At 43.9% G+C, this 51,665-nt stretch overlaps 2 protein-coding genes and 1 long non-coding RNA gene across 4 annotated transcripts; 1 reads left to right on the top strand and 2 right to left on the bottom strand.

Moving 5' to 3' along the window:
• The first annotated feature begins 12,708 nt into the window (after nt 1-12,708).
• Nucleotides 12,709-26,966, top strand: LOC309533160 (cytochrome P450 2J4-like). Of its 2 annotated transcripts, XM_082224359.1 has the most exons (9): nt 12,709-13,003; nt 16,190-16,352; nt 18,148-18,297; nt 18,894-19,054; nt 21,650-21,823; nt 23,115-23,256; nt 25,132-25,319; nt 26,327-26,468; nt 26,713-26,966. In XM_082224359.1, the coding sequence occupies exons 1-9, from the start codon at nt 12,833-12,835 to the stop codon at nt 26,910-26,912; spliced, it is 1,491 nt and encodes a 496-aa protein (XP_082080485.1). In that variant the 5' UTR covers nt 12,709-12,832; the 3' UTR covers nt 26,913-26,966. The 2 variants fall into 2 exon arrangements, with proteins under 2 accessions (XP_082080485.1, XP_082080486.1); XM_082224360.1 differs by lacking the exons at nt 12,709-13,003; nt 16,190-16,352 and adding an exon at nt 17,658-18,044.
• On the bottom strand, nt 21,978-23,108 carry LOC309533328. The gene is made up of 2 exons (XR_014220121.1): nt 22,431-23,108; nt 21,978-22,187 (listed from the first exon to the last, which is right to left on the bottom strand). It is a non-coding gene; the product is annotated as an uncharacterized lncRNA (long non-coding RNA).
• A 4,504-nt stretch (nt 26,967-31,470) lies between the features above and the next one.
• Nucleotides 31,471-47,722, bottom strand: LOC309533168 (cytochrome P450 2J4-like). The gene is made up of 9 exons (XM_082224373.1): nt 45,006-47,722; nt 40,947-41,109; nt 38,766-38,915; nt 38,401-38,561; nt 37,838-38,014; nt 36,614-36,755; nt 35,815-36,002; nt 35,127-35,268; nt 31,471-32,847 (listed from the first exon to the last, which is right to left on the bottom strand). Exons 1-9 carry the CDS (start codon nt 45,171-45,173, stop codon nt 32,660-32,662), a joined length of 1,479 nt encoding a protein of 492 aa, XP_082080499.1. The 5' UTR covers nt 45,174-47,722; the 3' UTR covers nt 31,471-32,659.
• Nucleotides 47,723-51,665: the final 3,943 nt, after the last annotated feature.

Genomic DNA, 51,665 nt, shown 5'->3' with positions numbered 1-51,665 from the left:
CTTAACCTGAGGTACTATTTCTGGCTTAGGGGAGTCTGTAACCTGAAGCGTCTGTAACCTGAGGTACCACTGTAGTGATGTATAGAATTGAGAGCTGGACCATAAAGAAGGCTGATTGCTGAAGAATTGATGCTTTTGAATTATGGTGCTGGAGGAGACTCTTTGAGAGTCCCATGGACTGCAAGAAGCTCAAACCTATCCATTCTGAAGCAAATCAGCCCTGAGTGCTCACTGGAAGGACAGATCCTGAAGCTGAGGCTCCAATACTTTGGCCACATCATGAGAAGAGAATGGAAAAGACCCTGATGCTGGGAAAGATTGAGGGCACAAGGAGAAGGGGATGACAGAGGACGAGATGGTTGGACAGTGTTCTCGAAGCTATGAACATGAGTTTGACTACGTTGTGGGTGGCACTAGAAGACAGGAGTGCCTGGCATGCTCTGGTCCATGGGGTCATGAAGAGTCGGACACGGCTAAATGACTAAACAACAACAATTGATTTCAGTGGGGCAACACATTATTGATAATACATATATATCATCTACTTTAGGACTGAGTTGTATCCAACTCCATGTGTTTGCCATGGGCCGGAGTCAGCTTTGCCTGCTGAACAGCAGCCCGAAGGGGAAGAAGTTAAGAGTGACTCCACCTGCAGCTGATTTGCCTTCAAGGGCATGGAGGTGATGATGAAGGTGATGATGAGAACCAGCTGGCTTCAGCCTTCTTAAACAGAGCTCTCCGCAGCAGTCAGATGCTGGAAATAACGCCTGTGATTCCTGGTTCTACCTTGCTGCTTCTTGCTCTTTCTCTGGAACCTTGGCTTCATGAACATCAGATTCCCTGACCGCTGGATTGTCTGGCTATGTGATTTGATTTTTGTCTGACCCTCAGAACGGACTTAACTTTGTATGCTGACTCTGCCAAGCATATCTCAAGGGACTTGTTTGTTTGTTTGGCCTCACATTCCACTGAGTTGTGCACTCTGTTGCTCGGCAATGGGACTAGGGCAGTGTTGCTACTCTTTTTTGTGCTGTATCACCAGGTCTTGCTTGCTATGTATGTAAGGCATTTCAGTTTCTTGTTACTAAAAGAAGAAAAAGGAAAAAAAAGGTGATGACTTTGCTCCTAAGATTGAGATAAGAAACCGAAGAGCTTCTTGAGCTTGCTATAATCTTCTTAACACCTCCCTGACAGCTTTGCCTCTTTGCAGACGAATCTAAATGTGAGACAGTGGTTGCCAGAAGGGTGGGTGGGGCGCATCACTTCTAGTTTCTGTAGCTAAAATATCCTTTCTCTTCCTGGGTAAATGGCACTGTGGAAGAGATAGAGGCAAGACAGGCAATAATGAAACTGGAAAAGGAGGCACTTAGAGGGGAGAGCGGTTGGCTCCAGAGAACCAAGAGAGAATGTATTGCCTAATTCCTGTTCCAGGTATAGTGAGGTACTGCCTCTGCTGCCATACTGTAAAGAATCAAAACTTCATTTGTGTGAGTCAGCCTCCCCCTTTGTTAATTCCTGCTGTATCTTTTAAAATTATAATTTAATTTTCTCTTCCCGGAATATAATGAAATAACCATGCCACTCCCCCTCTTTTTTTGCTACATCTCCCTTTTCAACCTACAGACTCTAGTCTGCAGGGCTTGGGAAAGAACATATCTAGTCCAGCATCCAGCTCTCACATCATCCCAGCTTCACGCAGGAGTGGATCAAAGGGTGTGCTGCCTCCTCCTATGGTCTCCAGCAGCCCTAGCTGTGTGGCATCACTATATTGCTGACAACGTCATAAAGATGCCACAGTCTCCACTTTCCCCCATTTCCAAAATGAAACATGGACCCTGGGTGAGCTCCTGGAATCTCACACCACTCTGATATTGGTTTTTGTTTTCAACAGTATAAACCTCTTACTTTTTGCTGTTCATCGTCCCTCATGCCTCTTCCACCACTCACCAATCTGGGCATCCTAAGCATGCTTAATGCTTCTTGGGTTTTTTGGTCCCCCCCCCCCCCCCGTCCTCCCCATATCAAGTTTGTTTCATTTCTCCAAAGCTGCTGACACATCCCTGTTTTGCATGAATGCCACCATTTAGTTACAAAAGGAAGTGTTCCCAAACTTTGCATATAAAAGGAATGATAGTTAGTGTAATAGGATTGTTGTTGTTAGTCGTTTACTCATGTCTGACTCTTCGTGACCCCATGGACCAGAGCACGCCAGGCACTCCTGTCTTCCACTGCCTCCCTCTGTTTGGTCAAACTCATGCTGGTAGCTTCGAGAACACATCCGACCATCTTGTCCTCTGTCGTCCCCTTCTCCTTGTGCCCTCCATCTTTCCCAACATCAGGGTCTTTTCCAGGGAGTCTTCTCCTCTCATGAGGTGGCCAAAGTCTTGGAGCCTCAGCTTCACGATCTGTCCTTCCAGTGAGCACTCAGGGCTGATTTTCTTCAGAATGGAGAGGTTTGATCTTCTTGCAGTCCATGGGACTCTCAAGAGTCTCCTCCAGCACCATAATTCAAAAGCATCAATTCTTCAGCAATCAGCCTTCTTTATGGTCCAGGTCTCACTGGATTAGGGTTAAGCTAAATGGGCTTTTGTGATCCCCTCCAACCCTGCAACTCTGATGGCAAAAAGAGACATCAAAGCGGATGAACAAACTTAATATGACAAATCCCTGTTGTTGGCAGAATGAGTATTTGCGTAACTAAAGAACAGAACAAGCACAGACATGGGTTGGAATGGCAGCAGAGTTTTGTAACTCTGATCTTGGGCAGTATTGAGAGTAGGCTGCAAGTACCAATAGGTGTGCCAAGAGTTGTGTTAACTGCACATATCAGGTGAACATCTTATTCCAAGACCTACTCAGGCAATGCTTCGCTGTTCTACCACTCCAAGATCTATTGTCCAAGGCCAAAAGGCGAGATGCGAAGGCTGTTGTTTAGCCTCCAGGCCCATCCAATTACTGGCATGTGAAGCTGGGTACACATGATGCTAGCTGCAACCCAAACCTGTCTTGTAATTTATTGAGAAATACTGCTGTGTGATGCGTTTTCCTTTGAAACACCTTCTGTCTGTTTAGCTGAGGTGTGTACATTTGAGAGAGCTTTTGCCCAGGCACAGATGATAGCACACAAGCAGAGACAGTTTCGTGAATAGAAGTTGGATTACAATGACAATGATAATGATAGGAATTAAGGTGTCTGTGGGTGTGGGGAATAATAATAATAATAATAATAATAATAATAATAATAATAATAATAATAATATAATTTATTATTTATACCCCGCCCATCTGGCTGGGCTTCCCCAGCCACTCTGGGCAGCTTCCAACAAAATATTAAAATACAGTAATGCATCAAACATTAAAAGCTTCCCTAAACAGGGCTGCCTTCAGATGTCTTCTAAAAGCCTGGTAGTTGTTGTTCTCTTTGACATCTGGTGGGAGGGCGTTCCACAGGGCGGGCGCCACTACCGAGAAGGCCCTCTGCCTGGTTCCCTGTAGCTTGGCTTCTCGCAGTGAGGGAACTGCCAGAAGGCCCTCGGTGCTGGACCTCAGTGTCCGGGCAGAACGATGGGGGTGGAGACGCTCCTTCAGATATACTGGACCAAGGCCGTTTAGGGCTTTAAAGGTCAGCACCAACGCTTTGAATTGTGCTTGGAAACGCACTCGGAAACCAAACTGTTAATGTGCACCGAGCGAAGGCATCCCTGCACCCTCTCTGCTGTGCCCAGCAATGTGCAAATGCAACTTAAAACTCAGGGTGGGGGATGAACACGTTGCATTTTAAGTTCCTAATGTGTGCATAGCCTACACAACCTGCTTCTTGCCAAGTCACTTTCTTTTCTATTTCTCTCTCTCCAAGGAATAATAACCTTGGTTCTTTTGGATGTTTCTCATCCTTCATTGATGGACCTGAAATTCAGAATTAGAGAAAGGAAAAAAACATTTTCTCTATCCGTTTTCTTCATGCCATTGCATAATTTTGCACACTTATGTCATGTCACCTCTTATTCACCTTTAAACTAAGAAGTCACACATTGATGGGCTAGCAGAGTCTATACTCTTCAAAGGCTTGGAAAAGATTGCTGCCACCCCTGTCTGATGGGGAGCCTTTACCAGAGAAGTAAGGGGAAGCAGCTGCAGCCGCTTCCAGGTTCTGGTGAGATCTTGCGAGAGCTCTGAGAGATCGGGTGGTGGCCTCTGCATGATCTCTCCGTGTTCTTGCAAGATCTCACTAGAAGCTAAAGCTGTGTGACCCCAGTAAGAGAAGCTTCGGCAAGCGGGGGTGTGTGTTTGTGGGGAGTATTGCACGTGTGAAGGGCAGCACCTTGCCATTTTGCCTCAGGAATTATCATAATTGAGGTTATATAACTTTTTTTGCATTATATAGATATTATATTATCTATCTACATATATTTTGTCCTATGTTGTAAAATGTCCTGTAGTCATTTGATGAACGGTGGCATACAAGTTTAATAAAGAATGATAAATAAATTTGTGAGGCATCGCTACAATGGTGTTTTTCTAAAATTCAGCTGCTACTCATGTGGAGCTCTTTATCACCTTTGTTTAATATGCTGTGTCATTATCCTGCAAATATGGGGAGCAGGTGGCCCTTCAGTTTGAATTTATGCACACCTCTGCATCTGTGCAGGTTGTTAATGTAAGGTATCAGTTAATTTACATATGTAAATTACAGGACCTGAGGAAGTAAGGACAGTAGGGTATCCTGTCCCTAGGTAATTAAAGGAACAGGTCCCTCTCACTGTGGGTTGGGGATCTGCTGGTACGTCACTAGAGGTCGTTCCAGAGGTCGTCCCTGAGATATCTCTTTCCTACATTGCTATTCCATAGGAGAAAAATTATTAGGAAAGGAAACAGTTAATTGATTTAAGGTAAAGGGAACAGGAGTTAAAGCACAGGAAGGACATCCATCAACAATATCCTTAGCTTGTGTCAAAGGAATGGAAAAATAGTTTAAAACCAGCTGTTTAGCTCCCTGGTGTAAAAATGCATGGCTTTCAATTGGATTAGAAAATAATGGACAGAATGATTTCAGAGCGGAATCAGCATGTTGACTACCTTCTGAAATTATATCCTGGAATTCTGTATAGGAGCAAAATGTGAGCAGCATAGAAAGGCATGTCAAGAACAAAGAGAGTAGATTAAAATCTAGCCTAGGAGAAAGATAGAAATTAGCCAAATGTGATAGAAAGATATCCCACTTCACACAAAATCACAAAATGCAGTGGAAATGTAGGCTGGTCTCTGTCAGTTTCCTGATTAGCTGCAAAAAAAATGCCAGTTATTTTCAGAATCCTTATACATTAAAACACTCTAGAGGTGTTGAATAGGAACCTGTTTTTGGACAAAAACCAATTTTCAGGGTACCTGTTGAATTAAAACTAGGCATGAATCTTTAGGAGGGTTAAAATAAACTATCCCAAGTTAGTCAGTAAATACAAACAGATAGGAAAGAGAAGAACTCATTAAGGACTCATGCTCCTGTTTTAGAAAAAAAAGCAAATAACAAGCAGCAATATCAAATCCAGTGTTAGGCAATTCAGAGTGTAGCCACTCTAAAAATCACTATTCTGTCAGCAGTGTCTGGGGGAAAAAGTAGTCCTTGGGTGAAAACATTGTATTCAGGAAAATAGGTGAAAACATTGTATTAAGGAGAAATCACACGTATGAAGTGACTCCAAAACTCTGCAACTGCTGTAAAGTAAATTCATTAGGAATTTTAAGTTCAGGGAGGAAAGGAGAAGAAACAGTCTGCAACAAGTGATGAAGAATGAGTCTCACTGTCTGAGGTGGAATCAGACCTGTATGCTATGTCTTTATTTTATAAACCACCATAGGGAACTGGAACTGAAAAGTAGCAAGTTCTGCTGTCAGTAGATTCAAACCAGCACTGCCCTTAGTGGCATGGCGCAGATTTGTCACAGGAGACTGTGTGTTAACAGCAACTGTGTTAGAAGCAATAGCTGGCTTTGCTAATTTAGCTTCAGTAAAAGACTGACAATCAGCTGGCACAACAGTCTTTGTTCTCCCATTCAAACCCAGGCTGGAAGGCCATCCGTTGTGGCATTGCCTGTCTTTAGCAGGATGCACAGAAGGAGACAAAGCTGCTTCTAGGAGGACGGATTTGTGAGTCTCGGTGTCAATATTCTGGCAAGGCTTACTCATTTGAGCAATACAGTGGTGCCTCGCAAGACGAAATTAATTCGTTCCGCAAGTTTTTTCTTCTTGCGAGTTTTTCGTCTTGCGAAGCACGGTTTCCCATAGGAATGCATTGAAAATCAATTAATGCGTTCCTAGGGAAACCGCCTTCAGACCAGGTCCGGGGACAGTCTTGTCCCCGAACCTCTTCTGAAGGCTGGGGGGGGAAAGGGCTTTTCTTCCCACCCCCAGCATTTTAAAAAACCCCGGGACAGCGGAGGACTTCTCCGCTGTCCGGGCGATCTTAAAATGCTGGCGGGCGGCATTTTAAAATCGCCCCGGGACAGCGGAGGACTTCTCCACTGTCCGGGGCGATTTAAAAGCCCCTGGGAAGGCAGGCAGGGGGGACAAAGACTTTTGCCCCCCGCCAGCCTTCAGAAGAGGTCCTGGACCTCTTCTGAAGGCGGGCGGGGGGCGAAAGTCTTTGCTCCCCCCCGCCTGCCTTCAAAAGCCCTCCGGGACAGGCAAGCAGAGGGGAGCAAAGACTTTCGCCCCTCGCCCGCCTTCAGAAGGTGTTCCCGCCCTGCCGCCTGGCTTCGGAGGAGCCTTCCGAAGCCCGGCGGCGGTGGGAGGAGGTGTCCCCCCCAGCCGCCAGGCTTCGGAGGAGGTCCGAGGACAGTGGGGAAGACGCGCTGCGCTTCCCCGCTGTCCCTGAGATTTCCCTATGGGCTGTCGTCTTGCGAAGCAAGCCCATAGGGAAATTCGTTTTGTGAAGCGCCTCCAAAACGGAAAACCCTTTCGTTTAGCGGGTTTTCCGTCTTGCGAGGCGTTCGTCTTGCGGGGTACCACTGTATCTGTTTCTGGCTTCTGGTATATCGCTTTAAGAGCAGTCTTGCACTCAGCATCTGCATTTTCATAAGCCAATTGTTTCACTGAAACTTCAGAGGCCTCAAGGTTTGGAATTAAAATACTGGCTGCTCTTAGCCCATCAAGAATGCCATGCAAGCCATTTTCTGTCACACTTCGCTTCAATTTTCTAAAAACTGCGAAGGGCAATGATTCATGGGCTCTCTGTTCCTGTGCATTCTGAACAACAGGACAGACTGCTAATAATGGTAAGGTGTCAGCTATTTTTTCCTCACTGCTTCCTTCTGCCATATTTGGAATAGTCAATTTTTGCACTGTGGTCTGAGCCCCTTGTGGGCACTGGTCCACCGAAGGTGGCATGGAATTTACATTCGACCCAGGCAAATTTTTGGCAAAGGAAGGTGCCAATGGAATTACCTTTGGCATGACCTCTGAGGAGAGAGGCTGGAAATCTAGAGGCTGAGATGGGGGGGAACAATATTATGGTATTTTTAAAGGCAGCTAGGGATTACAACAATGTGGGAGCATTCACAGAGACAGTTGGTGGTTGGAGCAAAGGGTTAGAGAGCTTTCCAACTGTATCTCTACACAAATGCCAGGTGTGCAAGATTTGTACAGATGCCTCAGGATATCTATGGAGTGCATCTCCCAGCTCATTCCATTTCTTAATGTCATACGTACCCCCCTCTAGAAACCAGGGGCACAGTCTAGCAATCTCTTAACAACAAATTTTCTACTAGGGGTGCTAAATGCTTGCCATGCCCTGCCTGAGCTAGCAAAAATAACAAATTATTCCTATGCTTTTCCTGCCTATGTGAAAGCTTGCTTCCTGTGATCTCACCTGAAGGGTAATAGATGCGCATCTTTGGGGCTTGTTCTGAGCGAATGAGATCCTAAGTCCGGGAATCGTTTTGCAGGAGATGATCCACCGCAACCGAGGGATAGCAGGTTGCTAGCTCCGAGGGGAGTTCAATCCTGGGGGTTTCCTTTTGTTGAGGTTTGTTGAGCCAGTGTGGTGTAGTGGTTAAGAGCGGTAGTCACGTAATCTGGGAAACCGGGTTCGCGTCTCCACTCCTCCACATGCAGCTGCTGGGTGACCTTGGGCCAGTCACACTTCTGTGAAGTCTCTCAGCCCCACTCACCTCACAGAGTGTTTGTTGTGGGGGAGGAAGGGAAAGGAGAATGTTAGCCGCTTTGAGACTCCTGAAGGGGAGTGAAAGGCGGGATATCAAATCCAAACTCTTCTTCTTCTTCTTCCTTTTGCTGTGCCTCAGATGCGGAGGTTTTCTTACAAGCCTCACACAGTTCTCTTTTAGGTTAGCCTCACACGTTTCTTTTTAGCTTTCCCTCACACCGGGCACCACTTGAGGCGTTCCCAAAGTAAAGGAATACACACAGAATAAGAATAATAAGAATACACACAGAGACTTGAACCAGCAAGACTCTGGGAAGGGTGCGTATAATCGTGTCTCTCTGTGCCTGTCCCCCCCTCCCGGCCCAGGTAGTTTTATTCACAAAATAATTTTTACAGAGTGTTCAAAAGAACCAATCAGATTTCTTCTGAGCATTTCAACAAACCCACATGGGGAGAAAGTTAAACCACCATAACTAATTAAGCACAGGGTAAACAAAGAACAGAACTACAAAGAAGAGCATTTGGCAACCCTGGAGGTGATAAACAAGCAATATACATGATAAGGAGGATGGCCAGGAGGACAGCGATCATTATCACCTTTATGTGAGATCTGTTTACCTGGCCCTAAGATTAACATCCTACATCAAAGAAACTCGCCCGCTGTCTTTGATGACCCAGGATCCTGCCTGGCAAAGCAATTGGGCTGTGTACGTGACTTGTGACGCGGGTGGCGCTGTGGGCTAAAGCCTCAACGCCTAGGGCTTGCCGATCGAAAGGTCGGCGGTTCGAATCCCCGCGGCGGGGTGCGCTCCCGCTGTTCGGTCCCAGCGCCTGCCCACCTAGCAGTTCGAAAGCACCTCCGGGTGCAAGTAGATAAATAGGTACCGCTTACCAGCGGGAAGGTAAACGGCGTTCCGTGTGCGGCTCTGGCTCGCCAGAGCAGCGATGTCACGCTGGCCACGTGACCCGGAAGTGTCCCCGGACAGCGCTGGCCCCCGGCCAATAAATGTGAGATGGGCGCACAAACCCCACAGTCTGTCAAGACTGGCCCGTTCGGGCAGGGGTACCTTTACCTTTACCTTTTTACGTGACTTGTGAAGAGAGAGAAATGGGCAGTGGAGAAAATGGCCAGAGATGTAGAGGTGTGGATTGATCAAGAATCATATCAAAATAGTTTAAACCCAGTCAACGCAATGCTTTCATTGCTGACACAGATGGCTTACTCTATACTTGTTATAATTCCTCATAGCAATCCCACCTGATTTGCACTCCTACACACAATGCTTTGCTCATTGATGAACTCAAAAGAGATTAGGCATGACATTGCTTATTATTGGAACTATTTGCAAAGTTCAGTGCATTGAATTTGCAGTTGCAAGGAAATGAGGCCAAACTTGTCACCTCTATGTTTATTTCAAAGTCAACTCTATTGAAGCACAATATAGCATACTCTCCAAGTGTCCAGGTTTAAATGGGACATCTCGGATTGACAGAAGCCACCCCAGCTTCTGATACTAATCTGGGATGTTCAGTTTTGGCTCCCATACTCTGGTGGGACCAAAAGGTGAGTATTTTTGGTTTCGTGCTGTGGCACAAGTCAGTTGGCTCTGTAATAAACAAAAACCTGTCCTAATTCCCTTATGGGGGACACAAGAGCTCTTATAGAGTCCTTTGTAGGTTCTCCAGCGGTCAGAGAAAATAACAGAGGCCAACCAGAGAATATTGAGAAGCAAAGCAGCTATTAAGCTTGATCTTTATTGAACTGTTGCAACAGGGTCTCCCCTCACACGCAGGAGAAGGAGGAGGACCCAGAACCAAGGTGTGCCTGCCCTTATATAGACATTTTAAATTCCCTGCCCTGGAGCTCAAGACCATCCTTCCATACATCATACATACATCACAGAAGGGGTGTAACCCAAGCCCACCCCCCCACAAACATCATACGTACATGTCAGGACTGCCTCAGGTCCCAGCTCACAAAGGACCAACACCAGTTTCTCTTTATATACAGAAGTCTTTATTGAAGTTCATTTTTGGTTTGACAGCCGCGGCGCGCAGTCCTACGTCTGAAACCCTAGACCGTTGAAGCTCCGTCTGAGTCCGTCCCTCCCCGACACCAGTTTAAGACCCTTGCCTTGCTCCACCTCCTTCTTTGTTCTCTCTTCCGCTGGGTCCTCCTGCCCGCTGGGGTTTCGCCCTTCCTAGACTCTTCCGACGCTGATTCCCCGGATTGTTCTCCCTCCCTCCGGCGGGCTTTAGGACCTGGTTCCCAATCCGGGCTCTCTGCTGTCCCGCGCGCCTGTACATTTGAACTTGGCGCGCGCGCCCAGCTCCCAACCTTCCTTCTGATCGTCACACTACTCCTGTCACTGCTTTCCTCCTCTTCCGGGAGGTTAGCTGGTTCTGACCTCCCCTCCATTCCCCCCTTCTCCGATGGAGGCGTGGTCAGCCCTGACTCATCTCCTCTCCCTGCTGGAGGAGACGCTGGCCCTGACACACGGGAACCTTCCCCCCCCTTGCTACGCTCTGGTGGGGAAGCTGGTCCTGATCTCCAGCTGCCGCTTTGGGAGTCCCCGCTGGCCCCTTGCTTCTGGTGCGTCCCCCCTGGGACCCCCCTTGTCCTGACCACCAGCGCCCCCTTCTGGGAATCCTCTGGTTCGCTGGAGAGGCTCATGGAATCCCTCGGATCACTGTCATTCTCCCCCCCCCGCTGTCCTCAGACTCTTCCCATTCGCTCTCCATCTCCTGTCTCCGCTGTGCCTCTGTCCCTGAACCCCTGACATCACATCACAGAAAAGATGGTCTACAACAGAAATTTGAATGTGGTCTACAACAGAAATTTGAATGTCCAAGAGTGCTTTCTCTTGGAGAAGAATATTTTCATACACATATGTTTGGAAAAGAAAGAGAATTAAATATATTCCAGACTTTCCTTGGCTAACAGAGTGTGTGGAAACAAAATAGAAAGCACTATGGATAGAATTTCAGTATGTAGATTTTTCAGAATATTTGTGGTAAAATATTCACTAACCCAGGCTGTATCACACTGGTCGCTGAGTATTTAGTATAAAACTCTATAGTCAAGATGCACTGGCCGAGGGGCTATGAAATATGATGGAAGCCCCACTGTGCTGGTGGAATACCACTGCCATGAAATACTGGTGCTGCTTTGATACACTGGTGGGACTCTCTGCAGGGATATCCATTCCATGGGCACAGCTTTACTGTGGAGGTGGTTTGGGTGCAAGGAGGGCTGTGTACATGAGGACGAGGCATGGGCAGATGACATGAAGGCGTAAACTGGGGCAAAGCAGAGCTGCAGAACAGAAGAGACAAGTGGCCTCAGTAATGGGGTTGGGACAGGCATGCAATCCTATCTGTAGCATGCAGTTTTCTCCAGCAAAGATCCCTGGGGCAGTATTACTCATTCCTCCCAAATTAGCTTTTCCATGATAAATATATGTTAGGTATGTGAAACGCATGGGACATGGGTGGCGCTGTGGGTAAAACCTCAGTGCCTAGGACCTGCCGATCGTATGGTCGGCGGTTTGAATCCCCGCGGTGGGGTGAGCTCCCGTCTTTCGGTCCCAGCTCCTGCCCACCTAGCAGTTCAAAAGCACAATTAAGTGTAAGTAGATAAATAGGTACCGCTTTATAGCGGGAAGGTAAACAGCGTTTCAGTGCGCTGCGCTGGTGCTGGCTCGCCAGAGCAGCTTCGTCACGCTGGCTATGTGACCCGGACGTGTCTCCGGACAGCACTGGCCCCCGGCCTCTTAAGTGAGATGGGCGCACAACCCTAGAGTCAGACACGACTGGCCCGTACGGGCAGGGGTACCTTTACCTTTATCTTTATGTGAAATGCACAATCAGGTCTTGTAACAGTGCCTGGGGAACTCGCTGAGTGGAGGGCCAAGGTGTTACTGGGGGTGTCCACCTCAACATCACTGCATTGGCTCTCCCCGTGCCCAAGTTGCAATGAGAAGAAGAAGAAGAAGAGTTTGGATTTGATATCCCGCCTTTCACTCCCTTTCAGGAGTCTCAAAGCGGCTAACATTCTCCTTTCCCTTCCTCCCCCACAACAAACACTCTGTGAGGTGAGTGGGGCTGAGAGACTTCACAGAAGTGTGACTGGCCTAAGGTCACCCAGCAGCTGCATGTGGAGGAACGGGGACGCGAACCCGGTTCCCCAGATTACGTGACTACTGCTCTTAACCACTGCACCACACTGGCTCTCTATCCCTGTGAAAGGTAAGCACCGCTTGTGTTTGCATGGAAGCTGGGTTTTTTGCTTTTAAGCATGCTTTCCCTCTTCTTCTTCTAGGCTGGCCTAGTTCACTCCACCCCTCTGGTAATTTGTGTTTAGATCACTCCTTCCTTCAGAGGCGTGGGAACAGCTCCAATTCTTGATTGAAATACATTCCAGATCTAACCTTGACATAAGCCCTAAAAGAATTAATGCAAAGTGAAATGCAGCCCAAGAACTAATTAGATACGATGCAATAAATGTTGCCACAACTGTCTTCAGTGTGGTTTGTATAAAAGGTTGTTGGTGAATGAAAGAGACAAGTGACAATATCTTTGAAGGGAAGCAACACGCTCTTGGGGAAACTATGTTCCAATGCACACAGCTATACTAGCAAAAGAAATCCACAGAGGAAAGATAACAACAGGAGAATGGCAGGGTTCTTGGAAATTTTGTTTTTTGTGCTGGTGGCTTTTCTGGTTCTGCACTTCCTGAGACAGCGCTGGTCACACAGACGCTACCCTCCTGGACCTTTCTCACTTCCTGTCATTGGAGGCATGTGGCAGATTGGGAAAATACTTTCGCCAGATACTTTCCTGAAGGTACTTCTTTCTAAATCATTTAGTAGTTGAGTAAGAAGCTGGCTTAATAGAACTGCAGATTATTTTATTTCTACAGCAACTGGTGAGTAAAGTGTTGTGTTGGTAAAACCTTCTGGAAAATGGAAGTGTGACATGTAGTGCAACTTGTCAATTGGAACAATTGTTCCTCTCTTCATCAAAACTACAGTATTCTGCAGGTATTCTGCATGCTATAGCAACTTTAATTGTACACATAGTAAATTCAATTAAGGATTTCAATGTAATAATAATAATAATAATAATAAATAATTTATTCTTTATACCCTGCTCATCTTAATCTGGCTTGGTTTCCCCAGTCACTCTGGGCAGCTTCCAACAAAATATTAAAAATACAATAAAACATCAGACATTAAAAACTTCAGGTCATTCCATGTCAGTTCAACGCGTCATGCCACCCACTGTCTCACATTTTGATGAAACTTGGTGTACACCTTTCCCTTAAGGTTGAAAGAAACCCCCTTAAATTTTCCCCCCTCTATCTCAAACGGTTTTACTTTTATAGCACTTCAAAGTTTCGTGAAATCTGCATTTCTGTTCCTCTTGAGATCCTTGGCCTTGCGTACATTTTATTTTTTCCCCTCCATAACCAATGATCATATCAGATAGAGGGGGGACATTTAAGGGGGTTTCTTTCAACCATAAGGGAAGGGAATACACCAAGTTTCATCAAAATCCGAGACGGTGGGTGATGAAACCTTTGTTTTTTTGCATTGATTTGATGTGGAATGACCCTTTCCCTAAACAGGGCTGCCTTCAGATGCCTTCTAAAAGTCAGATAGTTATTTATTTCCTTGACATTTGATGGGAGGGTGTTCTACAATAACCGCTTCTCGCAGTGAGGGAACCACCAGAAGGCCCTCGGTGCTGGACTACAGTGTCCGAGCTGAATTATAGGGGTGGAGATGCTCCTTCAGGTATACTGGGCCAAAGCCGTTTAGGACTTTAAAGGTCAGCACCAACACTTTGAATTTTGCTGGGAAATGGACTGGGAGCCAAGTAGGTCTTTCAAGATTTTACTTTTCTCATCATAACGACTCTTATCTGGCTTGTTTGCATCACCAATAATCATTTTTAAAATATATAATGCCAGATTGATTGGCTGTATGATTACCCTGTATTTAATTTTGGGGAAGCAAATCCATATACATTATTCAGGGATATATAAGAAAAGAAAAGAAAAACTTTTTGTATACATTATATTAGCTGCAATATTCTAAAATACGTTTGTGAATTACTTTTTTACATATGGGATGACTTTATATTTGACTATAAATTTAATATTCTATATCTGTATATTCTATATCTATATAGATATAGATAGATAGATAGATGATATATCTATATATATCTGTATATTCTATATCTGTATATTCTATATACCGTATAACTTGACTGTAATGCATACCTTTTTTGGTCAAATTACGTCATGAAAATTAGGGTGCGCATTAGATTTGATGGCACATTTACATTCACCAGCAAATACTTTTTTTGGTTTCAAGGTTTTGAAAATTGAGGTGCACATACTGTATGTATATGTAAATGTCTCCCATAAAACAAAATGATTTCTATTAACTAATATATTGTTATAAGTAGAGTGGGGAGATCTTCCATTAAACCCAAGAAATTTATGAATGTCAGAATCTAGCTAATATTGGGGATATGAATGCAAAACACAACCTGCAGAACTGGGCTGGCTTATGGGAACCAGCTTGACCAGGGCTAGTTAAGAACAAAAACATTAATATACAAAGGTGTGGATGGCTTGTGATTAGCACATCAAAGGAAGGTTCTCAGGTCTATGATCACAGGCTGGCCTCACAGGAGAAATGTTGCTCTAAAAAACTAGGCTTGGGATAGCAGATGGATGGGGAGGAGTTGCTTGGAGCAAAGGTGTGTTAGGAAGAAGGAGGACAACAAAGACAGGACCTTGGACGAGAGTCTTGGACTATAGTGCTACACTGCTGCGGGGAACAAGCCACCCCAGAGACGACCATCCTGTAAGATCTGGACTCCCACAATTCAAATTCAGTTGCAAATATGCGAATAAATCATTTTTCTTAAAGCTACAACAGTTTCCACTACATCCTGATTCTCAAAGTAGCACAGACCCTGTGGGAGTGCCTGGAACCCCCTTGGAATTTTGCCACCGCAGCTTGGCAGAGATTGGAGGTGGCCCCCAACTTTTTAACAATAGAAAGAATTATAAGGGCTATTAGAAACCCACCCTGGATTGAGAAAATCTAAACAACTATTAGCCAGTTTTGAGTCCGAGCACTGCCAGGGCCACTGCTGCACAGAAAAGCACCTGAGAGGTGCTGCAGCCAACACCAGCTAACCGGGTGTATTGTGAGCAGGACCTATCACAGGGGAGGAGGGTCAACTCCTGCCTGAGTATCACTCCTTCAGGGATGTGTTCTGCAAGGAGGCAGCAAAGTTGCCATGGCACCAGCTATATCGCTGTGTGATTGAGCTATTCCTGGGGCCACCCTTCCCTTGGAGTTGCCTCTACCCAACATCTGAGGCTGAGCTTACAGTTCTGTACTAGTTCCTGGATAATGATTTGGCAACAGGCTTGTTGCAGTCATTGAAGATGCTGGATGGTGCCCCAGTAGTGTTTGTCAAGAAGAAGTGGGCAGTGGAGCTGAAGGTGAAAATAGGTAAAGGATCCCTGGATGGTTGAGTCCAGTCCAAGGCGACTATGGGGTTGCGACGCTCATTTTGCTTTCAGGCTGAGGGAGCCGGCGTTTGTCCACAGACAGCTTTCCGGGTCATGTGGCCAGCATGACTAAACTGCTTCTGCCCCACTCCTTTCCCATGGAAAACTCATTCTTTAGTGCTAAATCGGAGCAAATGTCAATCTGAATAAAATCTGAACTTCTGTTTGTTCTGACTGAGCACTAAAGAGTGGTTTTCCGGGGGGGGGGGCGGGCCGGCGGGAAGCAGCAGGACAAGATTTAGTGTGGGTAAGTCCTCAGTGTCACAAGAACTGGACAGCCTTGAAATACACTCTGTTGTGGCGAAGAAGAAGCCTTTGCCAGCTCACTGAATGCCTGTCACAGTGGCAATGGGCTATAGTCACAAAAGCTTGTAATAATCTGCTATATTTTAACATGACAGTTCTCTTTTCTACTTTGATGCTAATGGCAGCTGGCTAAGCAATATGGAGACATTTACAATGTATGGCTCGGACATTATCCTCTGGTAGTACTGTCTGGATTCCAAACGGTGAAAGAAGGCCTTACAAACCCACCAGAAGTCTTGTCTGAACGACCGGTGACCCCTTTCCTGAAAACTGCATTTAAAAAAAGGGGTAAGTTGTTGAGAAGGCTGATGGGTTTTGCTGGCCCTATCTCCAGAGAAGAGTATAAAATCGAACTCTGACTATGCCCATCATCTGAAGCTCTTTCCAACAGCAGAGGTCTTCAAAGAAGTCATTGCACTGCATTTACCAGCTTGGTCATTAGGCATTAAGATTGCCACAAAATCTGGTTCATAGGCTAGGCTCTTGCGCAAAACTCAGAAGTCAACAAAGGTGATGTGAACTTATGATAACACTTTTTGTGTGAGTCTTGGGAAGGTACTGAAAGAGGAAGTCTTGCTGATTTGTGAGGCGTTCACAAAGTAAAGGAAGGATTGAACTCTTATTAATAAGAATACACACAGAGGCTTGAACCAGCAAGACTCTGGGAAGGGTGCATATAATAATCTCTCTCTGTGCCTCCCTCCGCAGCCCCCCCCCCAGCCCAGGCCGTTTTATTCACAAAAGAACTTTTTACAGAGTGTTAGTAAGAACCAATCAGATTTCCTCTGAGCATTTAAACAAACCCACCTGGGGAGAATGTTAAACCACCAAAACTAATTAAGCACAGGGTAAACAAAGAACAGAACTACAAAGAAGAGCATTTGGCATCAAAGGATGACCCAGGAGCCTGCCTGTCTAAGCAACTGGGCTGTGTAAGTGACTTGCGAAGAGAGAGAAATGGGCAGTAGAGGAACAGTAGAGGAAATGGACAGAGATGCAGGCGGTTGTGGGATTTGATCAGAAATTATTGTCAATGTATCAAACCCAGTCAACACAATGCATTCATTGTGGACACAATGGCTTGATGCATATTTTATAATTCCTCATAGTAATCCCACCTGATCACTACAGATTTGACAGGAAGAACTGACTCTTCCATGCATGAGAAGTAGAGTGAAGGAATTTAGTGGTGAATATATTCTGATTTCATTAATCCTGTGATGCCTCCCCAATGCTACATGATTGCTGTCCAGAGGGACTAAAGTGCAAAAAAGTGGAACCAAAATAAACCAGAACAAAAAAAATTATAGAATTTCAGCAGAAAGTTATAGGATATGCACTTATTGGAAATGAAGCAGTCTCTTCTTTTTAGGTTTAGGTTTTTTCTTTATTGATTTGGCTTTTTATGAACCTTTTTTATAGTTTTCTATAAGTATTACTTATATGCAGGAATTAATATTTGAACATATATATCTGTGATAAAGGAGGACGTTTACAGAGAACTGAGGATTAGAAAAAGAAGGGATCTGTGGAAGACAAATCAGAGAGGGTTTTCTCAGGGTGTGAAGCTGAGGAACGGGGAGACCTCCCAGGTGGGAGATGGGGGGGAATCAACTCTCTGTATTCTTTTCTTGATATGTTGCCTTTTCTTCTCTTTCTATAAAAGAGTTTGGATTTTACTGCTTAATATGTTAAAACTTTTAATAAAACTCTATTAAAAGAAAAGGAAATGAAGCAGTGTGACCACTTCAATAACATAACAATCACAAATAATCATGAATGCACAATTAAAAGGATATCTGGAAGGATCCTGTGTGCTATATTGAAACAAGTTCCAGTGCTTGAAGACAAGATTGAGTGATGGCCTCATAAGCATTTTCTGAAGAGTACAGTGCTGGTGATTATCACTTTACTAGACAGATTCTGTGCCAGTCTTGCAGTTCTTAGGTTGTGAAAGAATGGCATCTCTGAAATGCACAGGTATTATCTGCACTAAATTTGGTCTCATCTTGGTTGACTGACAACTTTAAAAATATGGCATTTTTGTGAGTAATGTTTTCTCATTGATTCCTTCCTGTTTTAGGTTTGGTCTTTTCAAATGGTCACACCTGGAAGCAGCAGAGACGGTTCAGTGTCATTACTTTGCGGAAGCTGGGTCTGGGGAAGAAAGGCATGGAGTTCCAAATACAAGAGGAAGCCCATCGTCTTGTGGAGGTCTTTGCACATGCAAAAGGTATGTGATATTACCGTATTTACATGAATCAAATCACCCTCCAATCTAATGAAACCTCAGTTTTCAAAACCCTGAAACCAAAAAAAAAATGCTGGCAAAGTGTGGCCAGTGTGGTGTAGTGGTTAAGAGCGGTAGTCTCGTTATCTGGGGAACCGGGTTCGCGTCCCCGCTCCTCCACATGCAGCTGCTGGGTGACCTTGGGCCAGTCACACTTCTTTGAAGTCTCTCAGCCCCACTCACCTCACAGAGTGTTTGTTGTGGGGGAGGAAGGGAAAGGAGAATGTTAGCCGCTTTGAGACTCCTGAAGGGAAGTGAAAGGCGGGATATCAAATCCAAACTCTTCTTCTTCTACAAATGCAAATGTGCCATCAAATTTTCACACTGTAATTTGGCCAAAAAAGGTGCACATTACTTTCGCGTAAATATGGTAAGTAACGATGCTGATACCTATCCCAGTTTGCAGCGATCTTTATGCACAATCTCTGCACATTTTGGAATGGAATTTTATACATTTTCACTTTTATTCAATTATTTTTAAAATAACAGTTGATCCTAGCAGCTTTCTGAGATATAAATGTAAATGATTTCATTTGCAGGGCAACCACATGATTTTTCACTCCCCATTACCAATGCAGTGTCCAGCTTGATATGTGTTTTGGCTTTTGGATACCGATTTTCTCTTGAAGATGAAAAATTCCAAAAATTGATCGATGCCGTTGATTGCATCTTGAAAGATTCAAATAACTTACTTCACGTGGTGAGTAGACTATTGATTCCCAGAGGCCCTAACTCAAATACCGTATTTTTCGCCCTATAGGACGCACTTTTTTCCCTCCAAAAATGAAGGGGAAATCTGGGTGCGTCCTATGGGGCAAATGCAGGCTTTTGCTGAAGCTTGGAGAGCGAGAGGGGTTGGTGCGCACCGACCCCTCTCGTTCTCCAGGCTTCGGGAACGCATCCGCAGCCTAGGCAGCCCTCCGGGAGTTCCCGCAGGGCTGTCTAGGCTGCGGATAGCAGCCTGCTTCCCGGAGCACCGGGCGTGCTGAAAGCAGAGCGCCCAGCACTTAGGGAACACATCCACAGCCTAGGCAGCCCTCCGGGAGTTCCCGCAGGGCTGTCTAGGCTGCGGATAGCAGCCTGCCGCCCGGAGCGAGGGGCGCCCTTAAGCAGAGCGCCCCTCGCGCCGGGCAGACATCCGCAGCGTGGGGAGTCCTGCAGGAGTTCCCCGCAGGGCTCCCCATGCTGCGGATAGCAGCCTGCCGCCCAGCGCGAGGAGCGCCCTGAAGCAGAGCGCCCCTCGCGCCGGGCAGACATCGGCCAGCCCCACAAGCTCGGAGGACAGCAGGGAGGCGCAGTGCTGCCATCCCGCTGTTCCTCAACCTGGTTCGGTTTCCCCGACCTGGTTTGGGGGGGGGGAAATAAAGGAAATTTTTTTCCCCTTTATTTCCCCCCAAAAAAACTAGGTGCGTCCTATGGAACGGAGCGTCCTATGGGATGAAAAATACGGTAAGCATTCATAGAACATTATGGTAGTACTCCTAAATCTTAGGGCTCATCTACACTTCCATTTGTCTTGCAGGTTTCTCCCCCTGAAAAACCTGCTGTTCACCACTGAATTGGAACAAATGTCAGTTGCTTTTTCTGTGAGTTGTTGTTCCAATTCAGTGATAAACAGTGGGTTTTCCTGGGGAAAGTGGCAGGAAAATTTAAAACCATTTGGATCTGTGTCTAGAAAGCAGGGCACAAGCAGAAGTATGCATGAGCCCTCAGAGTACTCGATTCATTGGAGGGAGATGTGAATTTAAATCCGGGTTGGATGGCCCGTCTTGTATGCCTCCTTCCAGCAACTTCTGCAGCCAAGCTGATACCAAGGAAGGAAAGTCCACAACCTCCTGAGGGCATCCATTCCACTGTCAAACAGCTCTTACTGTCAGAAAGTTCTTCCTGATATTCAGTAAGAATCTCCTTTCTTGAAAATTGAAGCCCTTGGTTCAAGACCTACCCTTTGCAGCAGGGTATAATAATAATAATAATAATAACAATAATAATCGTTATTTTTTTAGAAAAAAGGTGCCACAACTCACCATTAACGCCTCCCTTGTTTTCTTATAATGGCAATGGTGCCAAGCTAAGAGGTTCTGGAACTGAGTTCTAGTCAGTTTCAGCTGAACCTGATTATTATTATAGGAGAAAACAAGTTAGCTCCATTTTCTTTGTGACAGCTACAAATCCACCTGTTACCTCATTCAACCCATGTTTTATGAGTTTTGTCGCAAGAATATCACGGGTGACTTTGTCAAAAGCCTTACTGAAATCAAGATACACTATAACCACAACATTCCCCTGATTCACCAAGCTTGTAACTCCATCAAAAAGAGAAATGAGATTCATCTGGCATGGCTTACTTTTGAGAAACCCATGCTGGGTCTTAGTAATCACAGCATCCTTTACTAAGTGCTCACAGACCGACTGCTGAATGAATGAATGAATGTTGCACTAAACTCTTTGCAACAAAAATGAACCAAAATGTGAAAATAATTCACCTTAGCACTGTGTCCTTAAACTTTGATAGTTCACATAAATTTAATACATATATACCTCACTTTTCTCTAAAGTATTCAAAGAGGCTAAAGAGAAACCAGGAATGAACAAAAAAACCCCACAAAGCTTCAGAAGCAATATAATTATAACTTCAACACCTTTTAAAAACTAATTAAAATAATATGTAGCAGAATCAGAACAGACAGGTTAGTTAAGTTCAGAACACAGCAGCATCTATCCATCAACAGATCATCTTCAGAACCATGTTTATTCACTTAAACAGAAAAGTTTAGGAGGAACTACCTAGAAAGGGTATTTCATGTTTTTGCTGCCACTATGGGAAATTCTCCAAGAATTCTGCCAGCTGCTCTATTTGTAATGGTGATGGGACCCAGAACAGGGCTCAGAGATGGAAGTTGTGGTTCTGAAAGGAGAATACAGCTTTAGGGACCCTGGTCCTGGGTCATGAAGGGCTTAAAAATACGTAAGAATGGTGTAAAATGAATGTTATATGAACTGACTGCTGGCAGCTGCATTTTTGTACTGGTTAAACATCCCAACCTGTCTTCTAATGCGGTCCTATTTAGTATGCCCAATTCACTGCCAGCTGAAGTGATGTAAAAGCACTCTGCCACCTGCCACCCGGGAGTAACTCTGGGTCAAAGAGCGCCCACAGACATTTAGCCACAGCCTCAATAATAATCCAGGCCATGATGCTGAAGTGCCAGTACAAATGAGTTTGTTGACAGACCTTGTTACCAAACCATTTTGTGGTAGTGACTTGTGGTTTTTGCTTTCTCCTCCTCTGCAGCTCTATGAAGTCTTCCCATGGCTCATGAAACATTTCCCAGGGCCTCATAGGAAGTTATTTGCCTCCGCAGACTTGGTACTTTCATTTGCAAAGGAGGAGTTAGAAAGGCATAAAGAGCAACGAAAGGATGAGCCGCAGGATTTCATTGATTTCTATCTACTTCAGATGGAGAAAGTAAGCATCCACTGTCAACTCCGGGCACTTGGAGCCTGGCCACACTACAATGTGTGTTTGTGTCTGAGTTCCCACTTACTTTGTGTAGTCCAGATGAAGTTACCCTCAAACAGCACCTGTCTTGATTCTTTCCCTCTGCAAATTTGGGTGTACCTAATACAGGGATAATTCAATATACAGTTGTACCTTGGTTCCCAAAGGGAATCCATTCCGGAAGTCTATTCGACTTCCAAAACGTTTGAAAACCAAGGTGCAGCTTCTGACTGGCTGCAGGAACTTCCAGATTTGCAGCATTTGGGAGCCAAGACATTCAAGTCACAAGGCGTTCGACAACTAAGGTACGACTGTATTGGGGAAAATTGGACTTTAAATTGCCAGTGTGGTGTAGTGGTTAAGAGCGGTAGTCACGTAATCTGGGAAACCGGGTTCGTGTCTCCGCTCCTCCACATGCAGCTGCTGGGTGACCTTGGGCCAGTCACACTTCTGTGAAGTCTCTCAGCCCCACTCACCTCACAGAGTGTTTGTTGTGGGGGAGGAAGGGAAAGGAGAATGTTAGCCGCTTTGAGACTCCTGAAGGGGAGTGAAAGGCGGGGTATCAAATCCAAACTCTTCTTCTTCTTCATTTGGGGTAATAGATGATTTATTGTGGTGGTTTTGGTTGGGTGGATCAATAATCACTTTTTGCTGCTCAGAGTGGGTGGGGTATAAATAATATATGATGATGATGATGTCCTTTCAGCCTCCTTTTCTACTCCAGCCAGCTTGATTTCATTTTGGGGTGGGGTGGGGTGGTCAGACAACAAAGCCACAAAGCCATTCAGAAGTGTAGAAAGTCCCTGATCTGCTCTGAGATGCCTTGTTAGTGGTGTGATCTGATTCTGAAAAACATTTCCAAGATCACTCCAGTTCACCTTGTAATTTCAGGTACGCAAACAGACAATGCAAACCACTATTAAATAAGTTTGGGAGAGGATACCCATAAACTTGCACTGGATTTGTGCAGATGATGCCACTGTTTTTGAACCATCACCCCAATTTTTTTTTGGAAAGCTGACTTGGAAAGGGCTGTGGTTTCTTTCTATTATCTCTTATTCTGCATGTCTTCAGAAGGGTGTTGGAGAGATCCTTTCTTACTCCAGTCTATGACTGTCCAAGTATCTTCCTGCACACTCAGCTGTAAAACATATTATTAGGTGTTGCAATAGGAAGAAACCCCCCCCCCAAGGTCAGATAGATTTTGTGTGGCCTGTAAATAATTCCAACATTTCGCTTTCTTCATTATTGTCAATAGAGCAAGGATGACCCCAACTCTACCTATGATGAAAGCAACCTGGCAGAGTGTGTTCTTGACCTCTTTGTCGCTGGGACAGAGACGACTGCTGCTACTCTGCAATGGGGACTGCTCCTCATGGTGTCTTATCCAGATGTTCAAGGTGAGGGAGAACTTTGCAATGGAAGCAAGCAACTCTCTGGATCCCTGTAGGGAAGAGCTTAGATTTATTGCTTTTTTAGTAGCAGGTTGTGATTCTTCCAAGGTCTCATAATGGGTGGATGACAAATATATGTTCATAGTCTGAGCACAATTATTTTCTCAAGAATGCCCCATGATCAGCTTTGGAGAATCTGTACCCAGTTCTCCCCAGTAAAAATGCAACAAATTATCCACCAAATCACAAACTTCCCACAGTGGCCAACCAGGTGCGTATGGGAAGCCTGTGAACAGGACCAGATTAGAACAGTATTCTCTGTACTTGTGATTCCCACCAACTGGTATTTACAGACATACCGTATTTTTTGCCCCATAGGGCGCACCGGTCCATAGGACGCACCTAGGTTTTTTTTTTGGGGGGGGGGAAATAAAGAAAATAATTTTTATTTTCCCTCCAGGCGCAGGGCTGGGGCGGGGGAAGCCCGAGCTTACCCCAGCCCCCAGAACAGGGGGCTCCCGCCGGGCTCCCACGCCTTGCGGATATCTGCCTGAAGCCCAAACCAGGTCGGGGAACAGCGGGATGGCGGCGCTCTGCCTCCCCGCTGTCCCCTGAGCTTGTGGCTCTGAGCGCACTTCTCCCCTCCACCAGCCTCCAAACCAGGCCGGGGAACCGAAGCCCGGGGCGTGCTGTGCAGCGCGCCCCAGGCTTTGAGATGCAGGCTGCTATCCCCTTCATTTTTGGAGGGGAAAAAGTGCATCCTATAGGGCGAAAAATACGGTACTACTTTTTACACTGGAGGGATGAGGGAGAACATATCCATCATGTTTATCAGTCATTGATAGCCTTATCCTCTTAAAAATCATCAAATCCGATTCTAAAGCCATTCAAGTGAGTGGGCATCACATCTTGTGGGAATAAATTCCAGAATTTAACTCTGTGCTATAGGAAGAAGACCTGGGACGCGGGTGGTGCTGTGGGTTAAACCACAGAACCTAGGACTTGCTGTTCAGAAGGTCGGCAGTTCGAATCCCCGCAACGGAGTGAGCTCCCGTTGCTCGGTCCCTGCTCATGTCAACCCAGCAGTTCAAAAGCACGTCAAAGTGCAAGTAGATAAATAGGTACCGCTCCAGCGGGAAGGTAAACCGTGTTTCCATGCGCTGCTCTGGTTTGCCAGAAGCGGCTTAGTCATGCTGGCCACATGACCCAGAAGCTGTATGCCAGCTCCCTTGGTCAATAAAGCAAGATGAGCGCCACAACCCCAGAGTCGGCCACGACTGGACCTAATGGCCAAGGGTCCCTTTACCTTATATGAAGAAGTACTTTCCTTACCCTGTCCTGAATCTTCCAACGGCAGCCTTGGGGTATGGCTGAGCATGGCACATTGTGGGTCACCACTATGGCCAAGCAACCACTGAGTGGGTGAAAGAAACATTTGATCTGGCTCCTGGTGAAATTGTCTTCCCAGAGAGTAAGGAACTCTGAATTTGTGGAAACATGAGAAACTGGCTGCTGCTGAGTCAGGGCCAGGGTCCATCCAGCTCAGTATTGCCTACACTGGCTGCCATCAGCTCTAATGGGATTTCAGGGAAGGAACATTCCCAGCCCTACCTGGAGATTCTGGGAATTGAATCACAGACCTTCTGCATGCAAAACAGATGTTCTACCCCAGAGCAATAGACCTTTTCCACATGCAGCTGCATTCACGGTATTTAATTGTTAACTTCTTATTTTCAGGGTGCTGCCAGCATATACCAATGAGCTTCACTTAATATACCAGGGTCTTTTCACCCCACCCTATACAGCTTGATTGTCAGAAATTTCTCAGATTTAAACCAGGGTATTTTAAAATAAAGCTTCATTTCCCACTTTTCACTGCAGATAAAGTCTACAAGGAGATGGAAGATGTTTTAGGTTCCTCCCTTCCCATTTGCTATGAAGATCGAAAGAAACTGCCTTACACCAACGCGGTGATGCATGAAATTTTGCGTGCAAAATATCCCTTATTAGTTGGGATTCCCAGGCGAAGTGCAAAGGATATGGAAATGCATGGTTTTCACATTCCAAAGGTACAGGATATAGATAAGGCAACAGCTGTATATTTTGAAAGCAAAGAGCACCTGATAGTGGCACTTTAAATGCACACATGTAGCACAAAATCTGAGGGAGAAGGGTCTCCCCTCTCTCGAAAAAAAAATATCTGAAGATTAATAACCTGAAAGTTAAAAAATTCTATTATGACAAATACAAGGAACAGAATAAAAAAATTCCTTCCAGTAGCACCTTAAAGACCAACTAAGTTAGTTCTTGGTATGAGCTTTCGTGTGCATGCACACTTCTTCAGATACACTGAAACAGAAGTTGCCAGATCCTTCTATATAGTGAGAAGGTGGGGAGGGGTATTACTCAGAAGGGTGGTGGGAATGGGAGATTGGCAGATAGCTGAGATGAGCCTGTTGACGACAAGGAACAGACTATTGCATAAGTGATCTGGAATGAGAGGATGAACCCCAAACACATAACAAGTTTTATCAAGATACATATATTCATAGAATTGTAGAGTTGGAAGGGACGCTGAGGGTCATCTAGTCCAACTCCTTGCAATACAGGAATCTCAACTACAACATCCATAATAGATGGTCATCTAACCTCCAAAGGCATAAAAACTTGCAAGGTAAGTATCCAGTACAAGAATCCCTGGACCTGCTTTCCTATAATTTGGCAGGCTTTTTCCACCTGTAAGGGATTAGCATGCATGCCAATCTCATTCACTTCTGTCAAAAGGGAAAGAAAAGTTATATAATTCCCAACAACAAATTGAAGCAGAAGGAGAGCAGACTCAAACACGCCCTGCATTGAACTCAGCAGCCTCTGATGTGCCCTGGGCTGACACACACTATATTCTGATGCACCAAATCAGAATTAGAATTAAATATTGTGATTATTGTACACCATAAATATAGACTGTATCTTGGTATGTTAGAAATGTGTTAAGATTGATTACTGGGGCAGCGAATGGCAAAACTGTTTTGTGCTGGTCCAGATGCATTCTGAGCCAACTGTTTCTTCTTTTCAGAGGACACTTGTTATTACAGATCTGAACTCTGTTCTTGTCGATCCCACGCGATGGGAAACACCTGAAGAGTTCAACCCGCACCATTTTTTGGACACGGATGGAAATTTTAGGTCTAGAGAAGAATACCTGCCATTTGGAGCAGGTAAATGTAGAAATAATCATGGTCACATTTAGTAGCTTGTTTCAAACAAGCGAATGGAGCAAAGCCAGGATCCTTAGGATGTCAACCCAGAGGATTCAAGGGAGATACTTTGGGAGTAGCTGTTTTCCAGCTTTTTGTTGTTGTTGTTGTGGCTAAAACTACTAGCTGAGCAAACCAGATGAACTGGAGAATACATGGAGTTGGTTATGTCTCACTTGCTGCTTCCCCCTTCTTTCTTCTGCAGGGGCTCGAGCCTGTGTGGGAGAGCAGATGGCCAAGATGGAGATATTCCTCTTCCTAACCACCCTGTTGAGGGCATTCCGCTTCCAGCTGCCAGAAGGAGTAAAAGAACTTAATAACAAGCCTGTTTTGGGGCTGACATTGCATCCCCACCCTCACAAACTCTGTGCTATTCCCCGCTGCAGTGCATCAGGAAGCATATAAAAATAATTACCATGGTTTGTTTATTTATTGCCATAAATTTCTCCATTATTATTATTATTATTATTATTATTATTATTATTATTATTCACTTTGACTGACATTCTGTCCTTGGCTTTCTCAGTTCTACTATCATTGGACCAATTAAAATAACCCTCATTTGCAGCAGGGGCAGAGTTTGGTAATCTTTGATAATATGGCATTCATATTATGCCAAAATTTGGCACCCCCAAACAGATCTTCTCAATTATGTGTCTTCCCAATTTTGTGCCCCCTCGGCTCAGTGCCCTGTGGAAGGGAACCTCCCACGCCCTTTGCAGTTTCTGTGCTCAGGACTGAATTCTATATCTGAACTTAGGTATTTTTACCCTATTCCATACAAAGGTAAAAAGGAGGCTCATTTGTTGAATCTGCTCTTTTTCAGCTAATGGAGTCATTGTATTTTCTTTGTTAAGTGCTGAATTGGACATTTAAAAGGGAGAATTGCATGCTGAGATGGGTCAGTGGTGGAGTTTTGTGCTGTGTTGACATACTAACCTATTTGTAGCACAAAAATGTAGCATTTTTGGATCCAGAATCATTCATTCTTGTCCTCAACATACATTGTAGACTGATTCTAGATCCTGCCATCTACAAGCCTAGGGATGGCTACTTGATATGTGAAAACCCTCCTCATTATTATGTTTTCTATGACTTTTCCACCGTGCGCATGCCCCAGATGAATCAAGAAGGAAATGGTGGTTGTGATCATGCTATACACCCAGCCCACAATGCCATTGGTCAGGTGTAGATACTTTCTGTGCCACTATTGGGATAGTCTATATCGGTTTTCAAATGGACGCACTGTAGGATAACTCTAGGTAGGGCTAGGAAAGATTCCCTCTTTGAAAGCTGGAGACATGCTGGCAGTTGGTGCTGACAATACTGAGCTGGATAGACAAATGGTAGGGTAGCTTTCTATGTTGCTGTCTCTGCCCACAACAAAACCCCACCTTTTCAAAAAGCAGAATAATAGCGCTAAAGGCATCTACAACTGCAGGTTGTGCTACTTTTCTGTTTCGGGTAGGGGTAGTTTATGAGGTCTGAGAAGATGGAAGAACTGAGGGGAAATAAAGTTCACCATGACTGGGTGCTGGCATTGTGTGGGTGCCCTCTAAAAAGCATCCGCACAATGCACCCACACAATCATGGCGAACCTGCCATTTTCAGCTGTGAATGGTTTCTTCCCTGCCACAAACGCGTGTTTGTGCAGTGTTGGGGAGAGGAGCCATGTTTGTTTATTTCCTTTACTAAATGCTTCTGATTAAGCATCTCAAAGTGATTTCACGGTACAGTAAAAGCCATATGCAAAACAACTGCATTTGTGAAAAGAGTTAATACCATTGGATATATAAAAACAATTTCAGCTAAATTCAGATACTGACTGCGATAAAAGTAATCACTTAGAAGGCATGTTTGAAGAGGAAATTCTTCAACAGGTGCCAAAAATACATTAAAGACAATATACTTTTATTAAGAAACCAGAAGCATTTCTTTTGGGTATTGTTGGAAATTATATAAGCAGGAAAGATTGTAAGCTTTTCTTATATGCAGTAACAGCAGCAAGAATATTATTGGCCCCAAACCAGCATTACACACCAGTCTTTTTATTCATGAGCTTAAAGGTTGATTTCCTGAGGAAACTTATTTTTTCTTGCTGCAAAAGGTCTAGTTGAGCACAAACATGCTTTCATTCCAAACGGCAGCAATTACCTGCAGGGGTCAGTATTGTTGTTGTTGGAATGTGCCTTTGTGATTTTCATATTAAGAGAACCTGCAGTTAAATTTGAGTGCAGAGTAGCTGATTTTCATTTGAGTATATCTCAACAGGTGGGATTTAGAGAAGGCAAGAGTAACATAGACCCTATATGATCCTCCAACGTCTCAAGGTGAAATACTCATCATGGAGCATGGTATCACTATGTTGTTGTTTAGTCGTTTAGTCATGTCCGACTCTTCGTGACCCCATGGACCAGAGCACGCCAGGCACTTCTGTCCTCCACTGCCTCCCGCAGTTTGATCAAACTCATGCTAGTAGCTTCAAGAACACCATCCAACCATCTCATTCTCTGTCGTCCCCTTCTCCTTGTGCCCTCCATCTTTCCCAACATCAGGGTCTTTTCCAGGGAGTCCTCTCTTCTCATGAGGTGGCCAAAGTATTGGAGCCTCAGCTTCACGATCTGTCCTTCCAGTGAGCACTCAGGGCTGATTTCCTTCAGAATGGAGAGGTTTGATCTTCTTGCAGTCCATGGGACTCTCAAGAGTCTCCTCCAGCACCAGAATTCAAAAGCATCCATTCTTCGGCGATCAGCCTTCTTTATGGTCCAGCTCTCACTTCCATACATCACTACTGGGAAAACCATGGCTTTTACTATACGGACCTTTGTTGGCAAGGTGATGTCTCTGCTTTTTAAGATGTTGTCTAGGCTTGCCATCGCCTTTCTCCCAAGGAGCAGGCGTCTTTTAATTTCGTATCACTATACGTCGCCTTTATTGATCTAAAGGGGCCCTTTGATTCCATCTCTAGATCTAAACTCTGGCACAAGTTAGAGGCCACAAACATTGATCGAAGGCTTTTATCAACCTGGTTAAAAGCCTAAGCAGACAAAAGCTACACCATCATTGGATTTCAGTTCTGCTGTATGCAGATGCTGCTGCAATTTTATCAAGGATTCCAGCCTTAGAACAATATTGTAATGAAGATTCCCTTAGAATAAATCACCAGAAAACCCCCAAAGATAAAGGCAAAGATTAGAACATGGACCACTGGACAGTGGCGGAGGAAGCCTCTCGGGTACCTGGGGCTGGACGAACCGCCCATAGGGATGAATGGGATGGGGCGAGCGGCACCCATAGGGATGGACAGGATGGGGGGCGCCCATTCCCGCCCCTCCATTGTCTGCTCACCTGCCTCCTTCCCATCCTCTCCCCGGCCTGCCTGCCTTCTCCAGCCAGGAGTGCGGGGGGTGGTGTGATCCGCTGCGCGCTGCGGTGCCGGGGCGAGCTGTCATGTGCTGTGGCGTTGGCAGCTCAAGCCTTTTTGTCACCTTCCTCAAGGATGGCACCCGGGGCGGAGTGCCCCCACCGCCCCCCTTCCTACGCCCCTGCCATTGAAGATGTGCTGACCTTTAATATCTAGGTGTAGTTTTCTAGGCCTCTGGCTCAAGGAAAGCCCATAGCATTCAAGTAACCAACAATGGTAAAAAATAAATAAATCTGTGCATAACATCCTGAAATTTCTCCAGACTAGGGGTGGCCACTACACTCACGCAGCTCCAAAACTATACCAGGCTAAAGTTTTGGCCCAACTGTTATATGGTACCATTTTAGGACCGCCACTTTCCCTTTTCTTCTGTTTAGAGCAAGTCCAATCATAGTTCCTAAGAATGATGGTAAAAGTCCCTAGAAGTGTATCAGATGCCATGTTATGACTGGAGATTGCGTTGGTTAGAGTGGAAGCTAAGGTGTGCCTCACTTCCATAAACTACTGGCTGAAGATCTGCTATTTCCCACAAGGTGTCCCTCATCCTATATTTATTCACCTGGTTCTTCCTGCTTAAGTGCAGAACCTTCCATTTGTCCCTATTGAAATTCATTTTGTTAGCTTGCGCCCAGTTCTCCAATCTGTTAAGGTCATTTTGAATTCTGATTTTGTCTTCTCCCAGCCCTCCCTGTTTGGTGTCATCTGCAGATTTGATGAACATTTCATCAATTGCTTCATTCAAGTCATTTGAAAACAACAATGGGCCCAGGATGGAACTGTGGAGCACCCCACTTGTTACTATTTCCCAGGATGATGAGGAACCATTAATGACTACTCTTTGGGTTCCATCAGTCAACCAGCTACAAATCTACCTAACAATTACCTAGTTCAACCCAAATTTTACCAGCTTCCTTGCGAGAATATCATGGGAGTCTTTGTCAAAAGCCTTACTGAAATAAAAATACACAATATTTACATCATTCACCTGACCCACCAAGCTTATAACTCCATCAAAAAGAAATGAGATTCATCTGACATGACTTACTTTTGAGAAACCCATGCTGGGTCTTAGTAATCATAGCATTCTTTTCTAAGTGCTCACAGACCAACTGTTGAATTATCTGTTCTAGGACCTTCTCTGGTATCAATGTCAAGCTCACTGGTTGGTAGTTACCTGGGTATACCTTTTTGCTCACCTCCAGTCTGTAGGAACCTCACCTGTTCTTCTGCTTTGAACATAGCTGAAGAAAGCTTTAAAAATTACTTTTAACCTCTCTTGCAAGACTCAACTCATTCTGAGCGTTAGCTTGCCTGACATTCACCCTGCATCTGTTAGCTACCTGTTTATGCTCCTCCTTTGTGGTTTCCCATTTTTTCCATTTCTTATATAGGCAATGATCATTGCACATGTGCCTTACCACAACCTGGAAGTAGCAGTAAAAGGGGGTGGGGTGGGTGTAACAGGGTGGGCTTATTTCAGATTTTAATATTGCACAGCTTGAATTGACTGGATGGATAAAAATTGTCTAGACCCATCTGTTTGATTCAAAACTTTAATTGTGGAACAAAAAGCAGTAAACGATTCAACCAAATAATTCCATTTAATATCTTGTACTGTCCAGCACAGGCTCAGCATCTTAGAAATAAAAGATAATTCCAAACAGACCTAAAAGCTGAGGCCTCTCTCTTCCTACAGCTTCCAGTTTGCCTGAGGCTGTGCATCTTACTCTCACAGAGCATAAGAACGACTCAGCCACCACCTTTCCAAGGCGGCGAAGTTGTAATTCAATGCCTCTTATGTGATCTAAGGTTAAACACTCATGCGTTAGGTAGCAGAGGACAAGAACAATAGTTAACGATAAACTTATCTAGGCGCTCAGAGAGAGCTGTTTCTAGCTTAGTACACTCAAGTGGAATTTCCCCATTTCAGTGTCAATTAAATTATTATACTTAGCAGGGCTTACACGCATTCCACTGTTGCACATGATGACCCAGAACACAACTCCTGTGCAAATCGAGGGTTGCCTGTACATGCCCTTCTTAAATTTCAGCTGATCTGTAAGCTCCTTATGCAGCCAAACCAGTTTCTTTAGATGCCCCCCACTTTTCTTTTTTGCTGGAATTGTCTGCATTTGGGCCTTCAATATTTCACCTTTAGCAAACTCCCATCCATCATGGACTCCTGTCTCCTTGAGTGTTTCTGACCATGGGATCTCACTTAGTAGTTCCTCAAACTGGAGGCTTCTTCCCCATGTGCATATATGATAATAATAAAAAGAGCTTATAACTTGTTTTTTAGATTGTGCAGTATTGAGCCCCTGCTCTCAAGCACATCATAGCAAATTATCTATGGTAATAAAACATAAAAGAATCTGCCCCACTCCCCTTAATTCCAGTCAACAGCAGGCATTGTCCTTTCACATTGTTTCCATTCCAAAGAATACCTTCATTGCCCCGCTCCTCTGCACAACAGCTGATTTGTTTGTAGCATCCCCTCCATATCTTGCCCAAAGAGTATTTTAAAAACTCAGGTGTAGCTACAAACCACACAATTAAAGTAGCACCTGAGCAACCAAGGGAAAGCCACAGAATTCAAGAATTGCAGAGTTGAACGGGATCTACTCCAGCTTCCTGTAATGCATGTTGGATGAAGAGAACAAGAACGATGTAGAAATTTACAGTAAGATATAAGACGCTGGAAGTATATACATTTTTTACAATATATGCTTTACGATGAACTGCTGCGGGGAACAGCACAGAGTTTATAAGGACGGGGATGCATTGTCAACGCTGTTGCAGGCTCTATGTTGAGTTTCTTCGCTTCTGGTATGTGGAAGCTGAATGCCCTCAGCAGGCTGGTGAAAAAGATGAACAGCTCAATTCTCGCCATCTGCTCCCCAATACATGCACGGGCTCCTGAAGAGGAAATAAGGAGAAAGTGGGAAGTGAGCAAAACATTTCCCACCAAATCCAACTCTCAGCAACTAGTTTAAAATCTCAGTAAGGTATCTGGGTGGGCCAAGTTTCCTACCTACCACCAAAAGTGGTCTCATGGAAAACCCCACTGCTATAAACCCAATTTCAGCAGTAACTCTAATTTGAACTGTCATATGATTCAAGTGCCACCAATAACTTTCACCAAATGTAGACAGTTGCAAAAGTATAGCTAGCCACACATTCTGCATCCTGAAAACAAATTCAGTAATACTATACATAATATTTTGGAAGAGCATAAGATTCCCCCCTATTTCTCATGAGGCTAATGGAACTTCAGGTATTCTTCCTTAGAGACAACCAAGTAAGATATAGGGATACTCTGTCATAGAAGAACTTGGTTTGGGAAAGATTGCATTAAAATTGGGATCATTGTAGTAAGTTCTGCCTCCTGGAATTGGCAGTTTCCTTTTAAATTATTATTATTATTATTTAAAAATGCATAGGCTCTGCACTGTTGATCTTCTTCTTAATCTGTTCTCCCTCAAATATATAAAATCATAGAATCATTGAATTCTAGAGTTGGAAGGGACCCTGAAGATCCTCTCGTCTAACCCCCTGCAGTGCAGAAATATGCAGCTGACCCATACAGGGACCAAACCTGCAACCTTGGTGCTATCAGCACCACACTCTAATCAACTGAGCTATAAGTTTGGGGGCAGAAGGATCCCCTAAACTTTGGATCATTGTAGTAAGCTCTGCCTCATGGAGAGCCTGATCCGCCTCGTAATTTCTAGGTTTAGTAAATGTTAGAATTTAATCAATACTTGGAGTGTTAAGTTTCCAGATGCTGAATATAGCAATGTCAAAAATACTGGTCAAACCAGTTTTTTTGTCCTAAGAGATCCCCTGGCAGAAGAGCCATCCTGTAGACCTTTGCATCGAGAAACACCTTTAAGATAAGACCTTTAAGCTGTGCACCAATCATCTCTATGGAGCAGGCATAAGCTATAGATGGGGACTGCTCTTTCTGCTGTTTGCTTAAATTGAATGGGAAAGTGCTGACAGCCTCTTCAGAAACCTCCCATCTTCTACCAGAGCTGGAGCTTTAGGTCCTGTGACTATTCTCAGGCTTCGCTGGGAGACTGATGATGAAAGTCTGATAGCTCAGTGTGACACACTCCATCAATTGACTCACTAACCAGGAAAAAGAAGAAGACAAAATCACCTGTCCCAGATATATGCAGGGAGAAGAGGCAGACACCTGTTGCTGAGAAGTATGTGACTCAACCCTTCCCCCCCATGTTTTCCCTTGGGTTGAGAAGGCTACTGTGACCTGTTTCAGAGTCTCTACATACTTCCAGGTAAAGGTGAAGGGTCCCCTGACCATTAGGTCCAGTCGTGACCGACTCTGCGGTTGCGGCGCTCATCTCGCTTTACTGGCCAAGGGAGACTGCGTGTGTCCACAGACAGCTTCTGGGTCATGTGGCCAGCATGACTAAGCTGCTTCTGGTGAACCAGAACAGCACACAGAAACGCTGTTTACCTTACTGCCAGAGCGGTACCTATTTATCTACTTGCACTTTGATGTGCTTTCTAACTGCTAGGTTGGCAGGATCTGGGACTGAGCAATGGGAGCTCACTCTGTCACAGGGATTTGAACCACCAACCTTCTGATCGGCAAACCCTAGGCTCTGTGGTTTAGACCACAGTGCCACCCGCATCCCACGTACTTGCAGAAGAAGACACAAATTTGGATTAAATATGCATACACTTTATTCCATATGAAAAGTTGTATTCTCTTCTGCAGGTGGGGTGGACAGAGGACTCAGTAATAAGGAATGAGTCACACACAGATAATAAAAGACAAATGCCAGCAGGTGAAGCTTTCCCATATTTGTAAATATATACTAGAAAAAGATGAACCTATTGAATATCTGCCTGTCACACAGCAGTTATTTATTCTTTCTGCCTGCCCTGAGATCTCTGCTCTTTCCAATACCCAACCAGATTCACTCATTGGCTAAAAACACTGCAATGTGGGAGTAGGATCGTATCTCACAGAGCAATTGTTTTAACTGCTGCTTGTAGTGTTTGCTTCATAGCATCCATTCTACGAAATGAATGTTCATTTCTGTTGGCTGTGTGCCTGGTACTGCAATGCCACCTATATTTTGTACCTTATCACACCTTCCTGATCAAAGCTTGACCTCATTGAAGCAACCTGGATAAGCATGGTTATGAATCACTTAATGATTTACCTGCTCCGAATGCCAGAAATTCTTCTCTAGCCACAAAATTTCCATCCTTGTCCAAAAAATTATTTGGATTGAACTCTCTAGGATTCTCCCATTGTTTCGGATCGTAAAGAACAGAGCGCAGATCTGGAATAACAAAGGTTCCCTGCAAGGAAGAAACAAATGACTCAACCTATATCCAGGCAGGGCATTATCTCGCAAACGGGTTGTTGAGACTCAATTTTTCTGCATATTCAGTTGGCACAGGCTCATTGCTATTCTGCTGCTTGCTGCCTACACCACTGGATGGAGGCTGGCAGAAAATATCCACGGTATGTATTTTTCTCCCTCCCTCCCCCATCCCCAAGTAGCTTACAAAATTAAACCTCAATTTTCTTGTTCATTTTTCTTTTTAAAAAATATTTTTGCACAATTCTGATTTAACAGAATTGCACCTGGAGGCATGGCTGGGTTATTGTTTTGTTTGTTATTATGTTATGTATTTTTGTGTTTTTACACTGTAAACTGCCGTGATCCTTGGATGGAGGATGGTGTATAAATTTAATAAATAAACAATACATCTCTTAATATAGAAATCAACTTCACCAGGCTCATGTTATCTTCAGTCCACATAATATATAGAGAAGAGATGTGGAGAGAATGTGCACAGTGGACCCAAATGGCTATGAAGCAGAGAAAGCAGAGTCTGTACCTTGGGAATGGGATAACCAAGTATGTTTACATCCTTCACATTCTGCCTAGGTGGCCCAAAAAGCAATATATATTTAGCACGCTGGATCTCATGAATCACTGCATTGGTATAAGGTAGTTTCTTACGATCTTGATAGGAGATTGAGTGAGAGGAACCAAAAACATCTTCCATCTCCTTGTAGACTTTATCTGAGGGAAAAGAATATTTACTTACTTGTCTTACATAACTCCACAAACTCCAAAGAGAAATTCATATAAAGCTTTCTAACCATCTTCATTCAGAGCTAAACAACAGACTATTGGAATGTGAGTAATATTTCTACATGTGCTTTGATTCACTTCAATAAATCTATGTATGAGAGCTTTGTGGAGTTTTGTTGAATAATATCCAGATTGAGAGAGAAGTCTCAGGATGGAATAGTAAGAACGAGTGAGTTCACCCTTCTTTCTAGGCTCGAAGAATTAGACTGAAACTAGATTGCAAAGGAGGAAGGGAGGTTTCTTCCTGATCTGAGCAGAGCCAATAGAAGGGAAGTATTTTCCAGATTGAGAGAGAAGTCTCAGGACGGAATACAGACCATTTCATTCCTGGATCAGGATGGGCTGTTGCTGATCTCTTACCAGGCTCAGACTTTGGTAATATGGCACCCTAAACAAGGACAAATTCCGGTGCCTGCTTCCCTCTTGCTTTATGTTCTGTGCATGTTGTCAAGTGCTCTGTGTCACAGTTTCTCCACCCTTGCCTTGGCACCCTGTGCGGGGAACTGCCCGCACTGCCCTCAATCCAGCATTGCTCTTACCTTGGACTTCTGGATGAATTGCAATAAGGAGCATTGCCCATTTCATAGTAGAAGCAGTTGTCTCTGTCCCTGCAGCAAAAAAGTCCAGAATACACTCAGCCAGATTATCTTCATCATATGTAGTATAAGGATCATTCTGGGTCTGTTAAGGATAATAATAAACATTAAATTTATTTTACAACAGACTTAAAGCATTTCACTTTTTGGTGTTCATGAAAATTCTTCAGTATTTTTGTGCAATTTTCTCTTAATATACATATTTTTGTATTCAATTTTGCCTAACCCAGTATACACAGCTTGGAAGCAATTTCTTCTAATATAAAGCAATTTTGTGTGTTGTTTTAACTAAGATTTGCACATATTTGCCTACTTTAGCTAAGGGTATGCATTTTTGTAAAGCGTGTTCTCACTAAAGGAGAGCACGTGTTGCGGATGGGGCCAGGCAAAGCACCCCGTAGTTGCCAGGCAGGATAGATTGAAGGGGCCCGGCTCGGATTGGTGGTTGGTGTTGCTGGGGTAAATTAGATGTTGCCAATTTGGGGGTGGGAACAGAGGTTATTTAAACAAGGTTCACAGCAAGCTGCTTTCTCTTTCGCTGTGGGCACTGGATCACCTGCCCGCCCTCCCTTGTTTCGGCTTGTGCTTTGACCTTGCTATGCCTGTCATGGGGTCGTCCGCCTTGGTGCGGGGGCCTGGTAGGAATTTTTCCATTTGGCTGATTAGTGTGTGCCATTTGGTTTTTGCCTACTGCGTAGCAAATCGTCACAACTTGTAAGGTTGGCGGTTAGGCATTGGTTTAAATTGGTTGGTGGAGGGGTATGGATTGGCTGTGCCTGCCCCTCCAATGCTGCTGCTACACGGGAATTCCATTAAAGGAATTCAGGGGCTTACCATCCTTTCACCCTGGAATCGGGTTTGGGCTGTGTAAGCCCCTGGGAGCATGCAGGGAGAAGCTGAGGGTCTGTGCCGCAGCTCCAGTTATCCCTGATCTTGTTCCTCCACACTGGATTCCGCTGGAATCCGGGAATCACTGCTGTCCCCCAAGGCGGAGGGGGGGGGGACAGATAGTCATAACCAATGTTTAATAAAGTTGTGGCCAAAATTATGCCAAAAACCTTAAACAAAAATTTATGAGTGATGTGTGAGTTATTGGGGTAGGGGTGTTTTGGGGGACCTCAGCACGCAATGAGCTGAATTCACATACAATGAGGATATTGTACCTACTTTCTCAAGCTGAAGTAGATAGAAATCAATGAAGTCCTGTGGCTCAGTCAGGGAATGTTGCTCCCTATGTTTCTCTATCTCCTTCTGTACAATGGAAATTGCCTCATCATAGGCAGAAAATATCTTTTTATGAGTTCCTGGGAGATATTGCATGAGCCATGGGAACATTTCATAAAGCTAAAGGGAAGCAAAATCCAAATGATTATTTATAACTTGAAAAGAATAGTACTAAATATCAGAGGTACTATCTGTCCATGACTGCAAAAAGAACAACTTATGCAAAATACTGGGGAAGAGAAAAGAAATGTCACAAAAGATCTGAGGACCTTGCAAAACGGAAGAATATTCCCACCCACTCCCCGTCTTTAACCCTTACAACAACCCTTTTGAGGAAGGTTAGGCTGAGAAAGAGTGACTGAACAGGCATTTAAAGCCAGGCCTTCTCCATCTATGCCCAACACTCTATCCACGACCAAAATGATTTTCTGAGTGCTACTGGCCATGGGTTAGGGCATTGGGGAGATCTGTCTGGCTCAATAAGGAAGGGGGGGGGGAGAACTCACAGCATGGAAAAAGCTGCCTCCAAATTGTAAGCTCATTTCAAGTATCTCCAGCAGTCTCTTATAGTTTTCATCATCTGTAGATAACTGGTTTCCAAATGTCAAAGCACATATTACACTGGAGATTGACATAGTGATTGGTACCGATGGATCAAATGGCTGTCCTGCAAAAGAAGGCATCTACTGTCATATTACTGTCAAGCTGATAAATTTCACATTAGGGTTGGAAGGATACTGGAATCTCCAGCAGTAATTTGTTCCAGAAGAAAACAAGCAAAATGCATGACATTCCACCCCAACATAGATAGATCAAATAAAGGTTTCGGCAGACTGGAATGTGCCAGCATTATCACCCTTGTATCACATACCCTTTGAATTTGCAAAGACCTCCACAAGACGATGGGCTGCATCTTCTATTTGGTGCTCCATGCCTTTCTTCCCCAGCCCCAGCTTCCGCATAGTAGCTATACCAAACCGCCTCTGCTGCCTCCACGTGTGACCATTTGAAAATACAATTCCTGAAGCCATCAAGAAACGACAAATTATTGGTCACAAATACTCATGCCCAAAAGATTGTTGGGTTGGTTGCCAGCTTAAAGTAAAGGTAAAGGTACCCCTGCCCGTACGGGCTAGTCGTGTCCGACTCTAGGGTTGTGCGCTCATCTCACTTAAGAGGCCGGGAGCCAGCGCTGTCTGCAGACACTTCCGGGTCATGGGCCAGCGTGACGAAGCTGCTCTGGCGAGCCAGCACCAGCGCAGCACACGGAAACGCCGTTTACCTTCCCGCTATAAAGCGGTACCTATTTATCTACTTGCACTTAGGGGTGCTTTCGAACTGCTAGGTGGGCAGGAGCTGGGACCGAAAGACGGGAGCTCACCCCACCGCGGGGATTCGAACCGCACCGACCATACGATCGGCAGGTCCTAGGCACTGAGGTTTTACCCACAGTGCCACCCGCGTCCTGGTTGCCAGCTTAGAAGAGGCCAAATTAAGTGCTTAGGCATGCATTCAAGAGCAGCACTTTCTTTCAGAACTCAAGAAATGCAAGGCTGGTGCAGAACCACAGCGAAACTAGATAAGATGCCTTATAATTACCTACTTGCCCTTATGTCTAGTAAAACTAGGAACTATTATAGCAGGGGTCATCAAACTTTTTCAGCTGTCAACTTTTCCCCTTTTTAAAGGGAAATTCCCTTATTCCCAATAGGATTCCTCACAAGAAAAGGGAAAAGTTGACAGCTATGGGCCGGTCCACTGACCCTCAGACCTTGTGGGGGGCTGGACTATATTTCGGGAAAAAATAATGAACAAATTCCTATGCCCCACAAATAACCCAGAGATGCATTTTAAATAAAAGCACACATTCTACTCAAGTAAAAACACGCTGATTCCCGGACCGTCCGCAGGCCAGATTTAGAAGGCAATTGGGCTGGATCCAGCCCCCAGGCCTTAGTTTGCCTACCCATGTATTATAGCATCTTATTTGACTGGGCATACAAAGAAAGAGGACACCGTATCAGAACTAATTCCAAGTACTCTTCTGTCTGGTGTGTGAGAGGCACTTAGTCATCACCCAAGGTGTCCAGCTGTAGCAGTTGACACTCTTTGTTATTATTTTTAAGTAATTGGTAATTATTCATTATAGAAGGGTTACAGATAAATCCGTAGAAGATTGGATTTTGTTGATTACCGGTAGCTATTAGAATTGTGACTTCTTACCATGGGGTACCTCCATGCTCATTGTACCAGCTCCCTTAAATTCAAACACTTTTCAATATTACTTAAATGTTGTTAAGTGGTCGACTTTATACGTGATCTCCCACATTCTTTTTAATAACAATGCTCAGTTAAAGTGCTTAATGCTAGAATATAAAAGGACTGGAGGGGGCAAAAAAGTATAATAGTGGAATTTGCTGCAGCGCCTGATGATAACAGGTTCTAAATTTAGCTCCATAATGGTTGCATTCAACAGTAACAAGAGCCTGATGGCTCATCCGCCTGTCATAGTGGCCAACGAGATGCTTGCTGGAAGCTCACAAGCAGGACTTGAGTTCAACACTACGTTCTCCTCTTGTTTCCAGAAATTGGAATTCAGATGCATACTGCCTCTGATTGTGGAGAAAGAGCTTCGCTATAGTGGCTAGTGGCCATGAATAGCTTTATCCTCCCTGAAAGTTGTCTAGGCTAGGGCTGCCATACTGGGATTTCAAAGGTGGAAGTGACATCCAGGGGGAAAGGTGGCGGTTTGTCCTGGATCTTTGGCAAGTTAACTGAAGATTTGTATTTTTGCAAAAAACAACAAAAAACACACACCCCGAAGCTCAACAATTTTGGGGTCTTCCTAATTTGGGGGATCTTTCAGGGTGTGAAATATGGCAACCATATCTAAGCATCTTCCACAGCTCTCCAACTTGCCTTCAATAGTTGAATTCAATAGTTTAATTTTTGCACTGTGTGAAGTACTTTTGTTTGTCTGCCCTCAATCTTCCAATTCTTATGAGTTCCCTGGGGGGAAGACAAGTAAAACATCTTATTATCCACAACTTACCCCTTCCTTTTAATGTTGTTCTAAGGAAAGGGGTCACCGGTCGGTCAACAAAATCTTCCTCGTGGTTGATCAGGGCTTCTTTCACGGCTTGGAAGCCAGACAGCACTACGACAGGTAGAAGTCCTATCCGTATAGTGTAAACGTTTCCATATTGCTTTGCCATCTGCCATTGGGATCAAAGTAGAGGCGAGAAGCAATCATATGGAGGAGGCGATTTCAAGTTAGTATGTGACCTACACTCTTCTTCAGCTTCTGGCAGGGTGGAGCTCTCCACTCCCTTTTAAACATAAGCTACTATTTTAAAGTAACCACTTACATTTCTTCATTGAATAATCATGTAATAACTAAGCTTACACAACTTTGTTAACCATAGCACCTGTATCTTACTAATGCCTTACCATGTCATGGAAAAAAGGGAAGTCTCTGTTACAGGGGATCCTCTGAGAAAGTGAAGGACAAGTTAAGAGTACTGCTGGAAGGAGTTAGTTACAGATAGGTAGCCGTGTTGGTCTGCCATAGTCAAAATAAAAAATTAAAAAACTAACTAAGTTAGTTCTTGGTATGAGCTTTCGTGTGCATGCCCACTTCTTCTGAAGAAGTGGGCATGCACACGAAAGCTCATACCAAGAACTAACTTAGTTGGTCTTTAAGGTGCTACTGGAAGAAATTTTTTTATGCTGGAAGGAGAAGTGAGTTGACTGGATTTATGGTACAGCAGCACTGAAAGTATATTGCAAGATAAGAGAAATATAATATGGAAAGAGGGTTACAGCTCTTAAGTCCACAGTTTGGGAGGGCTATTAAACATCCATTTGTTTTATCTGGCCTTCCCTTGACTAGTTTGTGTCCTGTTTGCTGGATTGGACCTGGGGTAAAATATATTATTTTGGATTTTTTTAAAAAAAAATTCTTTGTATAATTGTAGCCTTTTTTCATGCGTGCTGCTGTGGGTGGGCTTTGCCCCCCAAAGCAACATACAGTCGTACCTCAGGTTAAGTACTTAATTCGTTCCGGAGGTCCGTTCTTAACCTGAAACTGTTCTTAACCTGAAGCACCACTTTAGCTAATGGGGCCTCCCACTGCTGCCGCGCTGCCGGAGCACGATTTCTGTGCTCATCCTGAAACAAAGTTCTTAACCCGAGGTAATATTTCTGGGTTAGCAGAGTCTGTAACCTGAAGTGTATGTAACCTGAAGTGTATGTAACCCGAGGTACCACTGTAGAACTGTTTGGTTTTTTTAAAAGGTTTTAAAATTGATTTTCAAATTACCTTAGAACCACAAAGACAGATGAACAGTAACAAAACAAAACAAAAATTATACTGTATCCAGCTAAATGCAGGGCATACAAAGCCTAAACATATTAAATGATACCACCCAATCTAAGATCAAAACATCCATATTGCTCTAGATAGGGGATAGATACTTGTAAATCTGAAACTATAATACATGAAATAAAATCCCACCATACTGAGTAGAAATGACCAGAATCTTCCTGTCCCTTAGAGACCCCTAATGTATGGAGTCTTTAGGACAGGCATGTCCAAAGTCCGTTTCAGGCGCGTAATCCGGCCCTCCGGTCAGTTTAATCCAGCCCCTGTGGTGGTTTATTTCCTGGGATAAAATCCTAAACTTCAATCCTAAAAGAAGCTCAACAACTTTGGTTGGCCCACACAGCCCTTCATTCATCAAATCTGGCCATTTTTGACCCCACTGCTTTAGGATATATAGTTTATTTACACATATATACAGCTTGAGCCTACGTTGGAGGGGCTCACAGCATTAACACCCCAAGAGGGCCTTGCTTCCCCCCATAGCCACAGTCTTGTATTCAAACAGAAATCAAGAATCACTCTGTCTCTCTGGCTTCCCAGCCTGCTGCTTCTAGCTTCTAGCTCACATCACCCCACTCTTTCTAACTACCAGTCAGAGTCAGTGCGGGAGGCCCACACATTTCCCACTGGTGTGGAGCCACTTCCTTTGCTCCCTTAATGGCTATCACCTCACCAGGAATTTTAATCCTTATATTTTAATACTTCCTTGATCCAGGGATTAGAAGGGTCTCTTGCATATAGCCTACTCCCTGCCGCCCAGCTCATAACAAGATACTTGGTTGAGTCTGAAGTGAAAAGAAGGTTGCCATTACTTTGCACTTTGTACATGGCTCAGAAACGTAGTGCAGAACACTCCTGTCTCAGCAGTGTCTACACTGGCTTGGTCTTGTCTACTGGAAGATGGCAGGATCCCCAAGTACATGCTCTGCGGAGAGCTGGCTTTAGGTACCAGGCCCAGGGGCAGACCAACACTGTACTACTAAGATGTCTGCAGACCTGACATGAAAGCTGGAAACATTAACCCTGCCATGTGGAAATCCCTTGCAGATGACCACAGTGCCAGGAAATGATCAAATAGGTTGGGTATCCACAGCAGTGACCAGAGGAAGAATGTAAGAGAGTTTGTGTACTGGTCCAGTAAACGCTTCCGCTGCGCCATCAGCAACGGCTCTCTTTGCAGAGCATTAATTAAGTCCAGTGCAGAGATTCTTGTTGCAGTACAAGCTTCAAAGTCTCAGCAGCAAAGAAATAATGACACAGGGAAGCCTGTCTTTCCAAAGACAGGTTTATTGCAGAAAGATAACAGAAACACCTCCGGAGCTTTCGGACATTTTTGCTTCCCGCCCCACACACCACGCAGAGAAAACAAACACTCTTTATATACTGAGCAACTTAACAACTTAACGAGCTTGACTACTTAAAGTTACATGACATTGCTAACTTGCCAGTGTCTTAGGTTTCACACCCTAACAGAATGACCTCTGGGAGGAATGGAGAGAGAAGAAACGCCATGTGCATCTGCAGCAGCACAACCAGATGCCTTCCTCTGCCCCAGCTGCAACAAAACATGTCTCTCCCATATTGGCCTCTACAGCCACAGCAGGTGTTGCAACCTTTCAACAGTTTAACTTTACCTCCAAAGGCGCACGGCCTTTAGAGAGGTGTGAGATGCATGTCTTTGATAAAAAGCTGTGACTCATAGAGTCTATACACCTTCTGTGTCACTGCTTGTTGTGTTCCTTGATGACTGCTTTGGAAATGCTGGATATGGGCTGATGCCTTATTGGTACTCACCATCCAGCTATCCCAGCTGAGCTGGGAGAGCCACAGTTTTCAAACCTCTGTCATACAGGAAACCCCGCCTTCCAGGGCTGGCTCTGGGTAAAGTTAAGGGTCTCCTTTGCTACTATGCTCACAGGCAAACTGGAGCTGAGCTAGTCATTTGATGATTGTAAAATAAAAATAATCATTACTGTTGGAGTTATAGGCAAGCAGAAGATTTTTGTTTATTGAGTAAATGATATGAAAACTGACCGATAATAATTGTGCATATAAATTTACTATAAGATACATAAAATCAATAAAAACTATCAGTACTTTTATTGAACAGTAGACTAAACAAGTCAATAAGGTTTTTTCCCTCCTAAGCAGACACTCTTATAGCCAAGAGTCTTTTGACATCTTAAACTGTCAACACATTAATAAAATAATAATAATAATAATAATAATAATAATAATAATAATAATAATAATAATAATAATGATTTATGTATAGGCTGCCCATCTTTCTGGGTTGCCCCAGCCACTCTGAGCAGCTTCCAGCAAATTATAAAACCACAGTAAAACGTCACACATGAAAAACTTCCCTAAACAGGGCTGCCTTCAGATGTCTTCTAAAAGTCAGATAGTTTTTATGTCCTTGACATCTGGTGGGAGGGTGTTCCACAGGGCGGGTGCAACTACCAAGGAGGCCCTCAGCATAAGCTTAATAAAGTCGCTAGTGTTTAAAGGCTCCGCAAAACTCTGTGTTATTTTAGCTGCAAATGGGCTAACATATGGCAATTGTTGCATTACATTCCTACATTCTTACTTACTTTACATTTCACACCTTGAAATGATTTATCACTGGATAATTTCTTCCAGTTACCAGTGGAAGAAAACAATTCACAATTCACATTGTGGGTTTTATTTATTAATTAAGCAGATCAGTTAATTAGAAAGATGTACCTCAATGAAAGCATCTGAAGAAAGTCTGATCCCAAACCGCCACAGGCTTCCAATGAGAGGAAGTGGAAGAGGCCCTGGAGGGTAGCGTCTAAGTGACCAGAGCTGTCTCAGATAGCTCAGACCTGGGCATGGAATCTTCTTAATCCAGTCTATCATTGTTTCCAACATCCTCCTGCCTTTTCTTTCTGTATCTTTGTATCTGCCCAGCACACCTGTGAGAGGTGAATGCTCTTTTCTCCTGTGGCTTTTTGGCTCTCTCAGAGATGTTGCATTCGGTCTTCGTTTCTCTTCTCATTGCCTTTTAAATACTATAATTAACATATTAGTAAGCAGCAAGGCCTCTTGCACATCTAATAAGTTTCAGAATGGGATCGGATAGGCATATATTACTTCAGCACGTGTGGTTACTTCTAGACCTATTTATTAATTACTGTAGTCACCTTGATTTGTTTGTGCAAAGTTTGTGGGGAGGTTATAATATAAGATAGGAAAGAACTGGTCTCTCACTCTTTTTAGTACCTTTTCCTATCACTGTTATTACTGCAAAAAGTGAAAAAGAAAGAAAAAATGAACCAAATTTCTCTCACAAATAAGCGACAATCTGGAAACGTTCTTAGTTGCTTCTGTTGGAAAGAGATTTCCATATCAAAGTCTAATATAATCCAAGCCGACCAGGTGATATAGATAATGGTGGTGACCACATTTATTCTGAATACAAACTTAACAACTCTTCATTAAATATATGTACACAAAAGCTGTCCTTTTATTTTTACACAATCTTTGGCTTTGCCTCCCCACAGTCTCTGCAATGATGAAAATTCCACAAAGTATGTCGGATATTCTGGCTTTGCCAACTAACTTCTATGAATGGGTACTTGATTCCTCACTGAAAACTCCACGAAAACTGATGTGTATTTTTGCACATGGCATCCATATTGAAACCTTCAGTTTGCAAATGTATGTATAACACTGATTGTTGTTTCATAGTGTAGATTCCATTTTTATGCCCTGCTTGGTGAATGGGTCAATCTACTTTCTGTCTATATCACTTCTTTTCATATGTGCTCAGGATAAGTCTTCTGTCCCACTCCATTTTTTTTAAAAAAGGAAGTCTGAGCGGAAATTCATATTGTTAAAATGCATGTATTTGAACATATTTTCCTCTCAATGTTCACATTTCTAAAATAAAAAGTTCCTTCCAGTAGCACCTTAGAGACCAACTAAGTTTGTTCTTGGCATGAGCTTTAGTGTGCATGTACACTTCTTCAGATACACGGAATCAGAATTCACCAGACCCTTATATATAGTGAGAGGGTGGAGAGGGGTATTACTCAAAAGGGTGGTGGGAATGGGTGATTGGCTGATAGGTGTGGTAAACCTGTTGACGACTGTTAACGACTGCAATTGGAATTACAGGAAAAAGCAAGGGGTAACATTTCTAAAGTTACTTTATTCTTAAATACATTTCAGAATACTTATATCAGGTTTTTTTTGAGCTGAAAACAACAATGCAAAGTTAAAGAAGTGTGAAATCAGAAGGATAATTGTCTTATGATTTACACATTAGTCTAGGAGGATTATCCTGAGCTTTTGTTTGTCCTTCTTACCTGTCAGGTATTTAGGTGGGAGCAACCACCTAGAGGCATAAGCCAAAGGGTGAGAAACAAAAGATAACCTGTCACCCAAGAAATCCAGGTTATCCCTAAATCAGCCTTTCGTCCCAGGATGCTGTTGGACTACAACTCCCATCTTCCCTGAACACAGGTTCTGCTGGCTGGGGATGACTGGAGTTGTAGTCCAACATTTGGGGACCAAAGGTTGAAAAAGGCTGTCCTAAGCTGTGAAGAGCATATTCTTCCTCTACAACATAGGAGCCAACTCCTGGGGACTAAGGTCCTGCCGCCGCCGCCTTCCCCCCAATAAAATATTTGAGAGGGAGGCAGGAAATAGTCAGAACATCTGCAGTCTGCTTTGGGGCTGGTTCATAGATGTGAGGAGTCAGATAGTATTCCCTGGTCTTCTGAATAACATAGGGCTGCCATATGTCCAGATTTTCCCGGATATTACTGGGATTTTGAAGGGGGAATTGATATCTGGAGGGGGGAGGGGAATTCATCCTGGATCAATCAAAGAAAAACTTAGGGGTGTCCTGGTTTTTACTTTTTGAAAAAATGGCAACCCTAGAATAACATGGAACTTCACATCCACAAATTCAGGCTGTCTCTGTAGTGAGAGGCCAGGAAAATTGCATCTCGGCATTATGTATCCACCTGTGCTGTGACAAAGGAATAAGTCTGTCTCCTTGGTCTCAAGCCAGGAGAATGAGAGGTCAAACCTGCATTTTGAAATGAGTCCAAAAGAAGACATGACGCCAGAGCAGTTAGCAAAATGCTGGGATAATAGGGCATCAGTGCCAAGTCCTGGTAAACAACCTTACAGCTGTCTTTTGGACTAATTGCTGTTTAAACCATCTTATTAATTTATTACCATATTTATGTTAAAATTCCTGATCTCTGATTGCAGTCATGGGATGGTTGTCTTTCACATGACAGTATTATGTTTGGACTCCACAGAGTGGAAAATGACAAAGACAGGATGTTTGTGTTACTGTGTTCTGTGAAGTGGGACTATTGTCCTTTGTTTTGTTTTTTCTCTTTGCTGTCTGATGCTAGAGAGAGAGGGAGCCATGTTGCAGTGCTCCGTGTATGTTTATATGTAAATAAAGTAGATTAGCCAAAATGCTGAGTTGCTGAGGTCTGTCACACGCATGATGCACAAACTCTGCGGATCCCTAAGTGTGCCGGTGTTGGCTGGCATCGGTCGCTGTGATGTTTGGGCAGAAGAAAGCTTATGAAGCTCCCAATCGACCAGGAGGGAGGGAACATGCCAGTCGGGCCTGTGTCTCTGCCAGGGTCCTACTCGAGTGTAGGCCGAACTCCTGAATTTATGGTCAACCATAAACAGCTGTTTCCTGTGTGGCTTATGAAACAAGTAAAATGCAATATTAAAATAAAAGAGAGTGCCTAAGGCTGTTCAAAAGAAACTAGGTAACCAGGTAAGAAAATCACTGTTATAGGTTTTGGGTGCCAGAGTTTGTGGGTGCAAGGTCCTCCCTAGATTTAGCAAATGTTAGAATTTAACCAATACTTAAGAAAAGGAGCCAGTCATTTAATGTGGCAGTGTAAAAATACAGGCTAAACTTGTTTTCCTGGCCAGGGAATCGCCCGGAGGCAGTAATAACCTATTAAGATTGGCCATCAGTGAAGCTAAGGCTGTGTCAGATACTGGCTGGAAGATAGCCAGTAAGACAAAAGATTAGTAGTTTCTGTTTAGGATTGCAGTTTGCCTGATGTAAGTGAACAGGGGGACAATGTCCGTTTTGAAAGCTTAGCTGGTTCATATGAAACACAGCCTCTGTAAAGGATCTTAATATATGAGAAAGCGTTCTATCAGGTAACTTTTATAGTTTAAATTGGGCCCGGAAAACTACTGAGAGCCGGTACCAAATCTTCAAAGGAAGCACTGTGAATTGCATTCATCTGTTTCCCAGGCATGAATCACACAGGCCAAACTAGAATTGCAACTAGTGCACCAGTATAAAATTGTTAAAGGCACAGCAGGTCAAGGAGGCATCCTGGAATAAACAAGGTGAATGTTGCTAACCCAGGCAAATGAGCCATAAACCAAAGGGTGTTCCATACTGATCTGGATTTAACTTCACGTGCCTTGCATTTCAGCCTTTAAAACCACTCCTCTTACTGCAAAGTTCATTACAGTACTGTCCTTGAATACCCTTAACTGATGTGACACATTGTCAACAATCTGTTGCTGAGGAGGATGTCCATTGTCCCTGTTACTTTTTATTTTGAAGGTTTGCTTAGAGACATTAGACAAGATGAAATAATTCTGGCGGTAAAGATTTAAAAAAAGAAACTTACAAGTTACATGCCTTTGCTGATGATTGGATGATAGTTTTGGAAAATCCACTACAGAGAGCAGACTCTTATGAATAAATTAAATTATTTTTGTACATTAGCCGGTTTTAAGATTAATCACCAGAAAATGATAATGATAATAAAGAATATGACAATGGAAGATCAAAAGCTTTTGAAGGAGAAAATAGGGTTTCAATTTGAGGAAAAAAGTAACACATTTGGGTATTATCATGACAAATGTGAATTGTATGTTGTTTCAAAATAATTATGTTAAGACATGTCCCATTGATTTTAATGTAATTTAAGCACAACTAACCTTCTCTGGCTTTAGGGCCCTTAATTGTTTGCATTGTTTATACTACCCCCTCCTTTTAAAAAAACAATATTTTATTAAAGTTTTCTTGGTTTACAAAGGTATGCGCAATGTCTCTTTTTTCAAGTGACATTTTCCATAGAACAGTTTCATTTGTTGAGACATTAGGGTTACATTAGGAAGAAAAATGGGGAGAAGAGGTGGCCATGGTGAGTGGGGGTGGGGTCGGGAGGCGATATTTCTATTTTGCTTAATGTATGTGGATTTTTTGTGTCAGCGTCATTTGTGCAGGTTCTCTTTGCTATTCGCTTGTGTTCCTTTGGTGGTGAGAAAAAATGTGGTTGGCCTAGGGTGTGGTTGCTTGTTTGTGATTGGCTGTGTTGAACTTTGTTTTCGTGTGTGAGTGGGGTGAGTGTGTGTTTTTGAATCAGGTTGGCCATATTGATTCATATGCTGTTGGTGGATTCTTGTCGTTGTCTTGTTGGGCTGTGTATGTGATGAAGGGGAGCCATACCGGGGTGAAGGTATCGTCTTCTATTTGTCCCCGTGTCAGTTTCAGTTTATTGGTTAAATTTTCTAGTAGGGCTGTTTCTCATACTATTTGGTACCATTGGTCCATGCTTACTCTTGACAGGTCTCTCCAGTGTCTGGCTATGATGTTTCTGGTTGCTGAGAGTAGGTGGGTTATGAGTTCTTGGGAGTATATTTGTTTGAGGATTTGTAGGAAGTTGGGGCCAAACTTCATGTTACTCTAATAGGTATTTCCACTCTAAGCAATCAAAAGCTTTGAGGATGTCTAGGGACATAATTGTCAGTGGGAGTTTGGTTGCCTTGCTGTGTTAAATCAGGTTCAGTAGTTTCCTGATGGGGTCTGTTATATTGTGACCAGAGACAAAGCCAGTCTGGTCTGGGGCTATTAACTCGTGTAGGAATTTTTTTAGGCGGATTGTTTATACTTCTAGGATGTAAGGGTACAAATATATTGCCACAATAAATGCTGGGCCTTATAATTACTATCATTTAATTTGTTCTAACAGTTAACCTATATTTTCTTATAATTGCTTTGATGTTATTATGGTTGTATAACTTTTGGCTCAGTTGAAAGTGAAGAATAAAGGATGGGAGGTTAACTCTAAGAACAAATTAAATGATAGTAATTATAAGGCTCAGCATTTATTGTGGCAATATATTTGTACTCTTACATCCTAGAAGTATAAACAATCTGTCTAAAAATTTCCTACACAAGTTAATAGGGTAATTCTGGATCTATTGCTGTTGCTTGAGGATCAGGTGGCTTCAGTGCCACACAGGGCCTTCCACCAGTTTTGGCTGGTGGCCCACCTGCACACCTGTCAAGACAAGGATAGCCTAACTTCCGTCATCTATGCTTTGGTAACCTGTAGGTTAGATTGTTGCAATGTGTTATAAGTGGAGCTGCCTCTGAAGACTGTTCAGAAACTTCAGCTGGTGCAGAATTCAGCAGCCAGGTTGCAAGACGGTTCAAGCATATACAGTCATACCTTGAATTGAAGTTGCTTCAGGTTGAGCACTTTCGGGTTGCGCTCCGTGGCGACCTGGAAGTAGCGAAATGCATAACTTCCAGGTTTCGCTGCTCAGGCATGTGCAGACGGTCAAATTGACGTCACACGTATGTGCGGAAGTGGTGAATCGCCATACGCACAGACGCGGGTTGCGTTTACTTCAGGATGCGAACAGGGCTCCGGAATGAATCCCGTTTGTATCCAAAGGTACCACTGTAATGCCAATCCTGCCCCAACTGTACTGGTTGCAGATTAGTTTCTGGGCCCAATTCAAAATGTTGGCTATACCTATTACTGGCTCAGGACAGCAATACATGAAGGACTGTCTCTCTCCATATGAACTGACCCAGACCCAGAGATAATTGTTAAATAATTTTTTAATTAATTTTCAATTACAAAAGTCCAATATACACCATGTTTAGTCTTTTAGTCGTGTCCGACTCTTCGTGACCCCATGGACCAGAGCACGCCTGGCACTCCTGGCACCCACTGCCTCCTGCAGTTTGGTCAAACTCATGTTTGTCTCTTCGAGAACACTGTCCCACCATCTTGTCCTCTGTCGTCCCCTTCTCCTTGTGCCCTCCATCTTTCGCAACATCGGGGTCTTTTCCAGGGAGTCTTCTCTTCTCATGAGGTGGCCAAAGTCTTGGAGTCTCAGCTTCAGGATCTGTCCTCCCAGTGAGCACTCAGGGCTGATTTCCTTCAGAATGGATCGGTCTGATCTTCTTGCAGTCCATGGGACTCTCAAGAGTCTCCTCCAGCACCATAATTCAAAAGCATCAATTCTTCGACAATCAGCCTTCTTTATGGTCCAGCTCTCACTTCCATACATCACTACTGGGAAAACCATAGCTTTAACTATATGGACCTT

This window comes from Podarcis vaucheri (genome assembly GCF_965113315.1).
Source record: "Podarcis vaucheri genome assembly, chromosome: 5".
In the NCBI taxonomy this organism is placed as follows: Eukaryota; Metazoa; Chordata; class Lepidosauria; order Squamata; family Lacertidae; genus Podarcis; species Podarcis vaucheri.
This window is presented reverse-complemented; position numbering and strand designations above follow the sequence as displayed.

Excerpts from the sequence above, each read along its gene's own strand:
- LOC309533168 (XM_082224373.1), bottom strand. The coding sequence starts at position 45,173 with ATGTTGGAAACAATGATAGACTGGATTAAGAAGATTCCATGCCCAGGT. Across the intron at positions 36,756-37,837 it reads ATCTACTTCAGCTTGAGAAA|ACCCAGAATGATCCTTATAC; the intron begins GTAGGTACAATA and ends TATCCTTAACAG. Across the intron at positions 35,269-35,814 it reads TTGGTTATCCCATTCCCAAG|GGAACCTTTGTTATTCCAGA; the intron begins GTACAGACTCTG and ends TCTTCCTTGCAG.
- LOC309533160 (XM_082224359.1), top strand. The coding sequence starts at position 12,833 with ATGGCAGGGTTCTTGGAAATTTTGTTTTTTGTGCTGGTGGCTTTTCTG. Across the intron at positions 13,004-16,189 it reads CGCCAGATACTTTCCTGAAG|CTGGCTAAGCAATATGGAGA; the intron begins GTACTTCTTTCT and ends TGCTAATGGCAG. Across the intron at positions 23,257-25,131 it reads GTCTTATCCAGATGTTCAAG|ATAAAGTCTACAAGGAGATG; the intron begins GTGAGGGAGAAC and ends TTTTCACTGCAG.